The 72,089-nt window shown below is 37.1% G+C and overlaps 3 protein-coding genes across 3 annotated transcripts; all 3 read left to right on the forward strand.

Annotated features, from left to right (window-relative positions):
• Nucleotides 1-754: 754 nt before the first annotated feature.
• Nucleotides 755-4,297, forward strand: LOC146937766 (cytochrome b561 domain-containing protein At4g18260-like). Its single transcript, XM_085751906.1, has 4 exons — nucleotides 755-1,542; nucleotides 1,795-1,956; nucleotides 2,882-3,030; nucleotides 3,751-4,297. The coding sequence occupies exons 1-4, from the start codon at nucleotides 1,390-1,392 to the stop codon at nucleotides 4,037-4,039; spliced, it is 753 nt and encodes a 250-aa protein (XP_085608032.1). The 5' UTR covers nucleotides 755-1,389; the 3' UTR covers nucleotides 4,040-4,297.
• A 4,931-nt stretch (nucleotides 4,298-9,228) lies between these two features.
• On the forward strand, nucleotides 9,229-10,503 carry LOC146937767 (uncharacterized). The gene has a single exon (XM_085757797.1). The coding sequence runs from the start codon at nucleotides 9,307-9,309 to the stop codon at nucleotides 10,018-10,020; it is 714 nt and encodes a 237-aa protein (XP_085613923.1). The 5' UTR covers nucleotides 9,229-9,306; the 3' UTR covers nucleotides 10,021-10,503.
• A 7,605-nt stretch (nucleotides 10,504-18,108) lies between these two features.
• LOC146937768 (GDSL esterase/lipase At4g10955-like) lies at nucleotides 18,109-21,620 on the forward strand. The gene is made up of 2 exons (XM_085751907.1): nucleotides 18,109-18,465; nucleotides 20,360-21,620. The coding sequence occupies exons 1-2, from the start codon at nucleotides 18,281-18,283 to the stop codon at nucleotides 21,414-21,416; spliced, it is 1,242 nt and encodes a 413-aa protein (XP_085608033.1). The 5' UTR covers nucleotides 18,109-18,280; the 3' UTR covers nucleotides 21,417-21,620.
• The last annotated feature ends 50,469 nt before the right edge of the window (nucleotides 21,621-72,089 follow it).

Consider the following 72,089-nt stretch of genomic DNA (forward strand, 5'->3'; position numbering starts at 1 on the left):
CCCCTTTTAATAATCATTACTCCCTCCGTTTCAAAATATAAGCAAAATTGACTTTTTAGGTTCATTCATTTAATGATGTATGTGGTCCATATTATGAACCACATACATCATTAAATGAATGAACCTAAAAAGTAATTTTTGCTTATATTAAAAAACGGAGGGAGTATTTTTTTATGTATATTATGCTTATAGTATTTGGTTGGTGAATGCGTCCATTGAATAATTCAAGCACGATATAATAAATGCGTATTCACTAGTGGGAAGCAAAAGATAATGTTGACCCTGTAAATCTACCACACAACTCACTTTGTGTTTCTGTGTGTGTATAAATTTTAACCCTCCACGTTGAAATCTGACATACTTTAGCTCTGCAAGTCCACATTCTCCTCCATGAACACAAAAAGGATTTTAAAGTGAACCCCACAAGTTTGAAATCTTATTTTATGCCATACTCCCACTTACATTTATTTATAAAATCTTCTAGACTATGTTCTAATTCCATCAATTTCCAAGATAAAAAACCATTTATTTTAGCCTATTACACTTTTTTATTGCATATTTTAGACTATTACATTGAAAGTAGATTAAAAAGTGATTTTGTTCTCTAAACATCCTAGGCAATGTCATTATAGTCCTGTGTATATTAAAATATATATATATATATATATATATATATAAAAAATTAATGGGGTTGTTTTTAGTGATTTTGTTTTCATGCGACAAAATAAATACACGTCTAAATGTCAAACTAACTAATAAAAATTTAAAGATTAAACTGACCTATATAATTTTACTTTAAAGATGGGTTGATGTCCGCAACATGTCGATGTCTCCCACCAATACACGACACCGATTCATATAACTATATTTGATATCAAATGTTAGTGTCAATAGTGTCAACTTGGTCAGTTTGATATTCTTGTATGTGTATGTATTAGTGTTTCATTAACTAACAAAACATACATTGTAAGATGTTTTTTCTAATTTTGGATGATAGTGACCGACATATTCAAATACTCAAATACTCAAATGGCTGTTTACTCTTGAAAAAGAAGCATAATTCCAAGCTGAAATATTTGTCCTTAGGACCATGAAGGGTAAATAAACTCTCTCATGAGCTTACTCTTACCTCATATTGATCTCATTCTTTCTTGAACTTGTGACAACTATTTAGTTGCTCTCTCTGACAATAAAGATAAGAGTGCTCACTTCTTAGTACAACCCTCTCACACACTAATATAGCAAGAGAGAGAGAGAATGAGAGAGACAAAATGATAAGCACCTTGAAGAGTACTTTATGGGAGGCACATTCAATACTTGAAATGCTCTAGTATTGCAGCCTTAAATCTCCACTAGCATTAATTGGAGATTGTGTTGACCAAAGATCATATGAAAGACATGATGGGAATCCAGCAAACAAAGTTCATTTCTTTCCTCTTTCAAGCATGTCTTGTTTTGTTCATATTTCCACTTGTTAGTTCATCACAAGAGCAAAAGGAAATTTTAGGCACTAATTCAACAAACAATGACAACCACATTAAGGTATCAAATTTGATTTTCATATTCTTCTTGCCTTAATCTTCAATATGGAAGATGTTCATATTTTTCTCATATCCTATAGCTAAGAGTTTGTCTTTTTAATATCAAGGGACATATAGTTGAAATTCTTTTACAAATGATGTAAATTAATTATTAATGTCACTTTAATTAATTATAAATTTTCCTTCCTCAATTTTTTTCATTAAGAAGTATTGTCTATGAAGCTAACATATTTTTATTGTTTCATATATGAAGATGAGTCCAAGACTTCAATTTGAAATTACATTACATGGCTTTCTCCTTTGGGCTTCAATGGGATTCTTGATGCCTATTGGTATACTTGCAATTAGATTATCAAATAGAGAGGAGAATCCAAGGTGGCTTAGAATTTTATTCTATGTTCATACAATTTTTCAGGCAAGTATATTTAAATTAAAGTCTATATATTACTTTATAATTCTTTATCAGATTTAAGAATTTATTTTGTATTCTGCTGGCTGCTTTTCTTTTTACTTGACATCCAATTATATTTAAATATTTATAGTTCTATCTCCAAAATAAGTGTTAAATTAATAACTTTTTAAAATAGTTCTATCAACTTTTAAGTTTTAAATCTACCTATCTATGTGACAAGACAATCATAAACATTAGTGTTAAAATTTAATTAATACAAATTTCAAAGTTTAATGCATAAGTTTTAAAAATGTCATACAATTAATAAAGAATCATAACTTTGAGAAAGAAAAAAAAAGCTAGAGTTAGTGCAGAATAAACTAAAGTATAAAGTATCTTAGGTAGATATTCTGTGGTCATTTTTGAACCTTCAATTGACCTATTTATGTAATAAAGCAGTGGTGAAAGTTTTGGTAGATGGTTACTCTGGCCCCATTTGGATCTGTCAATATTTTTAAATACTTTATAAAGATCAGTTGTCACATTGGTTAACCTTTAATGATGGCATGTAAGGAAGATAAGATCATTAGAGTAGTAAGATTCCACATTTTTAGTTAATTTATTCTAAAGCTTGTTAGTTACTAATAAGATCATGTAATATTGGTGATTGCTTCCTTTTTGACAAAGACTATAATTGATACTTTGAGGACAAGAAAGACAATTTATTAAATAATAATCTTTTTGATGGTAATATGAAGGTTTTCTTCATCTCATTTTTGAAGTACAGCCTGTTAAGAGAACAAGAAAATTATGTGGATGATTGTGTTACTGTTGATAATTGAATGTAACCACATATGTCGGTATCGTGTCAGATACTACGAGACACATTCAATCTAAAGTTTCATGTTGAATGTGATGTACGTATAATTTTGAGTTTATGTTAAAACAGGTGGTTGCTGTACTTCTTGCCACAGCAGGAGCAATCATGTCAATAAAAAATTTCAACAACCTCTTCAACAATAATCATCAAAGATTAGGGGTTGCACTTTATGGTGTTATCTGGCTGCAAGTCCTAGTTGGTATCTTTCGACCACGAAGGTAAAACATTTGAATTCCCTTTAGTTGAGAAATGCACCCTGTATGATAGCATTCATTAAGATTTATTGGATCACCTGCTATCAGATTTCCGTTATCGGACCACCCACCATTTATGTTCTTAAAACTAAGTTCAATAGTGCTGGTCGTGAGGGTGTGTATTAAAGATTCCAATAAGTGGAAGCAATCCTCATCTTACAAGCTGATTTTATGGGGTTATGTTAGGCTCAACCACGATTTTTAAGACTAACCTACATAGGTTTGTCGGTTGAAACAATCTTTCATCAGCCTTTACTTACCTATTGTCCGAACTCCGGACTATATTATAATCCCTTCCTCTGACAACCGGAGGTTTAAGACAACAAAAAAAAACATAATTTTGGTCGTTAGGAAGATCACGTGACCTTAAATCCCAATCTTATACCATTAAAATCACCATTTGTTGCCATTTAGACCATTGAAAATCACATGAAAAGTACACTCCTCTAGCTAGAAAAGTATATATATTACACTTCATTTCAGTTTTTGACTCATTACATTGTACTTCATTTGAACATAGTCAAACTGCTTATGCATATTTGTTTCCTCGTCTTTTGATTCTCGATATCATTAACATATAGTTTTGAATCGCAACATTCTATTATCGAACAATATAATCTTAAAATTTACGAATAAGTCGACAAAATAGATATTCAAAACTTATCTTTATTTACTTGTTCACAGGGGATCCAAAAGAAGAAGTGTGTGGTTCTTTGCACACTGGATACTTGGAACTGCAGTAACATTCTTGGGTGTTCTAAATGTATATATTGGTTTAGCAGCTTACCATGAAAAAACATCAAAAGGCATAAGAATTTGGAATATACTTTTCACTATTCAGATATCATTGATTGTATTTTTCTACCTTTTTCAAGAAAAATGGGTCTACATACAAAAACAAAGAGTGGTTTTGAGCAATAGAGAAAGTCTTCCAAATGAAAAGGAGATGGTATTGAAGGCTGGCACTTGTTAAGGAGTAATGAACAAATGCCTTACCATAGTTTGATCCAAATTTCTACATCGTATATACAAGTGATTTGTAACACATATAGAGTACTAGTGGATGTGAATTTTTTATTTAAGTGAGATAAGAAATAATTCCTTTTGTTTTTTTTATCAGGAAAGGTACATTCAGAGAATATTGCAAGTTAAATTTGGTGACTTGAATATTTTATTTTGGTTTAGATTCAAATTCAAGAATTTAATATATTAATTCAAGATGATCAGAAAATGAAATATCCAATACGTATATAGAGAGTTGTAGTGGCACTAATGATTATTTTACGATCCTTGATATTGAAGACAAGTGCGGCTGATACTATCGTGTTTATGAACTCTACTAAAATTCTAAAACTTCGATGTTGTAGTTGCAATTTCTGTTTTGAGTCACATTTTAAAACATGAGTCTATAGAGTGTTGAAAGTCTCATATTCGATCAAATACGACTTGAAAATGTATTTATATATATGTTTTATAAGGTTAAGTTATACTCGAGCCAAATTCTAATATATTAAGCAAAGCATGTCCAAGATCTATTCTAACCCCCGCTGTCACTTAGGTCACACTCTAAATGTCCAGTCATAGGTGTAATTAAGTAGATATGTTGATAAGTCTACATTGGATGAGATTCGGAAAATCTGCTTATAAACCGGTTTTGTAGAGTAGAGTCTAATTAATCCAAAATTTATTATTCAAAGGAGATGAAAGTGTATATAAGGAACCAAGCAGGTTTTGCTAATTGATATGAATCAGCCACTCTCAACATTCACCAAGTAGGTTTGGCTGAAATGTTGCTGCTCATTAAATATGCTTCACTATAGTTCCTCAACTAATGAAGCTAAACAGTAAACATAGTAAGTATAGTCAGGGGTGGCCTTGGGGAGGGCGGCAGTCCAGGGCACCATTTTTACAGGGTACCAAAATTATTATTTTTACGTAGCAGTTAGTACTATATGAATACATTTTCTTTTTAAATCGCTTTGATTAATTATATTGAAAATATGTTTTTAAAGAACTTTGATTATGAATGAATTTTTTACAATAAAAAATGCAAGAAGAAAGACATTCAGATAATTAAAAGGGCACGTTTTTATTAATTTGTCCACGGCACTAAAAATCTTAGGACCGACCTGAGTATAGTGATTATAAACTTTATTGATGAAATTGACTCTTTCCACTGGATCTTGCACACTCAACGAAACTAGCTTCACTTGGTTCTATATCTGCTTATTGCACATTTACATGCTATACCTTGGTGCATGAAAAATTACAAGTACAACTATTTGATTATGAATTTCAACATAGAGGAATAGAAACAACGTTCAGCTTAAAGCTCACCATGAAAAACTGCTGAAACACTATCTGTCTACTCTAAGTTTGGAAAAACATGTCATGAGAAAATAATAGTAAGGCTCTGTGATGAGAAGCTATATCTTATATCAATATGTTAACAGAAGAAAGGGTAACATTTATCCCACTAATGAGGGCATAAAACTAGACGGACACGTTAATCCTATCTTTACCTTTGTCATTAGTTAAAATATGTATAAGAGGATTTAGGAGAATAGATGATCGTAGACTATCCTTAACCTCGAACAATCATCTGGGAGCCTGGGAAATTAGATGAGGTTTTCGAATGAGGTTCAGGGTTTAAACTTTGGCTAACATAACAAACTAAAATCTCTATGGTAGCTTCTTCTTCCATGGCAGGCATCTACAATTTTATGCGCTTGTTATATGGGATTCGAGGTACCAACTTCAACCTCCTTTTAACGAGGCTTCCATTGCGGGATTAATTATTTTGTGGCTTCATGTTCAATAATAAACGATTTCTTGCAATGATCAATTTTTTCTGTTTCCTTTTTAGGGTGTAGCCAGAGGAGTTGCTGTGACCAAAAATGTGCCAGTGATACAAAATGAGGGAGGCGTTCATATTGAACCTTTACTTTGAAAGCATATCATTCCCTTTTAACCAATATTTCATCAAAAATACTCTTCAATAAATCCATATCAACCAATACACGTGCATAATGACCAAATACCCTATTATGTGTTTCGACATCAATTATAAGAGGGGAACCTACGACACTTGCAATGTCAAAAAGAGTAAGATCATGCCAATACTCTCGTGGCGACTCCATGAGTTTAATCCATATTTAAGCATGTCTATGATGTTGCATGTGATAACTAAAGTCCTTTGTCTATTGAGATAGATAATGGACACCAGGCTTGAGATTCACTGTGTCTGCTGCCAATACACTGAAAATCTTCATTCTTTGCATAATGAAAATCCTTAAAGCCTCATCCAAGTGAAACCATTTTCCATGTGCCAATAGTTTTCCACATCTGACCTAGCTTTCGAGACAAATCCCTTGATGTATAGTGTTTGTCCCCTTTGTTCAGAAACAATCTACCGTGCAGTCAGCAAACCTTTCTCATATTCGTCTTGATTGATCTTGATGCATAAAGAATCTCCTTTAATGGCTGAGGTGGGTAGGATTGCGATATCAACAGAGTTTGTCCCTTGCAATGCTTGTGCAAACGACCAGATTTGGGAATGAGCTCTGTTTGGAGCCCGAGCCAATTCAGCCACGCAGGGCTAGGGGCAATTGAATTCCATGCCGGTGGTGGGGAATCAAACTGGGGAAGGCATCTTGAATTGAAATTCTAAAAACAAAACTGAACAAAGCAATCCCTCAATTCACTAAACCAAAGTCATCACTGAAAAGTTGCTTAAGATGCCACAGTTCCAACAAGAAGTAGAAAATCAACACGGAACAACACAAACACAATTGATCAATAATGGAAAAGGATGGCCACCAATGCCATAGATAGGATGGGGAGGATAACCTCCCTCTTTGCAGGAGCAACATATATTTTTTTGAGGACAAGCACGGTTTCTTCATCAATATCATCAGAATCAAATTGCTCTTCCCCATCAAATATCAAAAGGTACATTGTGATTTTCACAGGTTGGTCATGCAGTTATTTCCTTTCCGCCTCGCTCCTTACGGTATATCTCATGATAACCTTTTTCCTCAAAGAAAACCAAATCAACAGGTTCGTCGTACGCATTGGAATGCTTCTCTGTGGTGCTGGATTTGTCTCCGGCTGCTTCTTCCTCCTCTCCGCGCTTTACCATGTCATTCTCATCAAACTTGACTGTGATTACTTTCGTATCTTGGTCCTTGCGGTTCCACTTGTTCCGGTCTTTACTATTTCCCTTTTCAAGTACGTAAGGGTCTACTATAATGTTTGTATCGCAACCTAGGTTGATGGAATTGGATTCCCTGAACTCAAATAATAGTTTAAGTTTTTATCTAATAGTTTAAATTCTGTATTACAGCCTATATTATTATGTTCATTAGTTGTTGCTCTTGGACTTGAACAACTAGTGTGTTTATTATTCGATTACAGTACTAAATTTTTGTATTTAATGTTCGGCCTTCGATAACTTAGTATTTGAAAATCAAATTAATCATAGAACTTGCTTCTATCCCTAACAACCCAAAAACAATGTCAGTTCCATTTGATAACTCTTTCCTTATAGCTATAAAAAATAGGTCAGACTTAACGGGTCAGTCAATTTGTACATGATTTGGATTAGAACGGGTCGTGAAAAATCAAATTAAATAACATTTGGGTTTTCCTATACCCAACCCAATTAGCTCATTTAAAGACCCAGTTTAGGCCGTTCTGATCCACCGGACTTCGGCTTGATCCATTTATACTAAATAAAAATAGTTTTTTTTTTAAAAAAATTAATTAATTTTGGCTAATTTTTTTTAAATGGCCCTCTAAAAATAGTGTTTGTTGATGAGTCTGGTTCCCTTGCGGTTAGGCGCATGAGTTACCCTGCGTATGCATCTTTTGAGGCGATGTGTCCATTAGTTGGGCTTTTGTTAATGGGACGTTGTTGGGCCGAGGTTCGATCTGAAAAATTTAGACTTCAACCTAACAATTGAGCTGCAAATCTAAGGGGCAAAGGGTACCTTGCATAACGAGATCCCATCTCAGGAATTTTACATCATTAAAAAAATGTCAAACAAATCTTTTTAAAAACTTTCTACTTTAATACTCTTAGACCTGTTATCCGTGACCATTGGGATAGTGTAATGGAGCAAACCTATAAGTCCCTACCCAGTTATCAGCACTCCAAGGTGAACTGCACCTGTTTCCTTCTCGCCATGTATGATTGAACTGCACCTGCCAATTCAACTTTAAAAGCTCATGTATACGGCGCACCAAGGTGGGCGGATTGCCATTTATATTGATTTTCTCTGTGATCATGTCAACCAGAGTTTTTGAGTCACTTTCCACTTGAGGATGATGGAAACCATGTCTCCAAGCAAGCTGCATTCCCAAGTACATTCCCCACATTTCAGCACAAAACGCGTCACAATTTTCGATTTTGCGAGTGTACCCTTTAAGCCAACTACCATCTGAGTTCCGGATTAGACCACCACAACCAGCTAGACCCAAGGAATCCTTGTATGCTCCATCACAATTAAGTTTAACCCACCCCTCTTGAGGTCTTTTCCAGCCAATAAAAATAGTGTCGTATTGGTGAGTTTTCAAAGGATGGTGGGAGTATTTATCTATGTCTTCAACCATTTTGAGAATAGCATACACTGGGTCAGTCGGACGCCGAAAATCATCCTCAAAATAGTTTTGTTCCTCCAAATCCATATGTGCCAGCAAGCCACTAAAAAAATTGTTCTCCACTTTTTATTATGAATACTATGCAGCCGATGATTGATATTCTTGAAGATCCAATCCCTGCAATTAAACGTCCCAGTCAATTTTTGATATAAGCCAAATAAGTCATAATCTGGATTATCTGCTTTTTGTAACGGATAATTTATTATTTTTTTTAATATTTCTAGTTTCTAGAAAAAGAAAAAACTAAAGTGACGCACTATGCCTAGGAAGCTAAGAATATTCAAATACATTCAATAACATTTTCTATATGGTTTGCTAGTCACGTTATTAATTTCCAAGCTTTTCAACGTGGCCACCTTTCTTGACAAAACTGGATATTCTAATTCAAATATTACATATTATAGTAATTTCCGTATCATTGCCCTCAATAGCATTTTCTAAGAACTAGTTGCTTTCACACCCTCAAAGCATCATAAAATATTCAATATATATATAAATATAGTCGATCTAATTATCAGAACAAAATCTCAAAATCCAACCCTAAAGTTTCACTAGCCAGGTTCAAGTTGAACTCATGTCATGGAGAAACAACTTAAGGTGAAGATATTGCCCGAAACAGCTCCAGATCTAGCTTTGAACTTTCAAAACTTTCGATTTATCCAAACAATGGATCACAAATCCAGCCAAGGTAATGCAACAAAATGGGTAAGGCGTCGTGATTACAAGGCAGTTTCTTGCCCAACAAGCCCGATAATGGATCACAAATCCAGATCAGAGAATTCAACCAAGTGGGTTAGGCCTCATAGATGGAAGGGGTCAGTTTCTTGCCCAAGTAGTCCAATGGTATCCATGATTGCAAACGCAGACGAGCTTTCCCCGCCCTCCACATTTTTTAGAAATCAGGCATATTTTCATAACCGTAGTTCTGGACGGTATATTTTATCCAAAAATGCATCTTCCGATGACACAAAATTTATGCTTTCCGCGGATTCAAACATCCGAAATCGTGTTGGAGCTATGGAAAACTCTTCTCTTCCGAGTGAAACTAGAAAGCCCATTTATAATGGTAGTAAATGTACAAATACTGATTTTGAACCCACTTCACCAAAAATATCGTGCATGGGACAGATCAAGCTTAAGAAGAGAAAGAAGATAGAAAAAGCAAAAGACATAGAAGAAAAGATGCATGTGACTATGTTTCGAAGGTTGTTCAACTTTTGGAAGCCAAATTCTGAGGTGAGATGGAAATCAAATGCATCTGCGCCTCAAGACAATCAAGTATGCCCCCTATGAGGATCAAATTATGAAGCAAGTGATGAATCAAGAAAGGATTCTGTTTTATAAAGATCCCAAATTAATATTGTCAATAACATCCTCTCCATTGATATAGGTTTGATGTATAAATCATGTATTATTAGTATCATTAATTTTAGATTTTAGAAATATGTTTATCTCTCAAAAAAAAAAAATTCCTTTATATCATATATTCACTTTAAAACTATGTAACATATACTTCCCTTTATTCTGAAAATTAGAGAGGATCTAACTTTTAGTAATAAGAGGATTTCATAGTTCTAGATCTAACGTAATAAAAATATAGATTGTGTAATTCTCTTGAGGAGTCATCAAGATGATGATATTGTACTTGCAAAAGTACAATAATTGTAATTAGGGTTTATATTGTATTGGTCATGCCATGAGAATAGTGGCGGAGCCACCTTATATTCAGGGGGTTCACATGAACCTCCTCAACCTTTTGATTTTACGGCAATTATCTAGCTTCTTTCTATCATGAACCCCCTCAAAGATAAACCTTGAACCATATTTGCACCAACTGACCAACTCTCTTGCTTCTCTAGCAACGCAAGCCTTTCCTTTTCTACCAAGAGAATCCTTCTTTCCTATTGTACGCTGACAGCTCGTGTGACATAGGTCATGTAAAGTCTATTCATATAATTTAATATCCTAAATTTAATATTGACATAACTCAATATTATTTAATTAATGTATGTTTGATCCTACAGTGTCACAAATTAATTTTGAATGAATTGATTCAGTAAATATAATTTTAGGTATAACTAATTTAAAACAAAATAATTTGTGTTTTTTATACATTCATGTAAAAGTGCGTTTAACAATAAATTTGTGTGTGAAAATCATAACTACAATCATAACATCAAGTAGAATCAATTTTGGAGATAAAATCAATCATACCAAGAGCAACCAAACATGTTAAAATCAATTTTACATGTTTAGAATCAATTTTGACCGCTTGAAAGGTGGAATCAAACATACACTTAAATTGACTATGTGTGGATCCAACTTAGTTTCAAAGGGACACAAAATAAATACTTTTAAAAAAAGAGTTGATAAAAAAATTATAATAGGTATTTTTTAAGGTATGGTGCATTTTATTAAAAATGTATTAAAATTTGTAATTTTACTTTCTTCTATAAACACAAAACTCTCTTTTTGTAAGGAGTTCGAACTATGAAAGAAACTAAACTACTCCTACAACAAAACAACATACTTGAAATAATTTGCACTACTAACAAGAGTTTAATTTAGTGAAAATGACTAAACTACCACAACGCGATGAATCAATGTTCATAATTTGAATGAAAGAGGAATTCACATTTAGTATTCAACAACGTCTTAATATGATTACATCTAGTCGAAGGAATTTCTTAGTCACAAAAAAAAAAAATTGAACCCTCTAAGCTGGGGTCCTGGCTACGCCACTGCTTGAGAAGGCTCTCAAGGGTTGTATTTATAGCCCTCTATGGGCCTGTTTTATGGTTACTTAGGCAATAAGTAATGATGGTATTCATGTCTTTTAGGGGTGTTGAGGCCTTTAGGAGGGTCTTTAGGCCCCTTGGAAGGGCTTCTAAGTCCTTAGGAAGATATTGACGGTCTAGATATGATTGAATAAAAGATAGTAAAATGATACAATGACATGTCGCATTTATAGAGCTAGTTGGGGTAACTAACATCTTAACTAACTCTCTAACAAACTTTATCGATCACTCTAACTATACCATATTAGTCCCCCTCAAACTCAAAATGGAAAAATCAATTCGAATACAATGAAAATGCATAATGTAGTAACTTAGGGATATATGGGCGTGGGGGAGGGGGTAAACTAGTAAAAATAGGAAATGACAATGAAGCCCGACAAACACTAATGAGGCCTAAGCCCAAATCTTCTATAACTGTTGTTTTGATATTTAGGTCCAGCTTCCAGAAAACGCACTTGTCGAAATCATGTTATTTAAAATGCACTGAACCAAATCAGCTTATTCAAAATTCGCTTTTCCAAAAAGTGAAGTTTTATCTTGACCTCAAGAAAAAAATTGCAAGTGAATTAAACAAACATTTACGAACAAAAATGCATAAGAAACGTGATGTTGATCATATCCAAAACGTGCCCAAATCTGAACCAAAATTACTTTTTCAAAACCCGTTTCTGCAACACAGTTCTTCTAACATGTTGTCGAATTCTCTATCGTCTGTTTCCCATAATCGTCGAAAAACAGTTATGCAATGGTTGCGTTGATTCTGGTGAAAGTGAATCTGGCGAGATCAATGACAAAATATGTTTCCTCTCCCTCTATCCCAAAGCATCCACCACAAGCGATATTTGCTAATCACTTTGCAAACATCCAACAGCGAAGATGAAGAAACTATTCCATGGGGATCGAAATTGACAATGTGCTTGTCATAGAGTTCAAAGAACTAAAACTTGTCGTTGATGACATATGTGATGTATTCAAGTTTTTCGACGAAAACAAACGCGAATCAATGAGAAAACATGTTATCCTTCCAATCTTCATGGTGAATCCATCAATTTTGTGCTGAATTGGAGTGACTGATGGTGAAGGAACAACAATGTGATATCAATCTCCAAAATTACAAAAAAAATGATGCAATCTTACGAAGCAAAAGAATGCGAACTTTCTGGTGAGGAAGCTGCAACATCTTCGTCACTAACAAAATCCTCTTTTTCATCATTTTCTAGATTGAAAGCAACATCTTCAGCATCGTAGATCAGACATCGCTCTAATACCATATTAGTAATCAGAGGATTCCATGGTTATATATCAAATACAATCAAAAAATAAATTGTGTATTGCTCTTGAGGAGTCATCACAATAATATAATTCAATAAAAGATAATAAATGATAAAGTGACTAGTTTTATTTATAAAGCTAGTTTGAGTAACTAACATATTAACTCCTTAACTAACTCTCTAACTAACTTTATCAATTACTCTAACTAACTATACCATAAATCATTATACCAACCTTACAATGGCCATAGTTTCCCTCTGCCCTTGAGAACAATACTTCATTTTATTTTTTGTTTAAATAGAGAAACCAAAAGTACATTTAATTTTTTTTTTTATATGTATGCCATTTGTACAGTAACAAATATTGGCATATTAGATATTTTTTAAAGGATCTCGGTATATTAGACCTTTTGGGTAATTATATATATACTATTAATAAAGAGGATACGTGATTTTCGACTAACTTTTTATCTTTCAATTATACTCATCGTTTAAATATTATTCCAATCACAACTTCATCTTTTGTATAGTATTATTTAAATTTTTAATTAATAAATTAGTTAAATTTCATTATAATAGGAGCAACTTCACTACGATATGAATAATAAAATTAAATCTTAATTGATTATATTATATTTAAAAAAATTATAGTAAAATATGATAAATTAAACATATTGTTAAAAGCAATAGCAGTGCAAAAAGACGACATGTTCCCATCTTGACAATAGTTTGTGTAATTATTTTTAGACAATTTTTATGACAACATTTTTATTTTTCTTTCATCTTCCTTTTAGACAAATGCAATACGAAAAGAAAGGTGGAAAGAGAGAGTAATAACACAATAAATTAGTTGTACAAATATTACATTGTTCGATTATTTATTTATTTACTCTTTTAGGAGTCTTTTCTCTTATCGTTAATCGTCATTGTTCATTTTATTTTACGGAATAAATATTGATCTTGCTAAGACCATTTACAGTGGCAAAAATCTTCAACACCCACTTTTTCTCTTCCCAACACTCCACATCATTTTCTCTCTCTTATTCAACACTCATTCAACTTTTACCCTCTCCAATGATTTTTCATTTAACACTCTACCCTGTAACAGCCCGATTTTCGCTAGATTTATTTTATTATTTATTTATGTGTGTTATATGTGCTCTTATGTGATTATTGCCTCTGTGGGTATTTTTGGTTGGGAATCATAAAATTCGGTATTAGAAGGGCATTTTAGTCATTTTGAGAGCAGGGGTAATTTTGTAATTTTGCCAGAAGTTATTTTTAGTGCTTAGTAAGAGTATTATTTTACCAAGTTACTAGAAGGTGTAGTAATTATTTTATTTTACAGTTAAGTGACCGTTAGTGTCATATTTTACCGTTAAGTGAGTAGTAACATTTTTGAGGTTTAAATAGAAATGGGTTAGCCCATTAAGGTTGTGAGATAAGCCCAATTAGGGGAGCCTATATAAACTAAATGTTAGAAGAGAAATAAGGTTTTCCTTCACAACATTTTTCATTTGAGAAGAGAAGAGTTAGAGGCTAGAGGGAAGAACAAGTGCAAGGGTTAGAGGCAAGAGGGATTCATCATCTTGGAGCTAAATTGAAGCTTGGGTTAGAGAATCTTGGTGCTAGAGGTAAGAGGGTTAGAATTCAACCATAATTCATAACTTTTTTCTTTCTTACCCATTTTTGTGAAATTGATGAATCGAATCTAATTGTTGTAAAATTCGTGCATGATTGTTGTTGTTATGTTTGAGAACATGATTTACATGATAATTGTATGTTAGTATGTGAATTAACATGTTTAAATGCATAGTTGTTGGTGCTTTGTGTTCTTGAGCAAGTTTGATGAGAATTGAAGTTGTAGTGTTGAATTGTGCATGAATTTATGTTCAAATGTTGTTGTTGTTATCTTGACATATGTTGTTGTTGGATTGATGCAATGGGTATCATTAAAATGGTGAATTGGTGATGATTATGTTGTTGTTGTTGAAAGTTGTGGAAATTGATGAATTGGTGAATTTTGATGAGATTAAGTTGAATTGTAGTGTCAATGATTTTTAATGAATGGAACAAGTTGATTATGATGAGTTATGGTATAATGATTTTCTGTTTTTGGTTGTTGTTTGGTAATGAGGAATGGTTTGGGAGAAATCGGGATTTTCATATGAGATTGAGCGTTAACCGTTTTGAAAAATGAGTGTGATGTGAGGTTATGGAAAGTGATTTTTGGGATGGTTGAAACTTGAATTTTTCTATACATTATGATAGAGCTAAGTGTTAGGAGAATATAGGCGAAAACGGAATTGAATTTGGGTTAACGGTCGAGATTTTACGAACGAAATGGCGAAACCGAAAAACTGAAACTGCACAGAACCGCAGCTCAAGACACTGGCTGCTGCCCATTTGCGCCTGGGCGCAGGAAGCCATGCCTGAGCGCAGCTTGGCAGCCCCTCATGGGTGCCTGCCTTGTTGTGTTGTACTGGGGTGCTTTGGGGCCAATTCCGGACTTCCAAAACCGATTCTTTCGATGTTTTCACTATTTTCTAGACTTTCTAAACCTATGGAAACATCAAGAGAATTGAGTTGAACTTGACTCCTTCGATTTAATCAAGCTTATTGTTGATTGTTCAAGGAATGTTCAAGAACGCTGATTTTCTGAAAACTTGTTTTCTCAAAAGAATGAAGTAAGGTTAAGTATGTAGGATGTTTATATGACTTCTAAAAATGGTTGTGAATGGTGTCATCAAGTTTAGACTTGTTTTGCTTTGAAAATGAGAATTTTTGTGAAATGTGAAAAAGGAGACGAACTTTGTGATTTCCATGAATTCGTCGTATTTGGCCGGTGAAACGCCAAGGCATCCTCTACTGCACTCATATGTGGCCTAGAGGAATGCTTAGTTGAGGCATTGAAACTTGTTTACTCGATTTTGGCTTCAATGCCCAATTATTTTTTTTATGTTGTGCCTTTGGGAGACGAACTTGATTGTGAATGAGTTTTGAGAGCCAATTGCTTATGAATCCTTTATGGATTAGATTGATATGATTATAAGATGAGGTATGAATGGTTGTTAGGTGATGAATATGATGTTTGTGATCATATGTTGTAATTGTTCTTTTATTTGGAATGTAAGGAACTATGTGGAGATATGAACTATATGATATAGTTGAATGATGATTATAGCCGTTGACTTATAGCCGTTGATTATAGCCGTTGAATTGTTGTGAACATATGCATAGTGAATTGAGTCATATGTTCATGCATCATATGTCGTGTCGGATGTTATATCCATATTGCTGTTGACTATAGCCGTTGATAATGATGTTTTTGTTGCATCATGGGTGACGACCTTGAGGAGAATTGGTACCACATGCATCTAGATGAGTCTAGAGCCATTGCATACTTGTTGGTGAATTGAAATGCATTTGAGTTGATGATTGAATTTGTTAATTGTTGATTAAGATGGTTGATTTTGTGATGTGTGTATGATACACTTGTGGGTATGAATTTGAGATGTTGATATTGAATGATGTGAATGTTAAGAATACTTGTGAATACGTGTATGGTTTGTTATCCATCGTTCTTAAATGTATCTTTCATTCTCAAAGTTTCTTGATTAATTTTAAGTGGATTATGATGATGTAATGCTAACGCTCAGTGGTTTACCACCTACCTTTCCGTATGGACGGGTAGATGGAGTGCAGGATGCTTAGTCTGTTTGCTTGATGTTGTCGAGGAGTGGAGTTCCTCTTTTTTTTATGCAAGTGTCTAGATTAAGGCTCTGATCTAGGATTTGCATGTTGGATTTAGTTGATTATGTATTTTGGAGTTGAGATGTTATTTGTATTTGAGATTGTTGGATATGTTCTTATTATATTGAGACTTTGAGGTGGTTTATGAATTGTATGTATGTTCCGCTGCTATGTGATGTAACATGATCTTTTTGCATGTATGTTTTAATTTGGAAGACGTAACATCTATTTCTAGAATATATTTGTATATTCGCGCGTTTTACCGCTTAACAGAAGTAGGGTGTTACATACCCCACCACCTTTTATTTCTTATTCTTATTTAATTTTATATTTTTGTTTTTATAATTACATAAAATTACAATTATCGATTATAATTAAATTAAAAAACACTTAACAAATTATTTTTTTGTTTTTTGTAAAAACAAAATTTATAATATGGATTAAAGGATTGAACAGAGGATGGGTTAGTGCTTACTGTGGAAAAAGTTTTTCCAACGAATGGATTTAAGATTTTTGTTATGAGTCCTAATTATTAGCTATTCTCCATTATGTTATGGGGTAGCAATAAATGTGTAGAAGAAAGAGTATATTGATAAAGATATTTTTTTTTCCAAAATCAGAAGAGCGTTTAGTCCAAAAAATAAAGGATTTCTAACTAGCTTGTTGTCCTAGAACAATTAGATGGAACAAGCGAGCGGGTTGTTGAAATTTGATGTAAAACCAAAATTAGGCATGTTTTGAGGACGTTGGTTGGAAAATTGATTTGGATGTTGATAATTGTTGGGATTTTGGTAGCTAAATGAGTAATCAGAAGAATTTTGGGTGTTGAAATGATTATTATTGGGATCCATTTCACTAAAAAAAAGACTAAAACTTCAAAAGGAAAACTAATAGAAAGCTAATAATAAGATTAAGATAGTGAAAAACTTGGTTTTTTTTTTCTGTGTCCAAATCAAATGAACCAAGTCTTTATTTATAGACAAAAAAAAATCATGAATTTTGGTAAGAAAAAAAAATTTAAAAAAAATATTTGCAATGAAATAATTGAGTTCAAATTATTAAGATGATAAAAATCTAAGCAGTCAATCGAAACGCGCCACGTGCCCTGTCTTTATCCAATTATCTTTCTCTCTCTGCAGCTACTGACGCCTCAGGCGCCCTGTCGGCGCGTGCATCTCACGCGCCAGCTTGCGCAAATTGGAATGCGTCACGTGTCCCCAGCGTGTCGGATTTCAACATGTTTATTTCTTTCATCTCCTCTCACCTCCACATCATTTTTCTATCATTTTCAACACCCTCTTGCAATGATTCAACATGTTTAGCCTGACTTTCAACTACTCCATTGCATATGGTCTAAGGAATGCTCCAGAGCACTTTTTAAATATTCTAAATTAAGTAAGTGTTATTTAAAAAAGTGAAACATTTTTTGTCAAAAAAAAATTGAAACATTTCAATTCTCAATATATTAAATACAAAAAAAAAGACTCCGAGACATTATAGGGAATATGACCGTTGTACATACCCGAGATTCAAATAACTAAACAGTTCCAAATGACGTCAGTTTAAAATTAATTATAATTAATTATTCTTTCAAAATCAATTTAACGAAGCTAGTTCCCACAAAGGAAATAATCTAAAACAACCTTCACTTCCGCTCTTTCCTCTTCAAATTTCAAACACAATAATCTCTTTCTTAAAAAAACACAACAATTCCGAAACCTTAACAACAACATGAACACGAACATGGAAATCACAACAACAAAGGAAGAAGAAGTAAAAGAACTGGAAGAGGAAAAGGTTGTTGTGGTTGAAAAGCAAGGAGAAGAAGGAGAAGCTCATCATCCTTATGCATTTCACGTGTCTGGTCCAAGGAATTTGGTTAATCTTAATTGGAGAGATCTCATTAGTTCTAGCTGGTGAGTACCCTTTTTATTTGTAGCTTTTGTTTGATTTGATTTGATGAAAATTTTGGTTTTTGTTATGTGGGTTTGTTTCTATTTTTTGAAATTTTGAGTGAATTTAAAATTTGGTTTTATTTGAAATGGATGAACAGAGTGTGAACTATCTTTTGGTTTGGTACTTTTTTGAAGGGTTTAGGGTTTGGTGAAAATTTGAGAAAATGGGTTTTGAGAATTTAAGTTAGTTTCTAAATGGGTTTGTTTAGAATTTTGAATTTAAATTTAGGGTTCATTCACTTTATAACGTTTTTAGTTTGATCCGTTTTCAGAAAATATTGGGTTTTCAGATTTGAGGTTTTTGATTGACGGAACTATGGATTTTTAGGTTTGAGGTTTTAAGATTTAAGTTTATGACCTATGAAGCACGGATACACCGGACACGACACGGACACAGACATGTCTACACCGCTAATAATTTGAGTAAATAACATTATTCAGTGTAATTTTATTTGTCTGTGTCATGTGTCATGTTGATCTGAGGAGTGTTCGTGCTTCATAGTTTATGATAGATAATTTTTTGATGAGTTTCTGGAATCTTTGTGATTTAAACTATTTTTTAGATAATAGCTTCATTAATTTAACTACAGGCTTTGGATAATATATTCTGATTCCCAATTTATTTATTTCCTTAATTGTTTTGTAATTGGGATCGAAATTTGGGGATCCTGATTTGGAGCATTGGCCATTAATATCATGGATTTTCTCAATTCCCTGTTTAGTTTTGATATGAATTTTTGATTATTTAAATTGAGATTGACATAAAAGACATTCGAATTTCATGAAATCAATGTTATAAAAACCTGCTTCAACTGGCTGATTAGACCTATGAACACGGACACAAACCAGACACGATACTAACACTTAGACATGGAACATAATTTAAGAAAATTGAAATGGGCACATAACTACATATGCTGTTGCCGAGTCAATGCTACCTAGGATTAGTCGTTAGACCAAAAATCGGTCAGAGTCACCATGTCAATCGGAAATGCATCTGGACCTGTGGAAATGAGTTTGATTTTCCTGGTTAAATCAATGAAACTAGTTGAACCAGCATTCAATTATTTAAGTTTTGCATCAATTTTATACATTTGTAATTTATTGGTTCAACCAGTGACTCATTGAGTCAATAATCAATAGCATAATTGAGTTGATTATGGATATGAGTTTAACATTGTCTGATAGGATCGTGTTACTACTAACTCCAAAATCGGTCGGTCACCATGTCAATCGGAAATGCATCTGGACCTGTGGAAACGAGTTTGATTTTGCTGGTTAAATCAATGAAACTAGTTGAACCAGCTTTCAATTATTTATGTTTTGCATCAATTTTATACATTTGTAATTTATTGGTTCGACCAGTGACTCATTGAGTCAATAATCAATAGCATAATTGAGTTGATTATGGATATGAGTTTAACATTGTCTGATAGGATCGTGTTACTACTAACCCCAGCCAGAGTCTTCTATTTTTCATATGCTTCCTTCTACTTTGTGCACTTGTGTTAGTATTGTGTTGGTGTCGGACACTAACACACACCAAACACGCTTCAATCTGAAGTGTGAAGGAAACATAGAAGGATGCAAATTTTAACAATTATTTCAGTTTGCATCACCTTTATACAATTGTAACTTATTGGTTTGACTAGTGATCATCTATTGATTTAATACCTTATTTGACTGTATTATCAGTATGGGTTTTATAATATTGTTTGAGAGAGGACCATGTCTCTAATATTTTCAGCAAGAGGTCCCTAGTTTTTCATTTTCGTTCTTGTTGAACCTGATTGAGAATCCTCCAACCTTTACTAGAACTTCATATAATTACTGATACCAATTTTGTTGCATGCAGGAAGGATCCAAACTACAAGAGAACTGTCATTGCTTGTTTTATACAGGCAGTGTACTTGCTTGAACTTGATCGACAAGAGAAACGAACACCAGAAAATGCTCTAGCTCCAAATTGGTGGATTCCCTTCAAGTACAAGCTAACAAAAACACTTATAGACGAAAGAGACGGTTCAATTTTCGGTGCAATACTCGAATGGGACAGATCTGCAGCGATGTCCGATTTAGTACTGATCAGACCAAGTGGTGCACCAAAAGCCGTTTTAGCACTAAGAGGAACATTACTCAAAAGCCACACAATGCGAAGAGACATCCAAGATGACCTTCGGTTCCTCGCTTGGGAAAGCCTAAAAGGTTCTGTAAGGTTCAATGTAGCTTTAGAGACACTAAAATCAGTGTCTGATGCATATGGAAGTAGCAATGTTTGTGTAGCAGGAAATTCATTAGGAGCTGGTTTTGCACTTCAAGTTGGAAAATCGTTAGCAAAAGAAGGTATCTATGTAGAAACACATTTATTCAACCCGCCTTCTGTTTCAATTGCTATGAGTCTAAGAAACATTGGAGAAAAAGCCGAGTTAGCTTGGAAGAGAATCAAATCAATGCTTCCTTCAAGCAGCGAAGGAGTTGATAATATCAACAACGATGGAAACAACAACAAGAAGAGTTGGATGCCATGGTTAACTAGCTTGAAGAATCATAATTTTGGTGTTGGAAAATGGGTTCCTCATCTCTATGTGAACAATAGTGACTATATATGTTGTTCTTATAATGATGAACCTGATAGATCAAATGAGAAAGATGATGGTGGTGATAATAACAAGGAGAATGTCGGTCCAAATAATAATGGTTGTCATGTTGCTGCAAAGGTGTTTGTTGTGAATAAGGAAAAGCAGAAGTTTCATGAAGCTCATGGAATTGAACAATGGTGGTCTAATGATTCACAGCTTCAGCAGACTATTCATACTAGTAAACTCATAAGCAGACAGCTTAAATCTTTGTATACAGGTGGTAGTGGTAGTGGTAATTCTTCTCAAGTATTGCAGGGAAAGGCTAGTAAATAATAAGGTCTTGCTCTCATTGGTTTCAAAATGAATTCTTTATATACCTATTTGCTTGTGTTGATACCTTGTTTAACTTTCTTATTTTTATTTTTTTGGACAAGTTGGAGTCTTTGATCTTATAAAAATATGCAAGTCATTCTTCTGTAATTGCAGCTCTAATGTTTCAAACCAAGAAAAGGATATGTGTTACATTTTTTTTTATTACATGTTTTCTTTTTAACTAAGGTATGTTGGCTTTTTTACATGTTAGTGTAAAAAAATTATGAACTGAAAGCATTTTCTTCTCCAACTGGTGAAGATTTTGGAAAATTAGTCCAGGGATGTGAGAAAAACTGGCCGGTTGACAAAAGTGTAAAATTTTGTCGAAAACTTTTTACAATAATAGATTCTATATAAAAAAAGATGTTCGAGCAGAACATAAGAACTAATTGTAATTAATCATGTAGTTAGAGTCAACGAGCTTCACTTAAGAACAAATCAATTGAAAGTAAGAGTTTGAATCTTAAATAGAACATTATTCGGAGAATTCTGCTCTTTATCCAACACATTTTGCTCATTCCCAACTAAAATTCCAAAAATACTCCTTCGTGAGTTAACTTTGCTTTACCTTGCACAATGTTCCCTCTTTTGCAAATCATATAGGCAGCAAAATAGTAACCACTCCCACCCAAGGCTCAAGCCTTTATCACAGTTTTTTTATGTAGCAATAATTTTTTTTTTTTCCAAATAGTATAGTAATTAAAAATTCACCATTAAAATAAATAAGTAGAGAATTTAGAGTTTGAACCTTGACTTCTGGATAATGCAATATGGAATATCTTTACCAACTTAAATAAGTTCACGGAATCAATTTTGTGTGTAAATTTTTGAAAATTGCTCTACTCCCCTACAAAATTGCTCATTCCCATACAAACTGACGAAAATACCCCCACATGACTTAAGTCACGTTCGCCTTATTTCGTGAGTTAAGTCACGTTGAGATGCAATACTGTTTTGGGACAAAATCCAGCAGTTCCACAATTCAACACACATTTCTTTCCCTTTTCACCTCCAAAAATTCAAAAAGTGCGAAAATTTGGAGCAAAATCTTGAGTTGAGATCATTGAAAATCGTCAGAAAGCAAGTTTCTACGTGTATCAAACGTTAAAAATCAAGTAACATATCATCTAACCTTTCTAGATTTTGCTTGTTTTGAGTTGTGTTCGTCATTTTGGGAAGCATATCTGGGCGTGATTTAACATGGAACCTGGAGGATTGGGGTTCCTAACCTCAACTTAGACACATGCGTCAAGCTCGAGATGCTAAACAAGCGCTGAATGGGAGGCAACCCATTTCTTTATTTTTCTAGTAATTTTTAATTTCAGTCATTTATTTTACATAGCCAATCTTTCTCACAATTTATTTCTATTACTTGTTGCTAACTCGCAACTAGGCTGGTTGTTTTTACATGGATTGCATAACTTTCCTTTTCAAAAATCATAAATTTTGTTTTAGTCTTGGAGAATTGTTCCAAACATTGTCAGCAGAGGGCTAGCTTACTTCCAAAGTTCAAAAGCACGATAACTATTGGAGCTTACTGCGGAAGATAATCAGAAAAAGTCACCACTACAATTATGTAGCATAACCGGTGAGGTTTTGAGCCATATATATATTCCAATCTATTTCTACTCTTTTCTTTTGTTATGAGTGTTCCATGTTGGATTGCTATTTTTGCTTGAAATTTTGGTAGTTCTCTATGGATTATCGGTTGTATTGTCATACACACGAGGCATTTGTTTTTTTGTATCTAGAGTCCTTTTAAAGCCACCTGTTAGCCTGCAATTCCGACAGGCTCATTTAATGCGGTCAACATTGGTTGATTGTTATCTTTTTAGGAATTAAAGTCTTTTTCCTTCAACATGAGAATTTCGACAAGATTTGGACTTAGCACATGAAAGAATCTAAAAGCTCCTGAGTTTGACATGGCATAAGTTAGAAGGCAAGTTCGTCGAAGCCAAGCAGTTATAATCGAGGCGGGAAGAATTTGAATCCAACAAGAAGCAGTTTCCTTTAGTGAAGACGTGCGGGACACACGGTTGTCTGATGCAAATAAGTGCTGATCGTGGAGTTAGCCTTTTTTTCTAGTTATTTTGCTATGTATAAATAGTAGTTTTTCATATGGAAAAAAGGTCGCAAATCACTTATAGAAATTCTAAAACACTCGAGGTACCGGTGCGAGAGAAAAGAATTGTACAAAATGTATATAAACTGATTTGTCAAACCACCTATATTTTAATGCAATACAATTTACCTTTTCTTTAAGTTTCCGTGTTTTAAACTTTTAGTCTTTTATTTGCATTTACTGCGTCTCCTTTTATTTTATCTTTTTTCTGTCGAAAGGCACCATACAGACTCGTCTTGTTCATAAACCAACCAATGAATTTGATGAACGCTTGTAACACCCTATTTCTAATAAGCGGTAAAACGCGCGAATACATCAGACATATTCTAGAAATAGATGCTACGTCTTCGAATAAAACCACAAAAATACATGCATAAAGATCATGTTACACAACATAGCAGCGGAACATACATATAATTCATAAAACATCTCCAGATCTCAACAAAATACAATTGTATTCTCCAATTCTCAAATGACAAACAACATCTCAACTCCAAAATACATAGTCCAAAAATAAAAACCAACATGGAAGAACTACCCTAGATCAGAGCCCTAATCTAGAAACTTGCATAAAAAGAGGAACTCCGCTCCTCGGCAACATCAAGCAAACAAACTAAGCATCCTGCACTCCATCTACCCGTCTATACAGAAAGGTAGGTGGTAAACCACTTAGGGTTAGCATTACATCATCATAATCCATATAAGATTTAAACAAGAACATTGAAAATGAAAGATATATTCAAGAACGAAGGACAACAAATCATACATGTATTCACAAGTATTCGCAACACTTATATCATTCAATATCATCATTCCAAGTTCGTATCAACAAGTGTATCATACACGTATCACATATACATAACCATCCCTCCTAGAACACTAGCATCACATGATTATTATCCCCCATCACTTACATTTCAAGCTATCACATTATTAACATGGCATAGCAAGTATATCCAATTTCTAAACAAATCATCGACATAAGTTCATCAATTATCAATCAATGGAAGGATTACTCACCTTATTCTCCACTTAGCATACTTAATTCAAAAGTACAATTTATCATTTCAAAATCATAAGCAAGTAATCAACATCATCAAGGAAATCACCACATCATATGCATATACATATACAACTCTCACTTCATCATTATTATCAAATTAATTATCATCAAATAGATTCACCGAGTGTATAAGCACAAACAAATAAGACATGCAATTAGAGCATAATTCAATTATTCACAACCATCAACAAAATCCACCAATGTACATATACACCAATCAACACAATCACAACATTCACCAAATTTCACCAATCCACAAATTCATCAAGTCATATATTCGATTATGACACAACTCATCAATTATTCAAATGCATATAATGCTCTAGACTCTTCTAGATGCATGTGGTACCAAATCACCTCAAGGTCGTCACCTTCGATGCAACAAAAACATCGTACTCACCTCAATTGGATATAAAATCCGCCACCATCAGTCTTGGATATAAAATCCACCACCATCAGTCATGAATGCATGAACATATGACTCAACTACAAATGCATATGTTCACACAAACAATAATCACCTCACCATCACCAATACTTGTATATATGCAATCATCAACAATTCACCACCAATTTAACATATATACAATCACCAACAACATCAAAAATCACACAACATGAAGTTGTCACATAATTACACCACCAACAATCAACATTTAACATGTTCAACAAATAACATAACATAAACATGTTCATCACCATTCAATTAATATATATGCATCGACAACAATTCACCACCACTTGACATATACATACATCATTAATCATCTCCACATAAATCAACATATAGTTGCTACATTTCCACATAATTCCTTACAATCCAAATAGAGGAACAAATACAACATATGATCAAAAACATCATATTCATCACTCAAAAACCATTCATACATCATCTCATAATCATATTAATCTATTCATAAAGGGTTCATAAGCAATTGGTTCTCAAAAATCATTTTCTACCAAGTTCGTCTCCAAAAATCACAACATTGAAAATAATTGAGCACCTAAGCCAAAACCGAGTAAACGAGCTCAATTGCCTATGCCATGTATCCTCACAAGTCACACATATGTGCAGTAGAGGTTACATAAGCATTTCATCGGCTAAATACGATGAATTCATAAAAATCACAAAGTTCGTCTCACCGAAACACTTTTCAAGAAATTTTCCATTTTCTAAGCAAAACAAGTTAAATCCCTCACCTCATAGTTTAAATACTACTAAACACCTTAATTGAACTCATAAAACATAAGTTTCAAAGATTGAAAACATTCCACAAGGTTTGGGTCGACTTAGAACTAGTTATGCGGGATTTTTCGTAAAACGTCACCAAGACCACCTTGGAGTATTTTCATCATAACTCAAAAACCAAAAATCATTTTCAAGTCAAACCAAAGCCTCTGAAAATCTAACAAAATTATCTACAACTTTCATGTTTACACCGAAAACCAATTCAAAACAGAAACGTGCGAAAAAGACACAAGAACGCGAAACCGGGAGTTCTGTCCTGTGCAACTCGCAACTGCGAGTGATTTACTTGCAACTGCGAGTTATGACAGTCCAATCTCGGGAAAAACCTCATTTTCACCCCAAAACTCCAATTTTGACTTCCCAAAGCTCAAATTTGATCCCAAAGTTTGTTTAAACATTTCCAAACATGAAAAGACACACAAATCCATATAAAATTTGTCCCAAAACATTCTCTTAACAAAAATCATCATTTGACCCATTTTTCATCAAAACTTCAAAAACAACACAAAGTCTTAGGAAACTCCACAATTATGATTACCCAAAGGTTTTAATCATCAACAACAACATCTCTCAACAACATCAGCAACTAACTATCATGAATTCATCAACAATTCATCACAACAACATCTCATATCACCATTTTTGGACAAAAATGCAAAGCATACATATAACTACAATTTAAGCATGCAATTTCATCATCAACAACTCAATTAACATTCAAATTACATACTCAAACATTGCATCAAAACATGAACACGAATTTGCAATCAATTAAGTTCAATTCATCAATTTCAGTAAAATGGGCAAAAAGAAAAAGTTAGGAATTATGGTTGAAATCTAACCCTCTTACCTCTAACACCAAGATTTTCTAACCCAAGCTTCAATTTAGCTCATAGGTGATGAATCCCCTCTTTGCCTTCTAACCCTTGTTGTTGTTCTTCTCTCTAGCCTCTATCTCTTCTCTTCTCAAATGAAATGAAATGAATGATGTTGTAAAACCTAATTTCACCAACAACTAGAGTTTATATACATGCTCTACTTAATTGGGCTTATCTCTCAAACCTTAATGGGCCTAACCCATTTCTATTCTAACACCCAAAATGTCACTACTCACTTAATGGTAAATTATAACACTAACGATCACTTAACGGTAATTAAAATAATTACTACACCCTCTTTAGTAACTTGGTAAAATAATACTCTTACTAAGCACTAAAATATCCTCCAACAAAATTACAAAATTACCCCTGCTCTCAAAATGACCAAAATGCCCCTAAGTCCAAAATGACTAAAATACCCTTCTACACCGAATTCTACAATTCCCAACCAAAAATATACACAGAGGCAAATAATCACATAAGAGCACATATAGCACACATAAATAAATAATAAAATAAAACTAGCGAAAATCGGGCTGTTACAACGCTCGCTCTTTTTCTGGAAAAACTTTGCACAACATGTCGTAGGATTTATGGTTTGATCCTGTTTGTAATAACAAAAACCAGCACTTCTTGTTTACTATTAACACGAGTAAACAAATTGGCACGCCCAGTGGGACCCTGTTTATGCAAATTTTGAAAATAATTTTCATTTTTTCAAACATTTTTCTAACTTTTCTTGTGAAAACTGTTTTTATGAAAATTAGCAACTATTTTTAGTAAAAGTTTTTTGGGAAAAAACTTTTGTTAGTGCATGCATTTAAGAAGTGGTAAAGCCTTGAAAATAATGACTAAACCAATCAGTAGTGGTGTTTCTGCATCATCACAATCATCACATTCCTCTTCACAAGCACAACCTACACAGGTATCTACCTATACAGTGGGTGCTAGTGTAGCAACGGCCGTGGGGGCAACCACGGCCATGCCGGTTTCGACGGAAATGAGAGTAATCACTCCCACAACCACTCCGACAACAACCGCTACAATGACACGACAAAAATGGGAACTTTTGTGCCTTCATTTACTGCTGGTGTACCCGTGTCTACCAGTGTTCCTACGTCTCCTCATCCTCAAGTTAGACCTAGACTTGATGATAGGTTCATAACTATGCAAAATCTGTCTAGGGAACAACCTTATGGTATGCCAACTTCGATGATGGAAAATTGTATAATAATGCGTCTGCATCCACAGACCATGTAAATCCATTTACGCTATTCACTACACATAGTCCTTCAAGTTCTAGTGTTTTTGGCAGAAGTACTCTACCCATGATGTTGGTTAGGCAACAAATGGATGAGAGTAACACAACAAATTGGTACAGTGTTTAATCATTTGATTCAAAATACAAACCAAAGTTACCAAGGATTAGCCACTCAATTGGGGAGACTAACATATTTCTTCGCCCCTCCACAACCTGTCTCAACGGATTCCACTTAGTAAATGTCTAATTATTATCATCTCAAAAATAATTACCACTAGTTACCTCTAATCTTAATAAAAATAATTGTTCTTTTTATTGCGTTAACACGTGTAGATTATCAATGATATTTAATAGAAATTTGCGTTTAAATTACAAACGATATTTTATATAATTTTTTTGATATAGATGAAAATTATAAGTATAGATGTTTGTGACTTTAAAATGATAACAATAATATAATAAAAATTCTTATCTTTTTTAATAACACCAACAATACAACTTTATTATTATTCCTTCAAAAAAATACAACTTTATTATAATTTTTTTATTTAAAGATATAATTGAAATAACAAAAAAAAAAAAATCCTATTCTCCTGTTCTCCATTATTTATAAATATAAATATAAATGGCTTCGGGGCAAGCGATTAGCTTACCAAAATCTGAAATCTTTTGCAGCCGTAATGTGCCGGAGCCTTTGAGAAATACCCTTGCCTCTATTTTAGGGGTACAGGCTGTTCTTGGTACGGGTAAATATTTAGGATTATCCTCTATGATTGGCAGAAACAGGAATTCCACTTTTGCTTATATTAAAGACCGTGTGTGGCATAAAATTAATTCTTGGAGTAGCAAATGTTTATCTAAAGCAGGGCGTGAAGTCGTGATCAAATCCGTATTATACAAGCCATTTCGTCGTATGTGATGAGTATATTTCAACTGCCTGCTAACCTTATCAACACAATTGAGAAGATGATAAATTCCTTTGGTGGGGGTCATGGGCGTACTAATCAGAAAGGAATTAACTGGTTAAGTTGGGAGAAATTATCTATGCATAAAACTAATGGAGGAATGGGCTTTAAAGACCTTACAGCGTTTAATCTTGCTATGTTAGGTAAGCAAGGTTGGAAATTCTTAACGGAGCCAGATACTCTTGTTGCCCGCTTATTCAAAGCTCGATATTTCCCAAATAATACCTATCTCACAACATCCATTGGCCACAATCCAAGTTATGTCTGGCGTAGCATTTTGCGTGCCCGCTTCATTGTTCGTCGTGGTGCCCAATGGCGTATAGGCGCAGGTAATTATATTCCTATTTTGGGAGAACCTTGGCTTTTGAATGGTGAATGCATTGATCCTAATATTGTTGGTGCACAATATGTTTGTCATGTTACTATTGACAATTTGATGCTACCGAATGTGAAGAGATGGAATGAGCTAGTAGTCCGACAAGTGTTTAGTGGTGACTTAGCTGATCACATCATGAGAACACCCATTATTGCTCATGTACAGTCAGACAGATTGATTTGGAAGGCAGAAAAGCATGGTAAATTTTCGGTAAAGAGTGCTTATCGTTTGTGTGTGGGAGAGCTGATCGATTCTTCTCATCTCCGGCGTCCTGGTAACTGGTCCGGTATTTGGAAGTTAAAAGTGCCACCAAAGGTTCGAAATTTAGTTTGGAGGATGTGCAGGAATGTCTTACCTACCAGAATGCGATTGCAAGACAAAGGCATGCAATGCCCTATGAACTGTGTCAGTTGTGATTCCCCCCAAGAAGATGTGGAACACTTATTTTTTGCTTGCCTCCTTGATGTGCAAATATGGCGTATGACAGGTTTGTGGTCTCATATTGTTGCTGTTAATTTAACTGATGTGTCTGCTACACAAATCATTTTCAGTTTGGTTGAAACATTACCCACCGAGCAAAAACAACTATTTGCAGCCATGTTGTGGAGCTTATGGAAGCACATAAATTTAAAGGTCTGGGAGGATAAAACAGAAGCTGCTGCTGTTGTTGACCGTGCACTCAGTATGGTCACTGACTGGCAGCTCGCAAATTCCCATCCATTGCAAGAAGCATCAGCTGCACCACTATCATCTACTGTGCGTGCGAATTTTGATCACGTGGGGACTAGCACATCAGCTGTTGTTCCGATTATGTGGAAGAAACCTAACCCGGGACGATATAAATGCAATGTTGATGCGGCATTTTCATCTGCTTTTAATCGTACGGGAATTGGTATATGTTTACGTGATGAGGAAGGAACTTTTGTTCTAGTTAAAATGGTTAGCTTCCCATGTTTACATCAAGTTGAGGTTGGGGAAGCCATGGGTTTATTGGAAGCACTTCAATGGCTTAGTGATATGTCCTTCGACAATGTGGATTTTGAGTTAGATTCTAAAGTTACATGTGATGCATTCCATTCCCGCCGGGAGGATATCTCAGAGTTCGGGCACATCATCGCATCATGCAAAGCTCTTCACTCCTCTTTTTTTACAAACTCCAGGATAGAGTTCACTAGGCGACAAGCAAATGCAGCTGCTCATGCGCTTGCAGGAGAAGCGACATTTCTAGCTAGTCCCGCTATTTATTATCATATCCCTTCTTGTATTGAAACTACTATTTTTAATGAAATGCAATGAGTATGTTTCCCTCAAAAAAAGATTGTACCAAAAAAAATATAAATTATAGATTTTTTTTTCTCCAGCGGTTCTGCCACATAATAGGATCAAAATCATGAACACGAGGGATCACGTGGGGATCTCCGGTTGCACCGCTGTGTGCGTTCAAGGAATCTTGCTTAATTATTTCGACGTCAATCCTGTTTTTCACGTTTTTGTTTTACGTATAATAATAATTTAAGTAGATCCATGCCATGCACATTCTTTTCAAAGTTAAGTGATTTTCATATTTGTAAATGGACTTGGTAAAAAATGTTTAGGATAAACTTGAACTTTAGTAGGGACTCACGTGCTCCTTTTTCCCCAACCTTCCCCACCCAAAGTTGAGTCTCCAGTTGCAATCTTCAATCTTTGCTCTGGGTAAATGAAAATGAGGCATCCAAGGTAAACCTGGTTTAAGAAGTAACCTAGAATAGTGAAATGATGACATTTTTATTTAGTGGAATATTGAAATATTTGTTATGGTCTGAAACTAAATTTGAGATTGGTTTTTAAAATTAGCAACATTCTAAAAAGAAATGAAGTTGGAATCATAAGTTAAAACAATCATTAGTTATTTTTTTTTTATTTATTGATTGAACCTCTAATTATCAAATATACTCTCTCAAAAGAAACTATACTTTATTTATCAAATCTTCTCATGAAACCGGGTGATTAAATAAAATACATTACTTTCTTGATTAATTCTTGATTAAAAATAGCGCTAAGTTCCTCGTTGTTATCCTTATCATCTGAATTGGGTCCTAAATATGCATGTGGTGAATTAGGACATGGAATGATTACCTGGGATTTTCAGATTATTTCTTCAGCTTCTTTAACCTCTGGTTCTACGATGAATTGAAGACTACCAGTTGGGACTTCCATTGAAAAGTTAATAGGTTCATCGTTGTTTGGAAGTTGAGAGGAAGGTCCTTCTTGATTTGTCATGATCAAAACGTTTTATAAACGATTAAAACGAAGGGATTAGAAAAAAAATTCTGGGTAAAAAGTAATTTTTGAAGGTTTGGTAATGGAGTTTTTTGTATGCGTACTTGTTGAAAGAGAAGAGGGAACAATACAATTTCAATAGAGGTGGAAAGATAAAAGGGAAAGGTGAAACCCTTTCTTTATACCTTTTTGGATCTTGACAAGTGTCAACATCTTAAGTTGACAGTTTTTGTTTTTTTTTTTTAAAAATGATAAAAATTGGCAGTTCCCCATGACTGGAACGTACCCCACTAACTATGGTGGGGACACCATAAATCGTTCTTTGAACTACTTCTCCAAATGATGATATCACATAATCAACTTTGATCAAAGTAATTTATTTTCTTGGAGAATCAAAAACGTCTTTTTTTCCCTATCGAAAAGATTGGTCGAAAATGACATTTTTGGGGGGGCAATTTGTTAGCCTACATTTTTAATGGGCTATCTTAAATGCAGTCAAACTAGAGTTGACCTCATGATCGAAAGAATCAACATTGCTTTCACATTTAGATGATTAAGTCGAAAGATTGGACATAATGGAAATGCTCAAGGTATGGTCTCGGTTCGACAGACAGAAGCGTATCGAAGAAAGTTTGGTTCCACATGAGGTCAGATAACAAATACATCCAAGAGACAAATGTTTGAAATTCAAATCAAACAGACATCTTTTTTCCATTTTTAGCAGTTGTAGTTTCAAATCTTAATGTAGGTAGTTATTCTTCTAGTATAAATAGTAGTTTTTCATAAGGAAAACTGGTCACAAACCAATCATACACAAAACTTACGCTCAAACTATCCGCATTCAAGAGAGAAACGAGTCACAAGTTACAATGTATGAACATGTGTACAAATTTACATTCAATCAATGCAATTTAAGTTTATTTTCTTAATTGTCTTTGCAATTTACTTGTTTCTTTTAGGCAATTTCTCTTATTTCATTTTGGAAGTAACTTCGACGGGATTAACTGGGTTAAATTCGACTGTTGTCTTCATACTTTTACTTAGTTCTTCAAGAACAATCACAAATTTCAGGAAAACAACAAACACAATATGTCCTTAAGATTTACTGGTTGATCTTGCAAGTAATTAATTTTAAATCAGCGGTTGTTTACCAAAAATCAGTGTAAACACCTAGAACTTGGCTCGGCCGTGCTCAGCTTGGCATGGACGGTGCCAAGTCTTCGAAGCAAAACAGCAAAAACGGTTGGGGCTGTCACGCACGGCCGTGCTTGTGCAGTCAAGGACCGCGTCAAGCTTCCTGGAATTTGCAAGTTTGCACAACAATGGGCGCACGGTCTGGTTCTTGTCAGGCACGGCCGTGCCTGGTATTTTTGCATAAAATCTTCATATTTTTGGTCTCAATTAGCCCCAAATCATGCTCTAGATCCTTCGATTATTTAACCATGCTGCAAATCCCTTTCTTTTGCTCCAAGACTCTGAAGGTGAGAAAAACACAAGAAGGGGGGGTTGAATTGTTTTAGCTTTTCTTCGTTTTCTCCTAAGTTGAACTTACTGATCAAAAGCAGATAGAGTTCCACTTCTAAAATAACGTTTAGAATCTAATTGCAGCGGATAAAACAGAGAGAGAGAGAGAGAGAGAGAGAGAGAGAGAGAGAGAGAGAGAGAGAGAGAAGAAAGACACAAAGCAACTATACAGGTTCCTTCCAGAAACCAGAAGTAGTCCTGTCCCCCTTGCACTTCCAAGGAAAGTTCACTAAAATGTAATATCAGATTACAACTGCTCACTGCTAAAACTAGGAAGAGACTTCAAACTACTCAAGCACAACTGCAAAAGATTTCCTATGCTCCTGAACACAATCAAGAGACTTCCTATGCTCAAGCACAACTGCAAGAGACTTCTATTCAAACAGAATTACAAAGAAAATGGTTTGAGGTTGAACACTTGATATACAATCAGTGGTGTTCACAATACAAATCAGATACAGACTCTTAAGACCCTAGAATTTCTAAGATATGAACTTTGAAAAAGAAATTCTAAGTGAACTTTTAATGCAGAACAATTTTGACAGAGTTTTGGCACTGTTAAATTGTTGTATGAGTCTTGCCATTCTCTAAGTCTTCACTCCTTTATATAGAGGTGTGAAAGAGACGTTGTGAATTGCTAGCACATAAAAAAAAGAGTCGTTTGAAGCTTTGATTAATCACCAATGATCTTTTTCCTGATACGGTTATTTTCCTATGAAGGATCAATTTTAAATCCATTCCAAGTATGAAGGAACATCGTTGCAGACATAGCTGTTATTCTTGTCCTGTAACAGAGACAAAAACAGAGTATTGGAGGTAGTGGTTGTACACTTCGTACAATTGTACTTTGTCATCGCTCTTCAAAGAACAAGCATCCAATGCCTTCAAATTCATTTGAATTAGTCGTTGCTTCACTCTTCTGGTCTTCTGCAATGTTAGGCGTGATTAAATCCTTTGAACAACCTTTGAAGCTTTAAGTCTCTCATCTTATGATGAACTTCAGCTTCTGGTGATATTGCTTCTGATGAGGTGCTTCTGATGAACTTGCTTCTGATGACATCATTACTTCAGGAGCACTTAAACTTCAAGAGCACCTTTCTTCAGATGCTTCAAGCTTCATTTTTGTTGATTCCATTGCTCTCTTTTGTTCTTTCAGAACCTAATAAAGATACCAAATTTTTGTCTATGGTCCCGTACACTTGAACAAATATTAGAATATCCAATTGACAATTTTTAATACCTTGTTATCATCAAAACTCTAAAGGGTAATGTTAAACACATTTTTTTCCAACAATCTCCCCCTTTTTGATGATGACAAACATTAGTATTTAAAAATGTTCAATTGTTGTTTATCTAATAGTACTTTAAGGTGGGGTTTGTAAGCTCCCCCTGAGAATTCATCATTAAAAACGTAATAACACTCAGAATAATCTCACATTAATAGACTAAGAGATAAGAAGATAGTCCTATTAATTTAACTTGATTAAAATTAAATTAATGGGGTTCAGGGCCTATAAATACTATACATCTACTCCCCCCTTTTGGCATCAACAAAAAGTATGTAAATAAAAGACAAAAAGAAAGAGATGAGAAAAACAGTGAGAAATTCTAATAAACAAAGAGTTCAGAAGCGCAAAAGTAGTTCAGAAGCAGAAACTTAGTTCAGAAGCAAAAAAACATGCAGAAATACAAATAAAGAAAATAAACAAGCTAAATGTGTGCAACTAAGGCTTGGCTTGTTTTTGGAACATCTCCATCATCTCTTTAAGCATCTTGTTAGTATTCTCTACTTGCTTCTTCATTTCCTCTTTGAAAGCTTCATTGCTTCTGATCAAGTTTTCTTCTCTAATCCTGGCTTCTTCCAGTTTAGTTTTTGTAGTAGACTTATACTCAATCAGTAACAGTTTCTGATCTACAAGTTTTTTCCTTAACTGCTTATTTTCTCTTTCCAATATAGAGTTCCTTTGCACCAATTCCAACTCTGTAGAAGCTGTCTTGAAATTTATCTTGTTCAACCAAGTTAGATCCATCTCCTTAGGATGAACACAAGAAGGAATGACATCAGAAGCATTTCTGCTTGATATACACAGTTGAGTCTTCTCTTGTGTTCTGTTGAGTTTTACTTCTTGCAAGTTGTTGACAACTCCTTTTAACTAATCATGGGGTTGTTCTGAGCAATGTCTTGAGCATCAAGATATGATCTTTGAAGTTCAGACATGACAAAGTTAACTCTTTCTCTCAACCTCCTCCACTGCTTCTCATAGCTTTCTTCATGAACCAAGTTGTTTCTAGATTCAACTAACTTGTTCAGCTCTTGAAAAATGTCTTCACACACATATGCTAATATATTAGAATCTATAAACAGGGTGGGTGGAGAAGGGACATTTGAAGTTCTGGAAGGAGTACAAGTTTGAATGGCTTGGTTTGAAGATGAAGGTAGGTCAGTGGTACTTGGTTCAGGGTCAGCAGTTTGAGTGATGGTCTCAGAGGGTGAATTAGGAACAGAGTTTAAGGCCACAGTCAAAGATGAGCTTGTAGACTTACTAAGAAATCTAGTTTTGAACCATGAATTAATTTGCTCATCATTCCCATCAAAATGATCTGATGTGGTCATAAAGTCCGGTTCAATGATTTGTTCAATATGAGTTTGAGACACAGATAGTTCAGGACCAGGTAGATGAGACCCTTCTAGAGTTTGTTTAGGTGATTCTGGCCTTTGTTTAGGTTGTTGTTGTTGGGGGTCTTCTAAAACAACTTACCCAGAAGCTATTTTAGAGGCTTGTGGTAAGTTGGGCTCAAAATCTGGTAATTCACCTATAGTAGACTCATCCAAAATAGATGGTTCAGATACATTAAGGTTAGTAGACTCAGGACCTACAGGTTCACCTATAGTCTCTACATCAGCAGGAACAAATTGAAGAGGTTCAATCATAGGTGGCTCGAAAGGATGATCAGCAGGAAGTCTTACACTAACTTGTATCTTCATTTTTGACATTTCACCTATTCTTTCAAGAACAGAAGGATACATAGGTTCAAACACATCATCATCAGGCTTTTTCTGGTGCTTGGTGGATGGTGAGGGGGATAAAGATTTGTGTAAGTTTGCATAGACTCTATTCAATGGAATATCATCTATGTCTGAAGAAGTTGACACAGAGGTTGAATGAGAAGCCGAGGTTGAACTAGATTCTATTTCTATTATATTAGCAGTGTTAAGAGAATCAGTATTACCTCTTTTAGCTTCTGAAGCATCAGCTTCTGAACAAGAAGCTTTCTCCAGAACTTGAAGTTTCTTCTCCTTGAATACCAGCTAACAAACTCCCAGCTTCAGTTGTTACCAACTCTTGTATCTCTTCAGCAGCTTCCAACACTTTTTGTGCACTTGCACCAGCATCTTTCCTTACAATTCTTGAGGCAGGAACCTCATTCTCCTTTCCTAGTTCCAAAGCTTTCAGAAGTGTAGTAGCATCTATAGCCTTCTTCCTTTTAACCTCTATGGTTACTAGATCAGTAGCAGCTTCTATCTGATCTTCTTCTTCTATCACACAAGGTGATTCCTTCAATTTCCTAACATGGTGTTTCCTTTTCTTCTTAGGAATTGATTGAGCAGGTTGAGGTTGTGAAGTTTTAGCTAATTTTCCACTTCTTGTTCTCTTATCTAGAACTTCAGCAGAATCTAAGTTCTGAACTTCCTTTTGGATAGATGGCACATCAGAACCAGTGGCTTCTTCTTCTCTATGAGCAACTTTGGCTTTCTTTTTCTTTGGTTCAGAAGCTTCTTCATCATCAGCAGCTTCTGAAAGGTATTCTTCTTTGGTTAACTTCCTTTTCGTCTTAGAAGCAACAGGAAGAACACCACCATACATAGTTTCAGGAACATCTTCCATCCTGATGGTTTCTCCAGTTGTTTCAAAGTACTTAAGAATGAAACTTACTCTTACTTCAAGAGTTGCATGCAGATAGGATGGAAATCATCCATTAAGTTTGATAAAACAGATGATTCCTTCAAATTTGTAGGCAGCTTCTTGTAAGCATATTTCTTAACGAGCTTCATGTGCTTCAGGGTGCCACCATTGATGATTTTTCTTGTTACAGTGCCCAATTGCTCATCATCTGCAATCTGGGATATCCTGATTGCATCCAAGATTCCTCCTTGATGGAAGATTTCAGAAAGAAGTCTTCCATAGGAAATCCAGCATCTTCTGCTGACTTGACTTTCCTTTAGAGTCTTCAACATGTGCTTGAAGATATACTTAGGCACATTTGCTTTCTTCTTGGTTATGAAGTAATGTAGAAAGACCCTGTGATCCAATGAGGGTTGATCTCCACGACCTCCTTTTGGTATAAGATTCTCATTATGGATCTTTAGAAGCAACTTACGATCCATCTTCAAATCACAGTACGTTCCCTTCTTAGTACTGTTGAACATGGTTTTATTCACTGTTTCAATCCATGGACTAGTTTTGTTGTTGTCCAGACCCTCTTTGAAGTATCCAATAGAAGTTATTTTGATTGCTCTTGCAATCACTCCTTGAGTAATAGTAATGGGGATTCCTATTATGCTTGATCGAATTTCTGTACAGATGAAGGGCTTCAGACCAAGTTCTTCTCTTGATTTTCCTTCTAGAGTGGGGTCAATTAGAACTTTCTCTTGTTCTTCCAACTTAGCAGCTTTTCGATCGTAGATTTCAGCTCTTACCCAGAAATGTCTAAGCAGGTTCAAGTAGGATGAACCATTCAGCATGGTGAAGTAACCATCAAGATCCTGAGCGTGATAGTAACCTCTGAGCTCACATCCATGATAAGCTAACGATTTGAAATCCACTGGATTCTCTACTTAAATAATCAGTTCCCATTCTTCTAGAGACATAGTTCTTCCCTTGATTTGACACGCAGGTGTTTCTTGGATGGAGGTTTCTGGAATTGAACTTGAGGATGCCATTGATTGTAATGAAGATTTTAGGGTTCTAAGCTTTTGATTTTGAAAAAGTCGAGAGTTTTTCAGAGAATTAGTCTAAAATCAGAAAGAGTAGGTTGTGAAGTGAGTAGTGTGTGTTTTTGTCTAAGTGTTTTTCAGTAAAAGGTTTGCAATTCAGAAGAGGACAAACAACCATAGAATTAATGACATAGGGGACGCGAGATAGTACATTCAAAGCTTAAAATCATCACTGCCCTTTTACGTCATACACCAATACAATTAAGCCACGTTAAAATACTTTAAATGAACTGCCAAGTTAGTGGGACAGGTGTTACCAAAAAGTAATTTCCATCGTTTCCACTAACTCTGCTATTCAGGAGCAAAGAGTCCAACTTCTGAAGTTAAGATGCTGACGTCATCTTCAGAACCACATTTTCCTCAGAATCTCAGTTAAGAGCTTCTGATGGACTATCGCTTCTGAACTACTTTAGGGCCTAACTTCTTATTCAAAAGCAAGCAAATTTTATCAGACACAAAGTGCATGTTCAAATTTTTCTTTATAAAATCAAATATTTCCACAGTTAAAGGCTTAGTGAATATATCAGCCCATTGATGTTCAGTATCAATGAATTGTATATCCAAGATTCCTTTTTGAACATAGTCTCTAATAAAGTGGTGTTTGATTTCAATATGCTTGGCTCTTGAATGTAGAATAGGATTCTTTGGCAAACAAATAGCAGCAGTATTATCACAATAAATGGGAATACTATTAGCATTAATCTGATAGTCTTCCAACTAATTTTTCATCCAAAGTAGTTGTGTACAACAACTTGCAGCTGAGATGTATTCTGCTTCTGCTGTAGACATAGCAATAGTTGCTTGCTTTTTGCTATCCCAGGATATCAGATTCTCTCCCAGGAACTGGCAATTGCCACTGGTTGATTTTCTTTCAATCCTGTGACCAACATAGTCAGCATCACAACATCCAACCAACTGATAATCTAGGGATTTCCTATAGAGGATTCCAAGATTAGTTGTTCCTTTCAAATACCTGAAGATTCTCTTAACAACAGTTAAATGAGATTATCTAGGATCTGACTAGAATCTTGCACACAAGCATACACTGAATAAAATATCTGGCCTAGATGCAGTGAGGTATAACAAAGAACCAATCATACCTCTATATAGCTTCTGGTCAAGTTTTGTTCGAGTATCTTCATCGCTTAAGGTGCAGGTTGAATGCATTGGAGTATTCATCACTTTAAAATCTTCTAGCTTGAACTTCTTCTGAAGCTCCTTTGTATACTTTGTTTGATGAACATATACTCCATCTTTGCATTGATTGATTTGAATTCCAAGGAAGAACTTTAACTCTCCCATCATGCTCATTTTAAATTCATCCTGCATTAACTTAGAAAATTCCTTGCAAAGAGATGCATTAGTATAACCAAATACTATATCATCAACATATATCTACAGAACAAGAATGTCTTTCTCAAGAGTCCTTCTGAAGAGTGTTGTGTCAACCTGACCTCTTTTAAAGTCATTTTTGATCAGGAAATTACTTAGTCTATCATACCAAGCTCTGGGAGCTTGTTTCAAGCCATATAGTGATTTCTTAAGTTTATAAACATGGTCAGGATGCTTAAGATCCTCAAAACCAGGAGGTTGCTTGACAAACACTTCTTCTGATATCACTCCATTGAGAAATTCACTCTTTACATCCATTTGATATAATATAATCCCATGATTTACTGCATTGGATAGAAGTAACCTGATTGCTTCCAATCTTGCAACTGGAGTAAATGTTTCAGTATAGTCAATGCCTTCTTGTTGACTATATCCTTAACCAACAAGTCTTGCTTTGTTTCAGCATACTGCTTCATCAACTGTAGCAGGTTCAATCACTGATAACAATCCTATCATAGACTATTCTTGTCTGAAATATGATCTTGTTCTTCTAGGACTCTCTTTGTTCCCAATGATTTGATCCTCAGGATGTGAAGACTTATACTTGAATGTGTTCTTAGATTGATTAGCTTGCTGAGAGCCATCTTGTGCTTCATCAGAAGCTACTTCATCTTGAGCTTCTGAAGTGGGTTCAGCTTCTGGACTCTCTTCAGATTCAACATTTTGATTAGGTTCTGGACTGTTTTCAGGCACCTGTATATCTGCAAAACTTTCACCTTGCTATAGAGTTTCATTTCCAGGCTCTTTGTCATCAAATTTAACATGCATTGATTCTTCAACACAGAGTGTCTCTGAATTATACACTCTGTATGCCTTTGACCTTTCAGGGTAACCTAAAAAGATTCCTCTTTGGGCCTTGGCATCAAATTTCTTTAGGTAGAGCTTGTTATTTAGAATGTAACAGGTACATCCAAATTGATGAAAGTAAGAGATATTGGGTCTTCTTCCCTTAAATAGTTCATATGCTTTTTTCTCCAAGATTGGTCTGATATAGATTCTATTTTGGACATAACATGCTATATTCACTGCTTCTGCCCAGAAGTGTTTAGCCAAATTATTTTCATGAATCATGGTTCTTGCCATTTCTTGTAAAGTTCTATTCTTTCTCCCTACAACCCCATCTTGTTGTGGAGTTCTAGAGAAGAGAATTCATGGATAATCCCATGTTCTTCACAAAAATTTTCAAATGGCTCATTTTCAAATTCTCCACCATGATCACTTTTGACTTTTAAAATTTTCATTTCTTTTTCAAACTGTATTTGGATGCAGAGGCTACTGAATACATCATATGCATTATCCTTACTTTTCAGGAATTTAACCCAAGTCCATCTGCTGTAATCATCAACAATAACTAATTCATATTTATTTCCATATAAGGATGCAGTGCTAACTGGTCCAAATAAGTCAATATGAAGTAATTCTAAAGGTCTGGAGGTTGAAACAATGTCTTTTGTTTTAAAAGATGATTTCACAATCTTCCCTTTCTGGCATACACCACAAAGTGCATTTGAATGATAGTCAATGTCTGGTAGGTCTTTAACAAGTTGTAACTTACTAAGCTTAGATATTAATCTCCATTTAGCATGTGGCAACCTTCTGTGCCACATCTATTTCTTATCATTCACTGATAGAAGGTAAATTACCTTCTGATTAACCAGTTCAGAGAAGTTAATTTTATAGACATTCTCTATCCTCTTTCCCTTGAATACTATGGACTTGTTATCTTTGTTGATTACTGTACAGTTGGTCTTTTCAAAAATCACATCTTAACCATTATCACAAAACTAATTGATACTCAAAAGGTTATGTTCAAGACCATCTACCAACCACACATTATTAATTGAGATAGAGGAGTTACAAATAGTTCCTGTACCAATGATCTTGCCAAATTTGTTGCCTCCAAACTTCACATTTCCTCCTTCTTTCATCGTGAGGGTGAGGAACATAGACTTCTCTCCTGTCATATGCCTTAAGCAACCGCTGTCTAGGTACCATGATTTCTGCTTTTCCTTTGATCTTAGACATATCTGCAGCATTGACAATTTCAAATTTAGGTACCCATTGTTTTATGGTGTCATACCCTAATTTTGGACCTAAAAATACTTGCTCAAAATGTTTTCCATCTCTGATATGTGTTTGTTACCCTTGAGAGATTGCCAATTTAATATTGTTTTACCCTGATATTTTACCATGCTTTATCTGCATATTTTACTGTTGTTACTTGAAAATGTTTAATTGTGATTTTGTCTGTGGTTTTCTTGCATCTCAAGCCATCCAAAGGGTTTTTCTTGCATATCAAGTCATTTGAAATTGTCTCTGATCAATTGCATATTTCCCTGCGTTTATTTCAATGTTATTTGCAAAAATTCATGAAAAAGGGTATTTTAGTCATTTCCTGCATTCAAACTCATTTTAGCCCCTGTAAATGGGCTCTGAGTCTTTTCAATTTGTTTGTGTAAATCCTTGTTTCAATTCCATTTCAAAAATTGCATTTGAGTCATTTTGAGTCAGTTTAGTCCCCAGGGGCATTTTGGTCATTTCACATAAAATTTTGACAGAGAGAGGTTACTTTAAAGTACCTCATTTTGTTGTTGGTTCATTTTAGTCCTTTTGTTGATTTTATTTTTGTTTCACTTTACGTTATTTTCAAATTACCAATTTTAACAAATTTTATTATTATTTACATTTTAGTCCCTATTTTCTGTTATTTTCATTTTAGTCCTCCAAGTTGTTAAAATTTGCATTTTGGTCCTCTTTGTCCATTTTTTTATTTTGTCCCTTATTTTCAAAAATTGCAGAACAGTCCCTTAAGTTTCCAGTTTTTGTTTTTAGTCTCTTTTTTTAAAATTGCAGTTTGGTCCTTTAAGTTTGTCAAATTGCAGAAAGGTGCTCAAGTCAGTTTTAAGCCAAGGCCGAGTTGTTAAGGTCCAATCCAGGTGTCAACATCTCATTGGAGCATCATAACACATGGCAGCCTATATAAAGGCCACATCATCAATGCACAGATCAATCACCATTCATTTACACGCCACATCACAAACAGAATCAAGGTTTCTCTCTCCATTCAGTTACGATCCAAAACTCAGAAAGTTCAAGAACATTCATCCCCAAATCCAAACCCTAGAATTCCAGAACCACAAATTCAACACAATTTCAACAAAATTGCAACGATTCTCAGAGATTCATCATCGAATCTTCATCACCGAATCATTTTCTTCGCAATTCAAGTGTGAATTCATAACTGACAGTGACGAATTCGCCACGATCACGAAGAAGAGTTTGAGAGAGAAGAAGAAAGATCGAAGCAAAGTTTTGAACCGGCGAAGAAGAAGAAGAGTTTCACCGATCTATTTTCGGTTTCCAGAAGATTCAAAACACTCACCAGAAGAATCTGAAGCTTTCTTGAGGATTTCTTTGTTCGAATCACCATTTCAATTCAGGTAATTACGAAAACCTTCTCGTTTTCATTGCAAGAAGCTCAACGAAGGTTTGTGAATACGAATAAACGGTGAATCAAAGTAGATCGGGGATTTAGAAACCTTTTCCTTCGAAAAAACTTTGAAAAGATCGAAAAATATTTTAAACCGTAACTTCAAACGTAGATCTACAACGTTTCACCGTTTATTTTCCATATCAGAGTTCATATTCGTAATCAGTGTGAAAAATAGAGTAGTTTAGGGTTTAGGTTCATGTAGATCGGAGTTCAAGACTCGCCGGAATCTGGAATTCACGGCGGCGTTGATGAAGATTCCGATGAATCTTCATCTTCTCCGGCCGTTTCATTCCAGAAACCAGCAGGGAAGGTGAACGGAGAAGAGGAGAGTTGCAGAGTTCCTCTCTCTAGGAGAGGCTTAGAGAGAGAAAGAGAAGTGAGAAATGTTTTGAACCGGTATGCTTAGGGTTTTATAGGCAACTGAACCGGACCGGTTCGAAACCGGTCCACTCCCCTGCACTCTCCACCATAGGATCTAGGTTTGATCCACATGGATCAATCCTACGGTCCCTGAAGCTCCTGAGGTGGTTTTGGATCTGTTTGATTGGGCCTGGGCTTATTGTTGTACTGGATTGCATTCTTTCTCTATTTTTTCTTGCTATTTGCACGCTGTGTCTTGCTTTTTACACCACTGTTGTACCTAAAAATCTTTTAAAAAATTCCTAAAAAATTGTTCAATGATTTTCTTGATATTTTTGATGAATCTTGATGTGTTTACATGTTAAGCATTGATCAAAGATATGTGGAAATAATTTGTTCTTTGTTAATTCAATTCTTTTTCATTTTTGTTAAAAATCTTGTTAAAAACTTCTAAAAATTTTGTGAACACTCTCGCAATTATTTTTGACACTTGAAACTTGTTTCTTATGATATTTTGGCATGTTGAAAATTGACAAAAAATTTATGTGGAATTTTCTTGTGATTTTGTGTTACTTTTTGTTAATTTTTTTGTGAAATTTTTGCATGTTCTTGATCCTAAAATCTTGCTATGATATATTGATCCTTGATACGTGAATTTACAATGTGTATGCCTCTGGTTTGGTGCTATTCTCTACTGTTTTGAGATTGGATTTGTTAGTTTGTTGTTTTACAAGTTATGTGAGTATTTCTATGTGAAAATAAAGTGTGAAATGTGCTTTAAATGTGTCATAATTTTTGGCTTGATATTGCTTTATAATTTTCATGTCATAGCTGAAATAAAACTCTTTGAAAAACTGTCATGGCATGGAAATTATAGGCTTTATGTTTGTGTGAATTTCATGACAAAGTTTAGGCACATTTTACCACTTTTTGTGCTAAGTTTTTTGTTACTTTTTTGTCAAGTTTCATTACTTTACTATGCTATTTTACTTGCTTCTATTTCAATCCCTATTATTCCTTATGCCACTAACCATTTTATTTCATGCTTCATACATTCCATAAGCATCTCATCCTCCATCTTATATTCTTAGCTTTTTGCACTTTAAATTTTGCCAAGACTTAGCATGTAAAGACATAGGGATTTTGTAATTTTCTTTATGCTTTTAATTTCTTGCAAGATCATAGCATGTAAACTAGGGCCTATGTAACGGACAATGGACTCTAATGATGTACACCGACACAAGCACCGACACATGCACACACATCACATGGATGCTTTAGATGTATGTTTAGGGAATGTATGCTTTAGATGTATGCTTAGGAGTCACGATACTTAGAAAAATTCTCTTTCCTAAAAAATATGAACAACTTCACTCAAATAATTTTCCAATGAAACCTTGGGATCAAAATCCCATTGAATTTTCCCTTTTATTTTCTTAATAAATGATAAAACAATTGCTAAATACTTAGACCTTTTGCAAAATAACTAATCACACCTCACATTTTCCAAAATCCTATGCCCTTGAGGCCTCTCTCTCATATTCTTTAAAAATCCCATTTTCAAAATTAAAATCAACCAACAAAAACAAAAACATTTTTTGGAAGAGAACTACATGGAGTTTGATCCCTTAAAAGGGTATGTAGGCAAGAAGTCAAAACTTCTCCAAGTCCAATAAAACAAAAATCCAAACACATTCTTCTCCCCCCAATTCTTAACCTAGCAAACCCTTAGGTGTAAATAACATTTTCAAATAGCATTTAAAAATAAAGCGCGTGCGTAGAAAGTAAAGACGGTTCCTATATAATACTATAGTCGTTGTGGGTGCCTAACACCTTCCCATGACGAAAACAACTCTCGGACCTCGATTCTCAAGGGTTTTTCTTATTTTTCCCTTCCCAAGGAAAAATGAGATATCAAAGGTTGAAAAGGGTCAAACTTAATCAATGTTTGACACCCGAAAAACCAAGATAAAACAGCTGGCGACTCCGCTGGGGGTACATTCGAGAGTTACGCCTAGTCTTTATTTTCACGCTTGCGCTTTTGTTTTTACTTGATTCTTTTATTTGCTTTCTTACGTGAATAAATGTTTAAATTCCTGCAAACGTGTGGGGGTGAGAATATTAAAGCCCTTCACCCGGGCTGAGTGAACTTAGGATTTAGGGGGGATATAATCGACTATTCATTCCGAGGGTTGCCTCGTGTATTGGATTATGTGATCAATCCCACATAGCTGAGGCATTTTGGGGGTGATGTTGTCGGCGCGTGTTGTCGCGTTTAGGCACTTTGCTTCCAATTGTTCTATGACGCTATGGACCGTAGATAACCGAACCCATCTATGGCCATTTACTAGGATGTAGTGCGGAGGATAAACCGAGTGTTTGTCTCGAGTTTTAGTCATCACGCGATACTACACTCAAGTTAGACCTTCTTACGGATAACCATGGAGCGAGTGTTTGTCTCGTGGCACCATGATATACGTAGGAGAGGTTGCGACTTGGGAACCTTTTGTAGAACCCGGTTACTATTACCCAAAGCCCTAGTTTCACCGGACACCGTGTCTACCCATGACTCCTTGACTTTGAATCTCAACCCACCATGTTCTCTCCGTACTTGAACGTGATCATGCATACATGCATAAACTTTTTTCATGCATTTATCAAAGGGCTTAGACAATTGAATTTGTAAACATTGTAGGAATGGGGAAGACTAAGTCCTACAAGTTCAAGGAAGTTGATTTGACTAGTTTGAGAGATTTGGCACTCAAGGTCAAGGATCCGACCGGTTTCCGACGTCGTTACGGGGACTTACTTACTCTTCTTTGGACTAATGTGGATGAAAGGCTTGTACACACTCTAGTACAGTTTTATGATCGGGATTATCGGTGCTTCACTTTCTCCGACTTTCAGTTGGTGCCCACACTCGAGGCTTATTCTTGCTTGATGGATCTATCTATTGCCAAGGGGACACCTTTCACGGGTCTTGAGCATCCCCCTACTCCTTTGGTTATTGCCTGTGATCTCTATCTTAAGACCTCCGATGTTTCCAAGAATCTTGTCACTAAGGCTCACATCCGAGGATTCACTTCGAAGTATCTACTTGAGAAAGCCAATCTCAAAACCACTTGTCAGGACACTCTTGAGGATATTCTTGCACTACTCATCTATGGGCTTATCCTCTTTCCAAATCTTGATGACTTCGTGGATATGAATGCCATTATGATCTTTCGTTCCAAGAATCCAGTTCCTACTTTGCTGGCTGACACATACCATGCTATTCACGATTGATCCGGCAAGGGTCGTGGATACATTCTGTGCTGTGTACCTCTCCTCTACAGGTGGTTTATTTCGCACCTTCCGAAGTTTTTCCATGATAATCCAGAGAATTGGACTATTTCACAGTGGATTATGGCTCTCACCCCTAACGAAGTGGTTTGGCTCACTCCCGCTGCTAAAGTCAAAGAAATTATCTTCGGTGGTGGAAAGTTTCTTAATGTACCTCCTCTTCTTGGTACCCGGGGTGGAATCAACTATAACCCGGAGCTTGCCTTGCGACAATTTGGTTTCTCGATGAAAGAGAAGCCCATCTATCTTGCTACATCCCCTTATTTCTTCCATTACTCTAATGCTCCTACAAGAATAAGAGAAGATTTCATAGAGGCTTGGTCCAAGATTCGAAAGAAAGATGTGAAGCATATGGATGTAAGATCCGGTATTGCTCATGAGGCTTATACTCAATGGGTAATAAACCTGGCTGAGAAGATTGGCATGCCTTACCCCGCCATGAGATATGTGTCCGCATCTATTCCAATCATGCCTTTACCTCTACCTCCGCCTACTCAGAAGATGTATCAGGAGCATCTAGCTATGGAGAGCCGAGAGAAGCATCAATGGAAGGCTAGATACTATGAGGCTGAGAATCTGATCATGACTTTGGATGGAAAAGATGAGCAAAAGACTCATGAGGTTTCAATGTTGAAGAGGGAGTTGGCTAAGGCTAGAAATGAAATTGAAGAAAAGGATGAGTTGCTTATGAGGGATTCCAAGAGGGCTAGGGGGACCCGTAACTTCTATGCCCGATATTGCAGCTACGAGTCTGAGTCTGAGTCTGAGGATGATCCTTCCACTTCCTATGATTGAGGATTTCTGTTGCCTGTTGTTGTTTCCAGTTGTTGTTCATGTTGTTTTACATTTCAAAGTTTATCCCTTGGCTTAGCATTTCATAGGGAATTATCTTGTAAGACCTTGTGATGTTTGCGTGTTTCGTCTGGTTATAATGTTTCAGTTGTTTAGTAATGTTTACGAATTTCTAATTTGTCTAAAACCCTTCGATAACACAAAAAGAGTCCTTTTTGCATATGCATTTAAACATTTCATGCATCATATGCATTCATTGGTCACAAAAAACTTCCCTTGTGCTCATTACCTCCTGGTTCTTCTGTCGCAGTCCGAAAGGTGGCTCGTGCTCGTAAGGTTTACCAACCAACCAGAGTTCATCAAACAAGATTATATACAATGAGACACGTGGCTAATTTCGAAGAAGAGAATGCTCAGCTCCGTGCCGAATTGGCTGCTATGAAAGAAGACTTGGCCAAGGCTCATGACGCTATGTCAACTCTGATGGCTGCACAAGAACAACCGGTCACGTCTGTTCCGGTTACTACTGAAATGATCACATCCATCCCATTGTCCACAGTGGCTTCTGATGCTCGGTTTGTTATGCCCAATGGGCGCCCTTATGGACTCTCAGCTTTCTATGCTCCCAACACTGCAGCTGGTACTTCTGGTATTGCTAATCAAGGACAGATTCCTGCAACAACTTTTGCTTCTACACCTACCTCAATGCCTCAAGTGACTACTGTTGTTACCGATCCTGTTGTGCATACTGTGCAACAGGTAATCGATGTTGACACTCCACATGGATAGGACCCTATAATGGAGGCTATGAGAGAACAGTTAAGAGAGCTAGATGGAGAGCTCCGCGAGGTCAAAGCTACCCGTGGGAACGGTGTTTCTGCTAAGGCTCATGATCTATGCCTGGTATCCCGATTTGAGGTTCCTAAGAAGTTGAAAGTGCCAGATTTTGACAAATACAATGGATTTTCTTGTCCACATAGCGACGTCATTCGGTATGTCCGAAAGATGGCCAACTACGGAGATAATGATGCGCTGATGATCCACTGCTTCCAGGACAGCTTGACAGAAGATGCGGCAGACTGGTACACTGGCTTGAGTAAAGACAATATCCATACTTTTGAGGAACTCGCTGCTGCTTTTGAGAATCATTATGAGTTTAACACCCGCTTGAAGCCGAATAGGGATTCTCTTAAGTCTTTGTCTCAGAAGTCAGACAAAAACTTCCGTGAATATGCTCAGAGATGGAGAGGGGCAGCTGCCCGTATTTCTCCTTGGCTTGATGAGGAAGAACTGACACAAACATTCCTGAAAACTTTGAAGAAGGAATATGTTGAAAGGATGATAATCTCTGCACCAAATAATTTCTCCGACATGGTTACTATGGGAACTCGGCTAGAGGATGCTGTCAGAGAAGGCATCATTATCCTTGAAAAAGGTGAGGCCTTAGCTAGTGCGCCAAAGAAGTACGGTAACGACCACCATAAGAAGAAGGAGTCCGAGGTAGGGATGGTATCCGGCAACCAGTCTACAGCTGCTGTCGCTCCTATTAATGCTGCTCGGTTACCTCTACCCTACCAATATATGCAGTACTCTCAACATCCTTTCTTCCCACCATTCTACCAGCAATATCCTCTGCCACCGGGTCAACCACCAGTACCCGTTAATGCCATTGTTCAACAGGTACAACAACAACCTCCTGCTCAACAGCAACCTCCGCAGCAGCAGGGCCCTCGGCCCAGGCCTTATTTTCCACCAATACCAATGCGGTATGCTGACCTGCTCCCAACCCTACTTGCTAAAGGACATTGCGTCGCCAGACCAGGCAAGCCTCCGCCTACGCCATTGCCTCCCAGGTTCCGACAGGATCTCAGATGTGAATTCCATCAGGGCGCCCAGGGCCACGATGTTGAAGGGTGCCATGCTTTGAAGTACGTTGTAAAGGATCTAATAGACAGAGGACGGTTGACTTTTGAAAATAGTGTTCCGCACGTTCTTGACAATCCACTTCCAGATCATGCTGCTGTTAACATGATTGAGGCTTTTGATAAAATTACATCTCGGGTTCCTCGAGAGGCTCTCACTTTAGATGTCCGTAATGTTGCTACTCCTTTGGTACCACTACATGTCAAGCTTTGCCAAGCTTCCTTGTTTAATCACAATCATGCTTCCTGTTCAGGGTGCCTTCGGAATCATATGGGCTGTTGTATCGTGCAGGATGATATACAGAGTCTAATGGACAACAAGCACTTGGTTGCCAGTGACGTTTGTGTGATTGTGCCAGTGTTTCATGATTCCCCTGCTAAAAATGTACCTCAGACACGGAAAGTCGAACCCTTGGTGATCAGGCTACCTGGCTCGGTATCTTATGCCTCCACTAAGGCAATCCCTTACAAATATGATGCGACTATGATTGAGAATGGGGTAGAAGTGCCTCTGGTATCCCTAGCTGCGGTTAGTAACATTGCTGAAGAAACTACAACTCTGAGAAGTGGAAGGGTCTGTCCACCCTTGTTCCAGAAGAAGGTTGTCACACCTGCTGCCACAGTAACTCCACCGGTTGCTCCCCCTGTTGACAAGAATGCCAGCCCATCCAGCCAGTCTATTGAGGAGTCTAATCTGGACGAGATTTTGAGGCTCATTAAAAAGAGCGATTATAAGATTGTAGACAAGCTGCTGCAAACTCCGTCAAAAATATCCATCTTGTCTTTGCTCCTGAGCTCAGAAGCTCACAGGAAAGTGCTGATGAAAGTGCTGGAACAAGCCTATGTTGATCATGAAGTCTACGTGGATCAGTTTGATGCAATAGTGGGTAACATTACCGCTTGTAATAACTTGTGGTTTGGTGACGATGAACTCCCCGAAGCAAGGAAATACCACAACTTAGCTTTGCATATCTCAGTGCACTGTAAGTCTGACCTGATATCTAATGTGTTGGAAGACACTGGATCGTCCTTAAACGTAATGCCTGAGTCTACACTGAGACAGTTGAGTCATCATGGAATTTCTCTAAGAGGAAGCAGCTATTTGGTTAAGGCTTTTGACGGATCTCGTAAGGATGTTCTTGGAGAGGTAGATCTGCCAATTACCATTGGTCCGGAGACGTTCCAAGTCACTTTCCAAGTCATGGACATCAATGCCTCTTACAGTTGCCTCCTCGGAAGACCGTGGATTCACGATGTTGGGGCAGTAACTTCCACTCTGCATCAAAAGCTCAAGTTTGTGAGGAACGGTAAGCTTGTCACTGTACATGGTGAAGAAGCGTATCTGGTTAGCCAAGTGTCATCTTTCTCTTGTGTTGAAGCAGGGTCCGCTGAAGGGACGTCATTTCAAGGCTTGACCGTTGAAGGTGCAGAACCCCGAAGAGGTAGTGCTACTATGGCTTCATTGAAAGACGCCCAGAAAGCTGTTAAAGAAGGGCAAGCTGCTGGCTGGGGCAAAGTGATACAGATTTTGAAGAATAAGCGCAGAGAGGGCCTCGACTTCTCCCCGACCTCGGGCGTTTCAACAGGAACTTTCTATATTGCTGGGTTTATCAACGCTATTGCCGAATATGCTGCTGAAAGTAGTGATGTGCCTGTGTTTGTTGTACCAGGAGGCACCGTGAGAAATTGGGAGGCCGTTGATATTCCTTTAGTCATGCATACTTCCATGTAATGTGTCTTGTTGCTTGTTATACCCTAATTTTGGACCTAAAAATACTAACTCAATTCTCCTTTTCTTGCATTTCAAGTCATTTGAACTGTCTATGATCAATTGCATCTTTCTCTGCATTTTATTTCAATGTTACTTGCAAAATTCACATAAAAGGGCATTTTAGTCATTTCCTATGTTAAAATTTCTTTCAATCTTTAAAAATTTGTTTGAGTCCTTTCAAATAGTTTGAATAAGTCTTCATTTCAATTCTATGTCAAAATCCATTTTAAAATTGCATTTGAAGTCATTTTTTTTTCAGTTTTGCCCCTAGGGGCATTTTAGTCCTTTCAAGTGTCAAAGCTCTGTTCAAATCTTAAAAAGTGCCTCTGAGTCTTTCAAATTGGTTTAAATAAACTTTTGTCTCAATTCCCTGTTAAAAATCCATTTTTTAATTTGTATCTGAGTCATTTTTTTAGTCGTTTTAGCCCTAGGGGCATTTTGGTCATTTCACACGAAATTTCGGCAGAGAGAGGTTACTTTAAAGTACCTCATTTAGGCCATTGGTTCGTTTTAGTCCGTTTTGTCAATTTTAATCATTTCACTTTACGTTATTTTCCAAATTACCAATTTTAATTCATTTTATTTTTACTTTTTATTTTTTAGTCCTAAAATCCTAAACATTTGCATTTTAGTCCATTTTGTCCAAGTCATTAGTCCTGTGCCACGTGTCAGTCTTTTATTTGTCCAGAAGTTAGTTACGCCACATGGCAGTTTGTTATTGGTCCAGGCATTACAGTCATCAGCTATATAAGCCACATCACAGTCAAAAGGTCAAGGTCACCATTCATTTCTTTACAACTCATCAAAAACACTATTTCCCTTTCTCTTTCCACCCTTCACAGATCAAAAACGAAAATCTGCAAAAAAACTCAAGAACATTCATAACCGAATCATCATCACCAAACCCTAACAAACCAATTCCACCACCGTGAACCACCGTAACCAACTCCAAAATCATCATCAATTGCACACAAAAAACACAAATTATCAGCAAAACGAAACAAACAACCATGCCGATTCAGTGAATCTTCGTCAAAATTCGAATAGCTCTCAGTTGATTTCCTTCGAAACCATCATCATTGAGCTGTATTGATCCCTCTTCTCGCAATTCAAGCCAAACGCGATCACGAGAAGAGGATTGGAGAGAAGAAGAAGAAAGATCGAAGAATCAATGAACACAAACCCTAACTGAAATTTTCCAGAAACACAATTCAGCACGAAAAAGGTTTGAATCCGTTCAACTCTCACCAGAATCATTCAATCATCACCACAAACAACACCAATGCAGAATCATAGAAGCATCAACACATCAAATTCCTCAGAAAGCCGAAGAAATTTCGCGAACATCGCAGAGAAAGAGAAGACACATAATCTCCGACTTATTTTCGGATCGAAGCCTTTCAACTCGAAGAACGAAGTTCTCCATTTCTCTGCTCGTCGTTTTTTTCTCCGATTCAAACGAGGTAATACTTCCTCTCTCTGTTCTTTCGTAAATCTTTCTTTGGCTTTGCATGTTTGTTCTTGATGCGTACGAGCGTAGATCGGAGGATGTAGAGTGTTCCTTTTCAAAAAAGATTTCAAGAAGATAAAGATCTTGTGAAACCGTAAAGTTTCACTCCGATCTACGCCGTTCTGTTAGGTTTTAGGAAAAATCAGTTAAGGTTTCGTGTTTACGACGGAGAAGACGACCTCTTTGCATCAAAAAGTTTTGAAAACGACGAAAATCCAACTCCAGTGTGGCGGCGCTGACGCCAGCCACCGCACCGGAGGCTTTTCCGGCCGTCTTCTCCGACCTGCTTGTTGCAGAGTTCGGATACCTCAGAGAGAGAGAGAGAGGTGAAGAATAGAGAGAGAAAGGGAGGCTAAAAATGGAGGGTTGGACCGGTTTCTTGTTTATATATGCATTCAAGCCGGTTCAACCCGTTCCTCCAACCCTAACCCGGTCCATTCCCTTCATTTTTAGCCCAATAACTGTCTTATGCCCTGCCTGCTAAGCGCACCCCCCTGCTTCTACGTTCCTTGCTGCAAAATTTGCTACATGCACCCTCACCATGCCTAAAACTCTGTAGAAAATTTTATAAAATTTTGTGAGTGTTTCTTAGTATTTTTACAGCATTTGTATGATATTTTTGTACTGCAAAATGGATAAAAAATAATGTGTTGTGTTTTGGCTTTATCTCTTGAGTTTTATGACAAAAATTTGAGAAAATGTGCATTAATTTTGATTCCAATCTTTGATACATGCTTGAGATTTGTGATGTGTGAATTGGTGATGGACTTGTCACTGTTTGGATGAGTTTCTTGCTGAGTGTAAATATGTGTGATTAGTTACTTGTTTTACAAGGTAAATTAGTGTTTGTTTGAGAAAAATAAAGTGTTAAAGGTATCTAGAGATGAATCATAATCTTACAATTTGAGTATGAACTTCTAATTCCCACACTTTTGTTGCATTAAAACTCACTTTAAAATTGTCATAATGGGGAGGTTATGGTTCATATGCATCTTGAAGTATTGTGATTAATTTCTAATATACTTTAACACTTTATCTTTGTGTTTTTGTCTTTGTTTAGTATCTTCTTACCTTATTATTACTTCATTATATGTGGTGCTACTAACTCCTTTCATTTCATGTTTCATCATTTCATAAGCATTTCCATTTCATCCCATATTCATTTCTATTTCCCTTGCAATTTAATTTGTACCAAGGAATAGAATGTAACACTTAGGAGTGTTGTAATATTTTCCTTTATGCAATTTTAATTTCTTGCAAGACCATAGAATGTATCTAGGCCAAGGGTGTAATAAGGACAATGGACTCTAATGATGTACACCGACACAAGCACCGACACATGCACGCACACCACTTTAGGTATATAGCTAGAATATGCATGTTTAGATGTATGTTTAGGATTGTATGTTGAGATGAATGTCTAGGATTTATACTTAGAAAAAATCAATTTCCCAAAAATATGAACAACATCACTCAAATATTTTTCAAAATAAACCTTGGGATCAAAATCCCATTGAATTTTCCTCTTTCATTTTCTTAATCAAATTTCAATGAAAAATAACCATACTTAGACCACACTTTGCAAATAACTAATCCTACCTCACATTTTCCAAATCTCATGCCCTTGAGGCCTCTTTCTATTCTTCAAAATCCCATTTTCAAACTTAAAATCAACCAACAAAAACAAAAACATTTTTGGAAGAGAACTACGGTGGATTTGATCCCTTAAACGGGTACGTAGGCAAGGAACCAAAATTCCTTCAATTCAAATAAAATAAAAATTCCAAACACATTCTTCTCCCTCCAATTCTTCACTTAGAATATTCTTAGGTCAAATAAACACTTTCAAAATAGCATTTAAAAATAGAGCGCGCGCGTAGAAATTAAAGACGGTTCCTATAGGTTACTATAGTCGTTATGGGTGCCTAACACCTTCCTGTAGCGAAAACAACTCCCGGACCTCGATTCTCAAGGGTTTTGCTTATTTTTTCCCTTCCCAAGAAAAAATGAGATATCACCGGTTAAAAAGGTTCAAACGTAATCAATGTTTGACACCCGAAAACCAAGATAAAACAGCTGGCGACTCCGCTGGGGGGATTCGAGAGTTACGCCTAGTCTTTATTTCAGCGCTTGCGCTCTTTTTACTTGTTTCCTTTACTTGCTTTCCTATGTGAATAATTGTTTAATTTCTTGCAAACGTGTGAGGTGAGAATATCAAAAGTCCTGCACCCGGGCTGAGTGAACTTAGGATTTAGGAGGGATATAATCGACAATTCATTCAGGGGGTTGCCTCGTGTTTTGGATTATGCGATGAATCCCACATAGCTGAGGCATTTTGGGGGTGATGTTGTCGGCGCGTGTTGTCGCGTTTAGGCACTTTACTTCTAATTGTTCTATGACGATATGAACCGTAGATAACCAAACCCATCCATGGCCATTTTCTAGGGCGTAGTGCGGAGGCTAAACCGAGTGTTGTCTCGAGTTTTAGTCGTCACGCGATACTACACTCAAGCTAGACCTCCCGCGGATAATCATGGAGCGAGTGGTGTCTCGTGACACCGTGATATACGTCGGAGAGGTTGCAACTTGGGAACCTTTTTAGAACCCGGTTACTATGATCCTAAAGCCCTAGATTCACCGGACACCGTGTCCACCCATGACTCCTCGACTTTGAACTTCAACCCACCATGTTTTCTCCGAACTTGAACATAATCATGCATTCATGCATACATGCATACATGCATAAACTTTTTCCATGCATTGTTATCGAAGGGCTTAGACAAGTTGAATTTGTAAACATTGTAGGAATGAAGAAGACTAATTCCTACAAGTTCAAGGAAGTGGATTTGGCTAGTTTGAGAGATTTGGCACTCAAGATTGAGGATCCGACTGGTTTCCGACGTCGTTACGGGGCTTTACTTCCTATTCTTCATACTAATGTGGATGAGAAGCTTGTGCACACTCTAGTGCAATTCTATGATCCGAAGTATCGGTGCTTTACTTTCCCAGACTTTCAGTTTGTGCCTACTCTAGAGGCTTATTCTTCCTTGATGGATCTGTCTATTGCTAAGGGGGTACCTTTCTCAGGACTTGAGCCTCCTCTTAGTCCATTGGTTATTGCTAAGGATCTCTATCTCAAGACCACCGATGTCTCCAAGAATCTTGTCACTAAGGCACGCATCCGAGGGTTCACTTCAGAGTATCTTCTTGGGAAAGCCAACCTTAAGACCACTTGTCAGGACACTCTCGAGGTTATTCTTGCACTTCTCATCTATGGGCTTATTCTCTTTCCGAATCTTGATGGCTTCGTGAACATGAATGCTATTATGATCTTCCACTCCAAGAATCCAGTTCCTACTTTGCTAGCTGACACATACCATGCTATTCATGATCGATCCGGCAAGGGTCGTGGATACATTCTTTGTTGTGTGCCTCTCCTCTATAGGTGGTTTATTTCGCACCTTCCGGAGTCTTTCCACAACAATCCGGAGAATTGGTCTATTTCACAGAGGATTATGGCTCTCACTCCTAATGAAGTGGTTTGGCTCACTCCCGCTTCTAGAGTCAAGGAAATTATCTTTGGTGGTGGGAAGTTTCTTAATGTACCTCTTCTTGGTACCCGGGGTGGAATCAACTATAACCCGGAGCTCGCCTTGCGACAATTTGGTTTTCCAATGAAAGAAAAGCCCATCAATCTTGCTACAGCTCCTTACTTCTTCCACTACTCCAATGCTCCCACAGGCATAAGAGAGGATTTCATAGGAGCTTGGTCTAAACTTCGAAAGAAAGAGGTGAAGCATATGGGTGTAAGGTCCGGTATTGCTCATGAGGCCTATACACAGTGGGTGATAAACCAAGTTGTAGAGATTGGTATGCCTTACCCCTCTATGAGATATGTGTCTGCGTCTATTCCTACCATGCCATTGCCTCTACTACCACCTACTCAGGAGATGTATCAGGAGCATCTAGCTATGGAGAGTCAAGAGAAGCATCAGTGGAGGGTTAGATACTATGAGGCTGAGAACTTGATCATGACTTTGGATGGAAAGGATGAGCAGCAGACTCATGAGGTCCTGACACTGAAGAAGGAGTTAGCTAAGGCTAGGAGAGAGATTGAAGAGAAAGATAGATTGCTTATGAGAGACTCCAAGAGGGCTAGGGGTGCCCGTAACTTCTATGCACGATACTGCAGCTATGAGTCTGAGTCTGAGGATGATGCCTCCACTTCCTATGCTTGAGGATTTCTTTTTCCTGTTGTTATTTCCATTTGATTATGTCGGAATTGTCTTGTAAAACTATATGTTGGTTGTTTCTCGTTCATGTTAATTGTTGTTTAGTAATGTTTACAAGTTTCTAATTTGTCTAAAACCCTTCGATAACACAAAAAGAGTCTTTTTGCATATGCATTAACACATCTCATGCATCATATGCATTCATTGGTCACAAAAAAACTTCTCTCGTACTCATTGCCTCCTGGTTTTGTCCGCCGCAGTCTGAAAAGTGGCTCGTACTCGCAAAGTCTACCAACCAGAAAGAATTCATCAAACAAGACTTCACAAGAGAAGAATGATGGCTAACTTTGAAGAAGAAAATGCTCAGCTCCGTGCCGAATTGGCTGCTATGAAAGAAGACTTGGCTAAGGCTCATGACGCTATGTCCGCTATGATGGCTGCACAAGAACAACCAGCCACATCTATTCCAGCTGCTACTGAAACAATTCCCTCTATCCCACTGTCTACTGTGGCTACTGTTGCTCGTTTTGTTATGCCCAACGGCCGTCCTTACGGTCTCTCAGCTTACTACTCTCCTAATACTGCTGCTGGTGTCTCTGGTTTTGCTGGTCAATTACAGATTCCTGTATCCACTGCTATGCCTCAAGTAACCACTGTTGTTACCGACCCTATTGTACACACTGTGCAACAGGTGATTGATATTGACACTCCGCGTGGACAAGATCCCGCAATGGAAGCTATGAAAAGACAGTTGAGGGAGTTGGCTGGAGAACTCCGTGAGGTCAAGTCTAGCCGGGGAAACTGTGGTGCTCCTGCTAAAGCTCGTGATCTATGCTTGGTATCCCGATTTGAGGTTCCTAAGAAATTCAAAGAGCCAGAATTTGACAAGTACAACAGAACTTCCTGTCCACACAACCATGTCATCCGGTATGTCCGAAAGATGGCTAATTACGCAGATAATGATGCACTGATGATCCACTGCTTTCAGAGTAGCTTGACAGATGATGCAGCAGATTGGTACACTAGTTTGAGCAAAGATAACATCCATACTTTTGAGGAACTCGCTGCTGCTTTTGAAGGTCAATATGAATTCAATACCCGTCTAAAGCCAAATAGGGACTCTCTTAAAGCCCTATCTCAGAAATCAGATGAAACCTTCCGTGAATATGCTCAGAGATGGAGAGGGGCAGCTGCCCGTGTTTCTCCCCGACTTGATGAGGAAGAATTAACACAGACATTCCTGAAGACTCTGAAGAAGGAATATAAGGAAAGAATGATAGTCTCTGCTCCAAACAACTTCTCTGATATGGTCACAATGGGAACTCGTCTAGAGGAGGCCGTCCGAGAGGGTATTATTGTTCTTGAGAAAGGTGAATCTTCAGCCAGTGCACCAAAGAAGTACGGTAACGGCCACCATAAGAGGAAAGAATCTGAAGTAGGGATGGTATCTGGCAATCCATCTGCAGCTGCTACACAATTACCTCTGCCTTATCAATACATGCAATACTCTCAACATCCTTTCTTCCCGCCATTCTATCAACAGTATCCTCTGCCGCCGGGTCAACCACCAGTGCCCGTCAATGCCATCGCTCAGCAAGTACAACAACAGCCTCCTGACCAACAGCAACGGCAGCAACAACAGGGTCCCCGACCCAAACCTTCTTTTCCACCAATACCAATGCGGTATGGTGAGCTGCTCCCAACTCTACTGGCTAAGGGACACTGTGTCACGAGACCAGGCAAGCCTCCGCCTAATCCATTGCCTCTCAGGTTCCGACAGGATCTAACATGTGAATTCCACCAGGGTGGTCAAGGTCATGATGTTGAAGGTTGCTTTGCTCTGAAATATATTGTGAAAGACCTGATAAAAAAAGGACGGTTGACCTTTGAGAATAGTGTTCCTCATGTTCTTGATAATCCACTTCCAAACCATGCTACTGTCAATATGATCGAGGCTTTTGAAAGAGTCCCCGCTCTTCAAGAGGATCCCATGTTGGATGTCCGCAATGTTGTTACTCCCTTGGTACCGCTACATGTCAAGCTATGTCAGGCTTCTTTGTTCAATCATGATCATGCTTCTTGTTCAGAATGTCTCCAAAACCCTATGGGCTGTTGTGTGGTGAGAGATGATATCCAGAGTCTGATGGATGACAAATACTTGATTGCCAGTGATGTATGTGTGATTGTGCCAGTGTTTCATGACTCTCCCGCTGAAAGTGTATCTAAGACAAGGAATGTTGAGCCTTTGGTGATCAGGTTACCTGGTCCTGTATCTTATACCTCTACAAAAGCAATTCCTTACAAATACAATGCAACCATGATTGAGAATGGAGTGGAGGTGCCTCTGATATCCCCAGCTACAGTTGACAATGTTGCCGGTGAAATTACAACTCTGAGAAGCGGAAAAGTCCGTCCACCCTTGTTTCAAAAGAAGGTGGTCACACCTATTGCCACCATAACTCCACCAGTTGCTCCTCCCATTGACAAGAACGCTGGCCCATCAGGCCAATCTATTGAAGAGTCTAATCTGGATGAAATTCTGAGGCTTATTAAAAAGAGTGACTGCAAGATTGTTGACCAGCTGCTGCAAACTCCATCAAAGATATCCATCTTGTCTCTGCTCATGAGCTCAGAAGCTCACAGGAAGGTGTTGATGAAGATACTTGAGCAAGCTTATGTTTATCACGAAGTCTCTGTGGATCAGTTTGATGGGATAGTGAGTAATATTGCTGCCTGCAACAACTTGGGGTTTGGTGACGATGAACTCCCCGAAGCAGGGAAACGCCACAACTTGGCTCTGCATATCTCAGTACATTGTAGATCTGACATGATATCCAATGTGTTGGTGGACACTGGATCGTCTCTGAATGTAATACCTGAATCCACACTGAGGTAGTTGAGCCATCACGGAATCTCTTTGAGGGGAAGCAGCTACTTGGTGAAAGCTTTTGACGGATCTCGCAAAGATGTTCTCGGGGAAGTAGACTTGCCAATAACTATTGGTCCTGAAACATTCCAGATCACTTTCCAAGTCATGGACATCAATGCTTCTTACAGCTGTCTCCTCGGAAGACCGTGGATTCATGACGCTGGAGCAGTCACTTCTACTTTTTATCAAAAGCTCAAGTTTGTGAAGAACGGTAAGATTGTCACTGTGCATGGTGAAGAAGCATATCTAGTTAGCCAAGTATCATCTTTCTCTTGTGTTGAAGCAGGGTCCGCTGAAGGGACGTCATTTCAAGGCTTGACTGTTGAAGGAGCAGAGCCCCGGAGGGCTGGTACTAGCATGGCTTCATTAAAGGATGCCCAGAAGGCTGTTCAAGCAGGGCAAGCTGCTGGCTGGGGCAAAGTGATTCAGATTTTGGAAAACAAGCGTAAAGAGGGCCTTGGATTCTCCCCAACATCGGGTGTTTCAACAGGAACTTTCTACAGTGCTGGGTTTATCAACGCTATTGCTGAAGATGCTGCTGAAAGAAGCCATGTGCCTATTTTTGTTGTACCAGGAGGCACTGTGAGAAATTGGGAGGCCATTGATGTTCCTTTAGTCATGCATGCTTCCATGTAATGTGTCTTGTTGCTCATGTTTTTCTTTGTTTTCAAAATAACAATCCTTTCGCTCTGCCCAAGGCGAAAGTGATATCATTGTAAGGGCATGTTTGTTTCGGCATTGCCGTTATCAATAAAAGTTGTCGTCTTTTTTCACGACTCTTTGTTTTTTACTTTTTAGTGCCTTTTTCTTGGAAATAATGGTGGTGCCAGAAAAAACCAAAACATCTGTATTTTCTTATTAATTTCAAAAATCTGCATGAAAAACATTTTTCTAAAAAATCATTCCAATCATATTATGCAGATTGAACCATAATAAACCCGTTGAACACAGTGATCCCATGGTTCCTCCAAGTTTTGAATTCCCTGTATATGAAGCTGAAGATGAGGAGGATGATGAAGAGATACCGTATGAGATCACTCAACTGCTTGAGCAAGAAAGAAGAGCCATTCAGCCTCACCAGGAAGAGATTGAGCTTATCAACCTGGGTACTGAAGAGAACAAGCGAGAGATCAAAATTGGTGCTGCACTTGAGCCAGAAGTGAAAAGGAAGATCATTCAGCTTCTCCATGATTATCCAGATGTCTTTTCATGGTCCTATGAAGATATGCCGGGTCTAGATCCCAAGATTGTGGAACATCGGATACCGACAAGACCTGAATGTCCTCCTGTCAAACAGAAATTGAGAAGGTCTCGTCCAGACATGGCTCTTAAGATCAAGGTTGAGGTGCAGAAGCAAATTGATGCGGGTTTCCTCATGACAGCTGAATACCCTGAGTGGATTGCCAACATCGTACCAGTACCAAAGAAAGATGGGAAAGTTCGAATGTGTGTTGATTACAGAGATTTGAATAAAGCCAGTCCAAAAGATAACTTCCCATTGCCTCATATTGATGTGCTTGTTGACAGTACGGCTCAGTCTAAAGTGTTCTCTTTTATGGATGGTTTCTCTGGTTATAATCAGATACGGATGGCTCCTGAAGATAGAGAAAAGACGTCCTTCATTACGCCGTGGGGAACGTTCTGTTATAAAGTGATGCCGTTTGGCCTGATAAATGCTGGTGCTACCTATCAAAGGGGTATGACCACTCTGTTTCATGATATGATTCACAAAGAGATTGAAGTATATGTTGATGATATGATTGTGAAGTCAAGTGATGAAGAGCAGCATGTTGTGTATTTGAAAAAGATGTTTGAAAGACTGAGAAAGTACAAGCTGCGGTTGAATCCTAACAAGTGTACATTTGGTGTAAGATCTGGAAAGTTGCTAGGCTTCATTGTCAGCCAAAGAGGTATTGAAGTTGACCCTGACAAAGTCCGAGCCATCAGAGAGATGCCGGCCCCTCAAACTGAAAAGCAAGTCAGAGGTTTCCTCGGACGTCGGAATTACATTTCAAGATTCATATCTCGCATGACTATTACCTGTGGACCAATTTTCAAATTGCTCAGAAAGAATCAGCCTGTTGTATGGAATGATGAATGTCAGGAAGCTTTTGATAGCATTAAAGAATACTTGTTGGAACCACCTATCCTCGTCCCGCCAGTGGAAGGAAGGCCTTTGATTAAGTATCTGTCAGTGTTAGATGATTCAGTGGGTTGTGTTCTCCGTCAACAAGACAAGACTGGGAAGAAGGAACATGCTATATACTATCTGAGCAAGAAGTTCACTGACTGTGAGACTCGGTATACAATGCTTGAAAAGACTTGTTGTGCTTTAGCTTGGGCTGCCAAACGCCTGCGTCATTACATGGTGAATCACACAACTTGGTTGATGTCCCGAATGGATCCAATCAAGTACATCTTTGAAAAGCCTGCTGTTACTAGAAAGATCGCACGTTGGCAAATGTTGTTGTCTGAATATGATATTGTGTACAAAGCTCAGAAAGCAATCAAAGGAAGTGTTCTCGCTGAGCATCTTGCTTGTCAGCCTCTTGATGATTACCAGCCGATTAAGTTTGATTTCCCTGATGAAGAGATCATGTATCTGAAAGCAAAAGATTGTGAAGAACCACTGATCAATGAGGAATTGGGGATTGGTGTTTGATGGTGCTGTTAATGCTTATGGTAAAGGAATTGGGGCCATCATCGTAACTCCACAAGGGCACCACATTCCTTTCACCGCTCGAATAACTTTTGAATGCACAAACAACATAGCTGAATATGAAGCATGCATCTTGGGCATTGAAGAAGCTCTTGATCTGAGAATTAAGCACCTTGATATCTATGGAGATTCGGCACTTGTCATTAATCAAATAAAGGGTGAATGGGAGACTCATCATGAGAAGCTGATCCCATACCGTGACTATGCAAGACGTCTGTTGACATACTTTACCAAGGTTGAGCTGCACCACATCCCTCGGGATGAAAATCAGATGGCCGACGCTCTTGCTACTTTGTCTTCCAGTTTCGTGTGAATCACTGGAACGACGTGCCCGTGATCAAAGTACAACGTCTTGATAGACCCGCTCATGAGTTTACTATTGAAAATATGCCAGATCAAGCTGATGAAGATGTGAATGATAAAAAGCCTTGGTATTACAACATCAAGCAATTCTTGCAGAATCGTGAATATTCACCTGGTGCTTCCAACAGGGATAAAAAGACTTTGAGACGATGGGCTAGCAGATTCCTTCTGGACGGAGAAATCCTATACAAGAGGAACTACGACATGGTCTTGCTGAGATGTGTTGACAAACAAGAATCTGAGAAGTTGATGCATGATGTTCATGATGGTACTTTCGGGACCCATGCTTCGGGTCACACCATGTCAAGAAAATTGTTGAGAGCCGGCTATTACTGGATAACCATGGAGCGTGACTGCCACAAACATGCCAAGAGATGCCACAAGTGTCAAATCTATGCTGACAAGATTCATGTGCCTCCACACGCTCTCAATGTTATATCTTCCCCATGGCCTTTCTCTATGTGGGGCATTGACATGATCGGAAGAATTGAACCAAAAGCTTCCAATGGACATCGTTTCATTCTAGTGGCTATTGATTACTTCACCAAGTGGGTTGAAGCTGCCTCCTATGCCAATGTGACCAAGCAAGTGGTTGTCAAGTTTATCAAGAACAACATCATCTGTCGATATGGTGTTCCTAACAAGATCATCACTGACAATGGTTCCAATCTGAACAATAGCATGATGCAAGCTTTATGTGAAGAATTCAAAATTGAACATCACAACTCTTCTCCTTATAGACCTCAGATGAATGGTGCAGTTGAGGCCGCTAACAAGAACATCAAGAAGATCGTTCAGAAGATGGTCACTACTTACAAAGACTAGCATGAAATGTTACCTTTTGCCCTGCATGGTTACCGTACTACAGTACGCAGTTCAACCGGGGCAACTCCTTTCTCTCTTGTGTATGGTATGGAAGCAGTCCTCCCTCTGGAAGTGGAGATTCCATCTCTTCGAGTGATCATGGAAGCAAAATTAACTGAGGCTGAATGGTGTCAAAGTCGGTACGACCAATTGAATCTGATTGAAGAGAAACGTATGGATGCTATGACTCATGGACAGTTGTATCAAGTGCGAATGAAGAATGCGTTTGACAAGAAAGTCCGACCTCGAGAATTCAAGGAAGGCGAACTTGTATTGAAAAGAAGGATAAGCCAGCAACCCGACCCAAGGGGCAAGTGGACACCTAACTATGAAGGTCCTTATGTTGTCAAGAAGGCTTTCTCTGGTGGTGCTTTGATTCTTACACACATGGATGGTGTTGAACTCCCAAATCCTGTTAATGCCGATATAGTCAAGAAATACTTTGTCTAAAGAGAAAAGAATAGCGTGGTAGGTCGAAAACCCGAAAGGGCGGCCTAGGCAAAAATGCGCTTCCCGGTGGATCGAAAACCCGAAAGGGCGATCCAGGCAAAAGTTATGGACAAAAAAATGAATATGAAAAAGCTCGCTGAGATTGTACGCAACTCAGGCAAGAATGAGCGCCTCGATGAGCCGAAAACCCGAAAGGGCGGTTCATGCAAAAATGAGGTTGACAAAAGACAAGTAACTATATCCGGCAAATCACCATCACCCCTTGGGGCATCTGCAACTGTCAATGATCATCTTCATCAGAAGTTTCTGTACTTGTGGATTCAAAATTTCTATGAAATGTAGCGGTCATCGTGTTCAATGTATCACCAGCCAATAAAATTACCATTTTCCAAGCTTTGTAAATCCGTGAAGTCATGCCTTTGGCTGACTCTCACTCTTCCACATCAATTTGAGCCTGTGCTATTGTTTGGAACTCTATTTTTCTTTCTACTCTCAATGCTATATACAAAATATTTTCTTTCCATTTTGATAATGTCAATGTCTGAAACAAACATTTTTGAAAATTGAAAAATCTTTTTCTGTCTATTTTGAAAGCAAATCCGAGCAATAGGGTACATTTCAATGAAACATGCATGAATGAATGAATGTCAATGTCTATTTCAATACATGTTACAAGCAGGTTACTCCCCAGGATGATCTGTGGTCAATGGCAAGAATGAAAAAACAGAATGAAAATGAAAATTTTTTTGAAAAAATGCAAATGAAAAGCTCGCTAAGTCGAAAACCCGAAAGGGCGGCTTAGGCAAAAATGAGCACCCCGCTGATTGACAACCTATGAAGGCAATGCAGGAAAAAATGGGGCAATGAAAAGAATCTTATTCCCCGGTGGATCGAAAACCCGAAAGGGCGGTTCAGGCAAAAATGGGGTTTGAAAATGAAAAATGAAAAGAATATTGAAAAAGCATTGACCACAGATGCGAACATCCAATGTTTACCCAGCACTGACACGCCTAGCAACGGAGACCTGTATCCAAGAATCTTCCAAGGCTACTTCCTCTACAAGTTTTATTGACCTCAGCCATGGTTTTGATACGTCCCTCAACGACGGTCTCTCCAAAGAGGTGTTCCCCTGTGAATATGTTGCAGCACGAGCCACTACGTGCCCAATCTTCCAATGTTTTGTCTGCCTTTGTGAAACTTCCTTGTCAAATTACAAACCAATCATGCATTTCAAGCATTCATACATGCATAATCACGCATTTTATGTGCTCATACATCCAATGGTCTTGCTATACCATACATACATGTTGCACATCCAACTCTCAACTGTCAAATCCAATCCAAATTGCAACTGTCAAACTCAATTTCAATCACAATTCCAAATTCCAACTGTCAAATTCAAATTCAACTGTCAAATTCAATGCAATCTCCAATTTCAATTTCAAATCATTTCAACTGCCAAATTCGATGCAATCTCAACTTCCAATTCCAATTTCAAATCAATTACAATCTCAACTCTCAAATTCCATTTTCAATTGTCAAATTCAATCCAATTTCAACTTTCAATTTCAAATGTCAAATTCGAAGCAATCTCAATTTCAATGTCAATGTCAATGTCAATGTCCAATCTCAATGTCAATGTCAGTTTCAATTTTCAATTCAATTCCAATCCAATCTCAATGTCAAATGCAACTCTCCAATCCAATGTCAATGTCTATGTCTCAATTCAATTCCAATTTCCAATGTCTCTTTCAATTTCAACTCTCCAATCCAATGTCTATGTCTATGTCTCTGCTCAATCTCAATTCTCAATCTCTCTTTCAATGTCAACTTTCAATTCAAACCAATGTCAATTCACTCTCAACTCGCTCTTGGGCCAACAAAAATGGTCATGTCTATTTTCAAATCAAGTCAATGACAATTTACCCTCAATTGGTATCTTGTTAAACCAGACTTTCAATTTGTATCTCGTTACTGGTCAAGTGCCAGGTTCGATCCAAAAAGAACCACTTGTACCTGCTTATATACCTATACCTCCGGACAAACGACAAGTTCGACCCCAAAGAACAGTTTGTACCCAGCTTATGCTCTGTTATCGGTCAAACGGCAAGTTCGATCCAAAAGGAACAGTTTGCACCTTCCCACATGACGTGGTGATAATCCAACAAGCAAGTTCGATCCAAAGAACAGTTTGTATCTACCCTTTTGTCTATGTCTCCAGCCAAACAGCCAGTTCGATCCAAAGAACAGTTTGTGTCTGCCTATCTGTTTGTATTTTCAATCAAGTGTCAAGTTCGATCCAAAGAACCGCTTGTATCTGCCTATATGTCTATGTTTCCGGTTAAGTGCCAAGTTTGATCCCAAGAACAGCTTGTGCCTATCTCTTGTTTTGTATTCCTTGGTTAAGTGACTAGTTCGACCCAAAGAACAGCTTGTACCCTATTTTCTATCCCCTGGCCTGTCCACCCTGTCTATGTCCACCTGAATCCCCAGTGGCATGACATGTTCCATGGACTCCAGTTGTTTGTCTTGCATTCATAATCAAAATATTGCATGGCATTCATATCTTTGAAAATCTGAAAGCGTATTTTTATGTCCAAAAGCAGTGCAAATGTTAATATTTAAGTATCTTCGTCCCGTCAACTCTAAGACTTCATCTCTTGACTCTCCGGACAAAGAAACTTAAATAGGGGCAGCTGTTATACCCTAATTTTGGACCTAAAAATACTAACTCAATTCTCCTTTTCTTGCATTTCAAGTCATTTGAACTGTCTATGATCAATTGCATCTTTCTCTGCATTTTATTTCAATGTTACTTGCAAAATTCACATAAAAGGGCATTTTAGTCATTTCCTATGTTAAAATTTCTTTCAATCTTTAAAAATTTGTTTGAGTCCTTTCAAATAGTTTGAATAAGTCTTCATTTCAATTCTATGTCAAAATCCATTTTAAAATTGCATTTGAAGTCATTTTTTTTTTCAGTTTTGCCCCTAGGGGCATTTTAGTCCTTTCAAGTGTCAAAGCTCTGTTCAAATCTTAAAAAGTGCCTCTGAGTCTTTCAAATTGGTTTAAATAAACTTTTGTCTCAATTCCCTGTTAAAAATCCATTTTTTAATTTGTATCTGAGTCATTTTTTTAGTCGTTTTAGCCCTAGGGGCATTTTGGTCATTTCACACGAAATTTCGGCAGAGAGAGGTTACTTTAAAGTACCTCATTTAGGCCATTGGTTCGTTTTAGTCCGTTTTGTCAATTTTAATCATTTCACTTTACGTTATTTTCCAAATTACCAATTTTAATTCATTTTATTTTTACTTTTTATTTTTTTAGTCCTAAAATCCTAAACATTTGCATTTTAGTCCATTTTGTCCAAGTCATTAGTCCTGTGCCACGTGTCAGTCTTTTATTTGTCCAGAAGTTAGTTACGCCACATGGCAGTTTGTTATTGGTCCAGGCATTACAGTCATCAGCTATATAAGCCACATCACAGTCAAAAGGTCAAGGTCACCATTCATTTCTTTACAACTCATCAAAAACACTATTTCCCTTTCTCTTTCCACCCTTCACAGATCCAAAACGAAAATCTGCAAAAAACTCAAGAACATTCATAACCGAATCATCATCACCAAACCCTAACAAACCAATTCCACCACCGTGAACCACCGTAACCAACTCCAAAATCATCATCAATTGCACACAAAAAACACAAATTATCAGCAAAACGAAACAAACAACCATGCCAATTCAGTGAATCTTCGTCAAAATTCGAATAGCTCTCAGTTGATTTCCTTCGAAACCATCATCATTGAGCTGTATTGATCCCTCTTCTCGCAATTCAAGCCAAACGCGATCACGAGAAGAGTATTGGAGAGAAGAAGAAGAAAGATCGAACAATCAATGAACACAAACCCTAACTGAAATTTTCCAGAAACACAATTCAGCACGAAAAAGGTTCGAATCCGTTCAACTCTCACCAGAATCATTCAATCATCACCACAAACAACACCAATACAGAATCATAGAAGCATCAACACATCAAATTCCTCAGAAAGCCGAAGAAATTTCGCGAACATCGCAGAGAAAGAGAAGACACATAATCTCCGACTTATTTTCGGATCGAAGCCTTTCAACTCGAAGAACGAAGTTCTCCATTTCTCTGCTCGTCGTTTTTTTCTCCGATTCAAACGAGGTAATACTTCCTCTCTCTGTTCTTTCGTAAATCTTTCTTTGGCTTTGCATGTTTGTTCTTGATGCGTACGAGCGTAGATCGGAGGATGTAGAGTGTTCCTTTTCAAAAAAGATTTCAAGAAGATAAAGATCTTGTGAAACCGTAAAGTTTCACTCCGATCTACGCCGTTCTGTTAGGTTTTAGGAAAAATCAGTTAAGGTTTCGTGTTTACGACGGAGAAGACGACCTCTTTGCATCAAAAAGTTTTGAAAACGACGAAAATCCAACTCCAGTGTGGCGGCGCTGACGCCAGCCACCGCACCGGAGGCTTTTCCGGTCGTCTTCTCCGACCTGCTTGTTGCAGAGTTCGGATACCTCAGAGAGAGAGAGAGAGGTGAAGAATAGAGAGAGAAAGGGAGGCTAAAAATGGAGGGTTGGACCGGTTTCTTGTTTATATATGCATTCAAGCCGGTTCAACCCGTTCCTCCAACCCTAACCCGGTCCATTCCCTTCATTTTTAGCCCAATAACTGTCTTATGCCCTGCCTGCTAAGCGCACCCCCCTGCTTCTACGTTCCTTGCTGCAAAATTTGCTACATGCACCCTCACCATGCCTAAAACTCTGTAGAAAATTTTATAAAATTTTGTGAGTGTTTCTTAGTATTTTTACAGCATTTGTATGATATTTTTGTACTGCAAAATGGATAAAAAATAATGTGTTGTGTTTTGGCTTTATCTCTTGAGTTTTATGACAAAAATTTGAGAAAATGTGCATTAATTTTGATTCCAATCTTTGATACATGCTTGAGATTTGTGATGTGTGAATTGGTGATGGACTTGTCACTGTTTGGATGAGTTTCTTGCTGAGTGTAAATATGTGTGATTAGTTACTTGTTTTACAAGGTAAATTAGTGTTTGTTTGAGAAAAATAAAGTGTTAAAGGTATCTAGAGATGAATCATAATCTTACAATTTGAGTATGAACTTCTAATTCCCACACTTTTGTTGCATTAAAACTCACTTTAAAATTGTCATAATGGGGAGGTTATGGTTCATATGCATCTTGAAGTATTGTGATTAATTTCTAATATACTTTAACACTTTATCTTTGTGTTTTTGTCTTTGTTTAGTATCTTCTTGCCTTATTATTACTTCATTATATGTGGTGCTACTAACTCCTTTCATTTCATGTTTCATCATTTCATAAGCATTTCCATTTCATCCCATATTCATTTCTATTTCCCTTGCAATTTAATTTGTACCAAGGAATAGAATGTAACACTTAGGAGTGTTGTAATATTTTCCTTTATGCAATTTTAATTTCTTGCAAGACCATAGAATGTATCTAGGCCAAGGGTGTAATAAGGACAATGGACTCTAATGATGTACACCGACACAAGCACCGACACATGCACGCACACCACTTTAGGTATATAGCTAGAATATGCATGTTTAGATGTATGTTTAGGATTGTATGTTTAGATGAATGTCTAGGATTTATACTTAGAAAAAATCAATTTCCCAAAAATATGAACAACATCACTCAAATATTTTTCAAAATAAACCTTGGGATCAAAATCCCATTGAATTTTCCTCTTTCATTTTCTTAATCAAATTTCAATGAAAAATAACCATACTTAGACCACACTTTGCAAATAACTAATCCTACCTCACATTTTCCAAATCTCATGCCCTTGAGGCCTCTTTCTATTCTTCAAAATCCCATTTTCAAACTTAAAATCAACCAACAAAAACAAAAACATTTTTGGAAGAGAACTACGGTGGATTTGATCCCTTAAACGGGTACGTAGGCAAGGAACCAAAATTCCTTCAATTCAAATAAAATAAAAATTCCAAACACATTCTTCTCCCTCCAATTCTTCACTTAGAATATTCTTAGGTCAAATAAACACTTTCAAAATAGCATTTAAAAATAGAGCGCGCGCGTAGAAATTAAAGACGGTTCCTATAGGTTACTATAGTCGTTATGGGTGCCTAACACCTTCCCGTAGCGAAAACAACTCCCGGACCTCGATTCTCAAGGGTTTTGCTTATTTTTTCCCTTCCCAAGAAAAAATGAGATATCACCGGTTAAAAAGGTTCAAACGTAATCAATGTTTGACACCCGAAAACCAAGATAAAACATTGCTCATGCTTTTCTTTGTTTTCAAAATAACAATCCTTTCGCTCTGCCCAAGGTGAAAGTGATGTCTTTGTAAGGGCATGTTTGTTTCGGCATTGCTGTTATCAATAAAAGTTGTCGTCTTTTTCGCGACTTTTTGTCTTCTTTATTTCTTAGTGCCTTTTTCTTGGAAATAATGGTAATGCTAGAAAAAACCAAAACATCTTTATTTTCTTATTAATTTCAAAAATCTGCATGAAAAGACTTTTTTCTAAAATCATCCCAATCATATTATGCAGATTGAACCATAATAATAAACCCGTTGAACACAGTAACCCTCCGGTTCCTCCAAATTTTGAATTCCCTGTATATGAAGCCGAAGATGAGGAGGATGATGAGGAGATACCATATGAGATCACTAGACTGCTTAAGCAAGAAAGGAGAGCCATTCAGCCTCACCAGGAAAAGATTGAGCTCATTAATTTGGGTACTGAAGAGAACAAGCGGGAGATCAAAATTGGTGCTGCACTTGAGCCAGGAGTAAAAAAGAAGATCACTCAGCTTCTCCGTGATTATCTAGATGTCTTTGCATGGTCCTATGAAGATATGTCGGGTATGGATCCCAAGATTATGGAACATCGGATACCGACAAGACCTGAATGCCCCCTGTTAAACAGAAATTGAGAAGGTCTCATCCAGACATGGCTCTTAAGATTAAGGCTGAGGTGCAAAAGCAAATTGATGCAGGTTTCCTCATGACAGCTGAATATCCTGAGTGGATCGCCAACATCGTACCAGTGCCAAAGAAAGATGGGAAAGTTCGGATGTGTGTTGATTACAGAGATTTGAATAAAGCCAGTCCAAAAGATAACTTCCCATTGCCTCATATTGATGTACTCGTTGACAGTACTGCTCAATCCAAAGTGTTCTCCTTTATGGATGGTTTTTCGGGCTATAATCAGATACGGATGTCGCCTAAAGATAGAGAAAAGATGTCCTTCATCACTCCATGGGGAACGTTTTGTTATAAGGTAATGCCTTTCGGCTTGATAAATGCTGGTGCTACCTATCAAAGGGGTATGACCACTCTGTTTCATGATATGATTCACAAAGAAATTGAAGTATATGTTGATGACATGATTGTGAAATCAAGTGATGAAGAGCAGCATGTTGTATACTTGAAAAAGATGTTTGAAAGGTTGAGAAAGTACAAGTTCCGGTTGAATCCCAACAAATGTACATTTGGTGTATGATCTGGAAAGTTGCTAGGCTTCATTGTCAGCCAAAGAGGCATCGAAGTTGATCCTGACAAGGTCCGAGCTATCAGAGAGATGTCGGCCCCTCAAACTGAAAAGCAAGTCAGAGGTTTCCTCGGACGCCTGAATTATATTTCCAGATTTATATCTCACATGACTGCCACCTGTGGACCAATTTTCAAATTTCTCAGAAAGAATCAGCCTGTTGTATGGAATGATGAATGCCAGGAAGCCTTTGATAACATCAAGGAATACCTG

Source organism: Medicago sativa, chromosome 3 (genome assembly GCF_051527215.1).
Source record: "Medicago sativa cultivar Bolivia chromosome 3, Bolivia_mono, whole genome shotgun sequence".
Taxonomy (NCBI): domain Eukaryota; kingdom Viridiplantae; phylum Streptophyta; class Magnoliopsida; order Fabales; family Fabaceae; genus Medicago; species Medicago sativa.

Bases quoted from the DNA above. Each gene is read 5' to 3' on its own strand.
- LOC146937767 (XM_085757797.1), top strand. From the start codon at position 9,307: ATGGAGAAACAACTTAAGGTGAAGATATTGCCCGAAACAGCTCCAGAT.
- LOC146937768 (XM_085751907.1), top strand. From the start codon at position 18,281: ATGAACACGAACATGGAAATCACAACAACAAAGGAAGAAGAAGTAAAA. The intron at 18,466-20,359 runs GTGAGTACCCTT...TGTTGCATGCAG, and splicing joins GATCTCATTAGTTCTAGCTG to GAAGGATCCAAACTACAAGA.
- LOC146937766 (XM_085751906.1), top strand. From the start codon at position 1,390: ATGAAAGACATGATGGGAATCCAGCAAACAAAGTTCATTTCTTTCCTC. The intron at 1,957-2,881 runs GCAAGTATATTT...ATGTTAAAACAG, and splicing joins ATGTTCATACAATTTTTCAG to GTGGTTGCTGTACTTCTTGC. The intron at 3,031-3,750 runs GTAAAACATTTG...ACTTGTTCACAG, and splicing joins GGTATCTTTCGACCACGAAG to GGGATCCAAAAGAAGAAGTG.